Source organism: Haemaphysalis longicornis, unplaced genomic scaffold, assembly GCF_048455015.1.
Source record: "Haemaphysalis longicornis isolate Haplotype H1 unplaced genomic scaffold, Haemaphysalis longicornis Haplotype H1 scaffold_229, whole genome shotgun sequence".
Classification (NCBI taxonomy): Eukaryota; Metazoa; Arthropoda; class Arachnida; order Ixodida; family Ixodidae; genus Haemaphysalis; species Haemaphysalis longicornis.
The window spans coordinates 73,003-141,598 of NW_027526305.1; the positions used below are offsets into that span (position 1 = coordinate 73,003).

The 68,596-nt window shown below is 47.2% G+C and overlaps 1 protein-coding gene and 1 long non-coding RNA gene across 2 annotated transcripts; both read left to right on the top strand.

The window, feature by feature from the left end:
* The first annotated feature begins 21,031 nt into the window (after positions 1-21,031).
* Positions 21,032-23,549, top strand: LOC144172486 (uncharacterized). The gene has a single exon (XM_077701181.1). The coding sequence runs from the start codon at positions 21,549-21,551 to the stop codon at positions 23,016-23,018; it is 1,470 nt and encodes a 489-aa protein (XP_077557307.1). The 5' UTR covers positions 21,032-21,548; the 3' UTR covers positions 23,019-23,549.
* Positions 23,550-43,440: 19,891 nt separating this feature from the next.
* On the top strand, positions 43,441-46,425 carry LOC144172487 (uncharacterized). The gene is made up of 2 exons (XR_013323023.1): positions 43,441-43,558; positions 46,064-46,425. It is a non-coding gene; the product is annotated as an uncharacterized LOC144172487 (long non-coding RNA).
* Positions 46,426-68,596: the final 22,171 nt, after the last annotated feature.

The following is a 68,596-nucleotide window of genomic DNA, read 5'->3' on the forward strand; positions in this document are numbered from 1 at the left end:
TAAATTTGTTTTGTGTTTCGGTGTTGTGTCGAAGACCGGCATTAAAGAAGAAAAAACTGTCGTAGACCAATGGGTAATACTACTGACACTAATTCTGTCCGGCCTACCAGACACAGGCTCGAATCCTGCCGGTGCCTGTGTGATTACGTAGAGTGCCATTCGTGTCTTACGTAGAGTGCCATTCGTGTAGATATTGGCAGACAATTACCTTAGCGAGTAACAACAGCGCCCGAGGCAGTTTCGAGGAGCAGTTATTTAATTGTTCAAGTACAAGAGTGCACCGTCGAGAGCACATACATCGCTACAGATTGTTTGGGCTACATGAGTTCATAAGCAGAATTTCGTTTTAGAAAAGTGGGGGAGGGCAGGCCCCACCCAAAAAGGGAAAGGGAAAGCATGGGACCAGGAAATTAGGATGAATAAACTTGATTTGAGTTGAGGAAAAAGTAAAAAAAAAGCCAAATTAAGGAATTTACGCGAATTAAAGTACAAGGGCTTTTTAAATCACGCCGTACTCCACGAACTTTTCCCATTGTTTGTTCGTCTTTTTTCCCACTGTAATAACAAGGGGGCTGATCTTCGTGGTGAGGACATACATCGAAGCCGAATGTGGGTCGTGCGTAGCTTGTCAGCGCCTAAGCAACTATTTGTAAGCATTATTTGTTGAAACTTGACCGACAGTGTTATTTTCGTCTTTATTCCACCTACCCCTTTCATGGATCGAAAATTTCGCGGGGGGGAGGCGGGAATGGGGGCTACATGCTTTACATGTTTCGGTACCAGGCTAATAGAAGTTTGCTATTTTTTTTTCTAATAGTTTTTTCTAACCCGATGCAATCCTTCGTGAGTCAAAAACTTGAAAAGCAGCTCTACTAGAGCCATGTTCTTTTGATCGCATAAAACGTCTTTGCAAATTTAATTTTCCGAAGGTGGATTGGGCTACGGAATTATCTCGTTGCCAAACAACCCTCGTATTCAACAATCCTGGCAAGCGTTCACAAATACCTGTATTCCTTCGCGTAGTCTCTATTGCACCTCTTCTCAACTGCGCATCAAGGTTTCTTGTCTCTACTTCCTGCCAGAGATCAGTACAAGGACCACTTATCATCCATGAATGAAAACATTGTTCTCGAAACCGAAGTTGTCCACCACACGTGCACACTGCGCTCTTTCATTCTCTTGCTTTAACTGGCTGCGCCATTTAACGCACTTGGAACTGAAGAAAAGTGTAGACAAATATCATGGAAGCAAGAAATAAAAGAGACCAACCAGGAACTGAGACCGGACCTTTAAAATACGTGACCTTTGAATACCATGCCCGTCAAATAAATTCGTGATTACAATAGAGCTACTTTTGACCTAATTAGTGCTGAAGTTTAAATATTGTTCTACAATTTAGCTATTTTGAAAGAGGCCCTTTAGTAACAGTGCTGATAAACGCTTTCACTCCTTCCTGGGTCATTCCACGCCAAACGTCCCAGACAGTCGCTCGACCATCTCCGATTACACTGTGAAAAATCATGGCCAATCACTTCACTACACTATTCGTTTTCGTAACAAATTTTTAGAGGAAAAAAATATATATCTCTCTCATAGCGAATTGAATATAGCGGCTGTGACCAAAACCTAGGTGTCGGAAAAGAATTCGCAAAAATAAAATATACAAGGCGCGGTAAAAAAAAAAAAAAACTCCAGTTGATAGAAGAATTGTGCTTCCTTGTAACAACGCATTCACAGCTGCTAGTGGCTCCAAATGTACTTTGCGGGGAAGCAATGCAGCGTTTATGGGCCATATGTAGACATTTTTTGTAGCTGTTACGACTTTTTCAGAGACAATGCACATGCATAGTCCGTTTTTATTGTTGACGATAACTGCAGGAAAAAAAAATATGGGACTCGGGAATACGGTTGTGCCGCTCATATCGCTCATGTTGAGGCGCTTATTGCAGGGTGTGACCCGCCGCGGTGGAAAAGTGGCTAAGGCGTTGTGCTGCTGAGCACGAGGTTGCGAGCTCGATTCCCGGCCGCGGCGGCCGATTTTCTGATGGAGGCGAAAAGCAGAAACGCCCGTGTGTAGAGATTAAAACGGCTTTCAACGACATTCACTTCGAAAAACGGTAACATCTTACGAGTTCATAAAACTGGCAATGTAAGCTCACCCGATAACTATCTCAGTTTTTTCGAAATCCTCGAACATATCAATGCGTCCCACGTATTTAGGCGTCTTGACTCTGATCCATTTTTCTTATTAATCAACATAACTTAAGAAAATGTGTATCCTGTGACATGCACCTCAAAAATTGGCTTTAACAAATTATCTGCGCTTTAACAAGTTTGGCGGCTTACTAAGTAACAGGGTCTTCTTCAACGTTCACTCTTTCCTTTGTCCCTGGTAGCGTTTCTAAGACTATAGTTATCGCCATGACAGAGTGGCACTGCGGAATTTGCTCTTCGCAGAGACACTTCTTCCATCAGTGGTTTGCTTTTGCGGCCATCGAACGTGTCCACTGCTGCAACCGAAAGGAAGCAGGGTAATAGCCGCGATATGAAATAAAAGGGCCATGAAGGCAAAACACGACTTTGTGCGATCTGAAAGAACTAGCCTTTCGTAACTCGCCCAGCTCCATTTCACCCAATATTGTAAACCTTGAAAGATATGTCGAAAAAAAAATATTTAAAAACATTTCGCGCCACAGGGACGTAGCATAGGCAGGAGCGACGCATAATGGGTAGGCACTAGAAACATTTTTATCAGTGGTTTCTCGTTCCGAATAAAGTGATGTGATCAAACAGAACTAGGTGCCCTACAACAGTCGCCCCATAACTATTTTGCCGGTGGCTTAAGTCAGCGGCCCCGAATCGCACATATATACAAGGTATTTTGAAGTCATAGAGAAGTAGCAAGAAAGTGCCTTGGGAATCGGCACTGTGTTATTCGTTTTATTTAGTATGTGGACCATTTGCTTGAAGTTTGCGATAAAATTTGGTATCATTGTTATGGGGAAAAAGCAGTATTTTAATGAATCAAACTTGTCTTCACGGCCCCCTTAGGTGCCCAATGAAAACATATTGAGCGAGTGTCTACGATATCTGATGCGCCTAGAATAACAAAATCTGGCTCGGGTGCATCCTGGTTACCTAATTTAAGTTCTACGTTCTAAGAGCCTTGCTGAGCTTGAAACAGTAGGGAAAGTGTTGCAGATGACATTTAGGTGTGACTCGCCTTCTTCCAATGCGTCCGTCATTTGCTCACGCCTGTCCGATAGTCCGAGCACTTTTGTGTAGTCTGTTAACAATGCCGGTTCTACGTCGTATCGCCGTATGAGCTCAGTCTCAGTCCATCGTAGGCGCAAACTCGCGGGCACGTTCACTCGGTACTGGATCGTTTCAGTGTCACTGTCATGAATGGGCCTAGGACCAGCTAGAAAGTCACGAGTCGGTAACTAATACGTGCGCAAGTAGTGGTAGCTTTATGCATGGAAGGTGAAAGCAGAAGTTAAGAGAAAGTAGCGGAAACACACAGCGGAAACAAGACCAAAGCAAAGAGCGTTAACTGCGATAACAGGCTAAAAAACTGTTCAACTGTTCGCTAAAGAGAGCAAGAGAGGAAACGTCCTACATAGTTCAGGATGCGCAGCAGTCCAACGAGGTCTCCTCACGAAGTGCGTGGGATCGGCCGATGTACCACGGCGCGGCTTGCTCGCTGAGGAGTCTCACGCCACGTCGGGTCCGGACACGGGACAGCGGCCGGACGTCAGGGACCGTGCACTGTGGTTGACGGCTCGATGGCCCAGCGGCGGTTGTGAGCCGGTGTTTCCCCGAACCGCGCTCTCTGGCCCAGCGCGTCAAATGCGTCCGCGAACCCTTGCCGATTCGATTCTTTTGCACGCTCCGCGCGCTCCTCGGCCCTTTTCTTTCTCCTTCACGGGCGCCTCATCACAGTCACCCCATATTGCGGCCGCCACTCAGAATCGTCCCGCTTGGCCCATGTGGTCCGTTCGTGGGGCCACCAGTGTAAGGTTGGCAGCTGACATCCACTTCCCCGCAAAGCTACTACCCGCTGGCAGAAAGTTACGCTCAGGCGGGTACAGACTGGCACCCTCCTTACTCCCTACTACCTTATGCAGAGCTTCCGAAGTAAGGAAAGCAGTCATTCCCTGGACCAGCCCAACGCTGGAATGTGCCGCCCCCCGTGGGCCACCCGGGTCGACCTGGAACCCGTACTGTGGTTCTGCCAGCTGTACTCTACTCCCAGAGCTCGGGTCCTGGCCTCATTCCCGAGTGAAATAAGGCCGAATTACCGTGCGAGCTGGGCTACACCACCCCCGGGTACAACTGCAGCGGACGCCAACGAGCTGTGGCGGTCGTTAAACTATTTATGGATGACGCAGAAGCTCCTGGCACCGGTTCCCGGTTCGGACACACTGCCAGAACTACAGCCAGTCACGACCGAAGCCACTGATCAAACGACAGAACGCTTACATTCTTTGTATTTTTATTTTTACCATTCTTCTTTTTTATGTTCTTTCACCTTAGATTGTCATATAAAAGTGAAATAAACGTGTTCATTAATAAGACGAACACCGTCGCACCTGCAAATGCATCGTAAAGTGTCTGTTCGACTGCTGAAAGCGCACGCAAGGTTGCCTGTGCTTGATTGAGGGGACGTGGCCGTGCTTACGGCTTGTTCTCGTGATCCTGACGTGATCAAGAGAATACTCCCGGTTTAAGAAGAATAAGAAGTGAAGAAGTTGTAGTTTTAAAAAAGCTGTAGTTTATTTTTAGTTTTGCATAAAGGCAGAACTGCGGAAAGGAAGGCAAGAGGTGTTGGAACACCTGACACAGGCCAACCCTCCCTTAAAAAATGAAAACAATAAAATTACAGAAATACAGAATACAATACAAACAGAAAACAAAATAATGAAAATGAAACCGAAGTGTGTACATTATAGGGTTGAAAACGTGAAAGCAAAATTAAAAGTGTAGGGGCAAACTCTGCCTTCATTAAAAATAAAACAAACGGTACAAGTCAGAGCCAGCAACAATTTCAAGACAATTCCTGCACATGGTCATCCCACTGCTTTGCCTTCATAAGCTAGCATTTCCTGAACACATGTTTTGAATTTGTGATTTGATATGCTTGCATGCGTTTGCTAAAGAAAGAATGGAGGGTGTGGATTTAGAGTGTGCGGTATTCGAGATGCTAAATCCTGAAAACCACAGCTGGTACGAGCTTTAGAACACTGAAATTGTACGAGCTTTAGAACATTGAACATTCACCTGGCATCAGCCTTGAAAGGAGACATTGCAGTATACTCCGTGGCGTAGAATTTCCGAGCGAGCTTTTTGGGCATCATGGCTTCTCCCGCGACTAAACCGACTAAATTGCCCCCTTTTGTCAGGCCGTGTGCCTTACGCTACCTCACCCTTTCCGTTCTTCCGACTACGTAGCAGCGACCCTACCACCTACGATGTGGTATGTATACGCCCATATCGACCGTGTCCTGAAGACCTTCGGCAATATATATCCTATCCTCTTAACGTCTTTATTCCAGCGTGTCGAACCGGAAAAAATACCGGTTCGGTCACGGTTCGGGTTCGAGTAAATCCATTTCGTTCCGGTTCAGTTCCAGTTCGAATAAATCCCGCAAGGAACTGATTCGTGAACTGGTTTGGAAGCTTGAACCAGTTCGCGAACCGTTTCAGAAATGTGAACAATTAGCGAAACGCAAACACAGAAATGTTTTCTAGTTAAAGATACCATAAAAATCAAATACAAGTTTTCGTCATTCAAAATGTTGTTTTTTGTAAAGATGGGGAAATTTTAAAAACAAGTTTAATAAATCAGGCCTGATATTAAATAAAACGTAGCAGTCACTTCTTCTTCCAGCCCATGTGACATACTAGGGACTACGTAAGGCTCGTGCCATAAGACATCATTATGGGATCTAGTGATGCCTCCTTTTGTGTTTTACTGTACTACTTGCATGCTAACAAGACGTCAACACACTGCCAACAGTTTTAATTGTTTCGTTATTACGTCACCCTTGACGTCGTATACCGAAAAATTTGAACGTTTTTCTATGTTTGTTATCTTTTCTGGGGAACACGATGTCCATGAGATTATAGCTTTGTCTTCGTGGTCGATTTAGCGTCCCAAGACAAGCGTTAAGGGGACGCAGCACAGAAATATCGCCGGCCACGGGCTGCGGCACCTTCGGCATCGGGCTTGCTACCCCGTCAACCTAGAGGGAATGCTGCCTGCATCGCTGTACCAAAACAACCTACAAAAAAAACTTGCACGTAAAGAGCGCGCACACGAGCGCGCGCACACAACCAAGAGTTTCATCGGCCTGTGAAGAATAGCTTTTCCTGTACACGAGATTATGGAGAAGAAAAAAAAACTCTAGTGGCTGCAGTCAGTGAACTCGAATGTCTAGTGCCCAACTCCAATTTTGGGCGCACCTTTCAATTATAAAAATTGCAACCTCTCAAATTTGGAATTGAAACTCGAAATTTTGCAGTTACACTTGTCTTCTACTTCGTGTCTTTTTCGCACAATGAGCCACTTGTGCCGAATGAGGTACCAAGAAGCCTAGGTTCGCCTCGCTTGTATAAAGTCTATGCCTTAAGGCAGTGGTTCTCAAATGGGGGTCGCGGACCCACGGGGTCCGCGACAGTATTTCTTGGGTGCGCGAAGCTCTCCTCCAATGCACTTCCGGAACCCTCCCGCCACATTCATTTCTTCTTTTTACTTGTTTCCATTTACTTTTTACCTGTTTATTTCTCCGCATAGCCCATGTTTTAACGTTGGCTTTTTGCACGACATGCAAGCTATGCGAAAAAGCCATACAGGCAAAAACGTGCATAAGGGTAAAAGTCAGACACGACCGGCGGGCATTCAATAAGTATGTTGGTCACTTTAGTTTCACGTGCAAACTGTTTGACATTATGACACAGTCAGCATTACTTCATCGTGGGGCAGGCGTGTAGCAGGGCCGGAGGGAGGGGGAGCGGGTGTCGGTGTCGGAACACCCCCCAATATTTTCTAATCGCCGCATCTCCCCCTCTTTCAGTCTTTTTCATATGTACACGCCGAATCGATATATTAAATGTAAAAACGAAAATAAGAATGACAAGGCTGAACAATGTCTGAGACGAAGTTTGGGACAGCCTTTCTTTCGTTTTAGTTTTTTTTTACCGGTGGCGTATAACCCCTTTCCGAAAAATATTTCTCGCTACGTCACTCTCGTGGTGACCCCCATCACTTCCCCAAGCACGAAGGGGGTTCTCGGCACGTTCACGGTTGAGAACCACTGTCTTAAGCAATACAATCACACGGCTTCTGTAGTCACCGCAAGTATGCGTCCCTTTGTTTCCGTGTCCCGCCCTTCGAGTGCTGTTTATATTCTTACGGCTATGTTCCAACTAGCGAAAATTTCAGCACTTTTCAGGCGCTACGAGTAGGAGCATTTAGACTTTGAACCTTGGCCGGTGGGCTGTGCAGCAGTCTCGCAGCCTGATTGCCTTTGCACAGTACCAGCGGGGGAAGGGCAGTGTGGGCGGTTTAACCATACTGCAAGCTGCGCCGAGAGTGGGAAATTTCTTTTCCCCAGCATTGCACCCTGCTTGCACGACCACCAGCCGCGTACCATTGCAATATTCGTGCACAATCTTTTACCAAATATGCGACCATGAAGATATCGTTTAAAACGTTTTTTGTTGTTGTTGTTGTTGTTGTTGTTATTTTTAAGGGGAAAAGCGGCCGAAGAAAAGCCCCGAATGACATTGACCCCCCCATTATCAATAGAGGACGGTCGAACAGTTTCGTCATGAACGGGTAACCGCTATATTTCTTGTTTCGGTGCAGTTGCGGTTCGGGTTCAGCGGACTCAAAAAATAACGGTATGGGGTCGGGTTCAGTTACGACAAAAATACCGGCTCGGTTCCGGTTTTCGGTTCCGTTCGGTTCCGGTTCGACACCCTGCTTTATTCACAATCTCAATTATGTCAGGATGTACGACGATGTCGCTGATCGCGGCAGTGTCGTCGACCTCAACAAACTTGGCGGCTCTGGCGGCTGGCCATGCTTGCCCCGCCTGACGTGGACATATGCCACACTTCCAGCTTGTTAGGATGCAGCAGAACAGGCCTATCCCCCCCCCCCTTTCCCCATCACTCCGCCATCGCGTCCCCTGGCGTCAATCTTTGGCTGGTGTGGAACTTGTCTTACGCCGTTTTCTCGCTACAGGCGGTGGAGAGCTCATTGTACTGGTGCCTGCTAGGCAGGGAATCGGTATCGAAGGCTATAAAGAACATGCAACGTGATAATGAAGTCGACGTATATCGTTTTTGCGCATCTGGGTTAGTCGAACGCATGCACAAAATGCGTGGGTGCTGATGTAAGACAGCAGACTTACGCAGTTATTTATTTCGGGAGGCTCACCACATCCCCGTTCCAATACTTCTAGCTGAAATGAATGCTTATCCCGGCACAACAGTGTGGCAATGAAACCGTTTGCCCTTATACGTTGTTGCCAGAGAAAACAGCGACCGTTGCTTTCTCTTCCTTTGACTCAGTTGTCATTGTCATGGGAACTAGTGGTTATCAGTGTTCTGTATAATGCCTTAAGCAGAGTTTTTGGGGCTTTCTCTGTGTTCTTCATTGGTAGTTATTGTATGCTGTATATTGTATGTAAAAATACAGATAATATGCAATGATATTGTGCATTGTATATAATTTCCCGCCAGTGTTTCTTGCTGTAAACAGTTTGCACACTAAAAACCCCGGGGGTTTCACGCGTCGAAGCTTCCCGTGGGCTAAGAGACCCGTCCTGCAGTGGGTGACCAATTTCGGCCACCTGGGGATCTTTAACGCGGCCCGGAATCTCGGCGCACGGACGATATTGTTCTTCGCCTTCACTAGAGAAACGGTCGCAGCCGCCGGAATCGAACCCGTGTCCTTGGGGGCAGCAACGCAATCCCGTAGCAACGGGGCGACTGCGGTGGGTAGCAGAATATTCGTTGTAATCTGAGCTTCTTTTCTATCTGATATCAATTTTGTATCTCCTCACTGTAATGACTCGTGAGTGGCGGTGGTAGCAAATAAACTACTTTCTGCATAATGTTTGCTTTTTTTAGCCGGCATGCTAGTGACCTGCCAAAATCAATATTACACACCTTCGCTCTTATGTTCACAAGTAAAGAATACGTATTGTCTCTACCTGGCCTGCCAAGGCAAAGTTCATCATCATCCTCAACAGCCTGCAGGGTGAAGGCATCTCCGCTTGACTTCCAAGCAAATCCTGTCCTGCACTGTGTGGATACACTTTTGGATCCTGAATTTCCCTCTTTCATCCCTCCATAGTGTTATTGGCCTTCCCCTACTTCTAGACCTATCTCTTGGTATCCACTTTGTCACCGTAATTGTCCACCGGTTTTCGGTTCTCAGAAGACTTGAAGCTTGAGCCGGTTGGTACATAACTTTGAGAGTACACAGAGGCAGCGCAATGAACGGGACGAAGTGAAGACGAAACAAACACAAGCGCTTGTGTTTGTCTCGTGCTCACTTTGCGCTGCCTCCTACTCTCAAAGTTGTCATTCCGTCTCACCACATGGCCAGCCCAAGCCCACTTCTTCTTTACTAGAAGTATGATGTCTCCTACTCGAATTTGTTTTCGGATCCAGGAAGCTCTTTTCCTGTCCCTAAGTGTTACTCCTACCATTATTCGTTCCATGGCCCGTTCAGCCGATCTAAGTTTGCTTTCCAGTTGTCTAGTAAGGCACCAAGTTTCCGGCGCCTAAGTGAGTGCGCATTGCAGCCTGCCCCACCCGACTTTCTCCCGACAGCTTTCAAGCCCGCCAAGCAGTTTATACCATCGAGTTTTCGTTTTCTCGTCGTATATACTTGCAGCCGTTCCAACACTCTCACACAAACTATACTAAGCTGGCTAGTCGGCAAAGCTGAGTCCACAGTTAACTTTCCAACTGGACGCACCAGCCTAGTGCCCTCCCTCGCTTTGTCCCCGACAGCCGAACACGGCGGGAATCTCACCCGCGGCACGATCCATCATGCATTGCTCTGTCGCGCAAGAAAAGCGCGGACCAAGCGCAACCGCATTTTTCTCCGGTGCCGCGCGCCCACGGTCGGTAAACGACCGGCGTCATGTAGCGCCTCTCCAAACAACAATTGTATTGTACGTGCGCAGGGGTCGCGATTCAGACTGGGGGCGGCTCGGGCGACGCCAGAACCACCGCAGGAAGCGGCCGCTCGACAATACGCGTCGAAATGAACTCCGCGTACAAATTGACTCCTCGCGGCAGCCCCCGCAGCCTCGTGATAGCAGCAGCGCGACGCTTTGTGAGACCGCTCCTTTGTGGCGCGGACGGCGACACATTGTCGGGGACCCCGAGCCGATTAAGTGATCCCCGATTCGGCCGACGGGCCCCCGCGGCTCGGCGCCGCAAAGGCGCTCGTGTGCACGCGCATTGTGCCCTTCACTTTCCATGGCGAGCGCACACATGCGGCTGCTCCTTTGAACCCCAAGACTGTGTTGGGGCGCGCTTGAAACAGGCTACTTAGCTTTTGTTAGTAGCCAACATGGTAACTTTATCAATTTGCCGGCGACATAGTCGGAACCAAACCGGTCGAAATCGCCCAAAGGACACGGATACACGTCTCAAGCCCGTTCTACATGGAGCGAATTTCGCCTGCGAATCCGCTGGAACGAACATTCGCACTTGCGAAGTTCGCAATGCCTGGAATTGTCGTCTACATGGGGCCTGCGAACGCCGCGATTTTCGCATTTCAGACGCGCCTTGTTTGCAGACTGAATTAAGTTTGCCACCAGCAAAGGTTGTTGTGATTTTAACAAGGGTGGTTTTATTTTACTTTCTTGGCAAGTTGTTTCTGCCTGGTTTGCGGTAAATATAAGTTTATTTGCGGTTTTATATAAGAATCGCCAATTCTTTATCAATATACGCACGCACAGCAGAGAAGACAAACGTTTTGGTGTGCTCGCGCTTTTGTCGCGTTCAGACAAGCAGCGCCATCTGGTTTCCAAGCGTGCAAGTGGTGCCGAGCTGTGCTCCTATTGGCCGCAGGTCCGGCCCCTATACGCCGCACACGCCGCACGAGCGGCGTTTGCTCGACCGCTTCAAATGTTTGGCACTTTGCCGCAGCAACGAAAAAAGGTGGTTTTGCCGCACGAGCGGCGCCGCATCAGCGAATTCGCAGGCGAAATCGCTCCATGTAGTACGGGCTTCAGTCCAACACGAACTAGATAGGTGGTGCAGCGCAACGTTGGTGGAGCCCCAGTGCTCCCCAGCCCCTGTGAAGGATTGATTTGATTGATTGTGGGGGTTTAACGCGCCGACGCAACGCAGGCGATGAGGCGCGCCGTAGTGGAGGGCTCCGGATTAATTTTGACCACCTGGGGATCTTTAACGTGCGCCGAAATCTCGTACACACGGGCGTTTTTGCTTTTCGCCTCCATCAGAAAAGCGGCCGCCGCGGCCGGGAATCGAACCCGCGACCTCGTGCTCAGCAGCGCAACGCCTTAGCCACTGAGCCACCGCGGCGGGTTCCTGTGAAGGAGGGAAGCAAAAAAAAGTTGTTCTTACACCATTGTAGTCGCAGCTTTTATGAAGAAGCTTTTAGACTCAGACGACATCAAATTAAGACTCGGCCACTAAAATGCCTTTAGTGCAGACACCGCAGACACTGACACTTTACCGCAGACACTAAAATACATTTAGTATTTTAGTCACTATAACACCATGCATACCAGCTTTCTGAACCGATTAATTTAAGCAGCTAAGCGTCTAGGTTTTAGCGATCGTTTTCTCACCGCCCTTGAGGAAATGCCCCCCACACAATGCACCATGGAGTAGCAATGACGCCCTCTCAGTGAACACGTTGCAACCACGTAGTTTTCCACTTCGACACTTTCACTACTCTCTTTGAGCTATCCGGACCGTTTCTTTCTCAGTCCCGAAGGGGCAAACAGTATGAAATGTCTTGTCGCCTAATTTGGTTTAGGATGCGGTTTTTTTATTTAAACTACGCTATGTTCGCTAATTATCCCTGTCGTTTACAGCATAAACTTTCAATTTTCCCTGACCCAGGCATGGCAATTTGTGCTGAGCAACTAATACGTAACACGTACGTTACTCTTAGGCAGCCGTGCACGGACATATGAAAAATTACTCAACCCCCCAAACACTTCAAAATAATGGAAACTACATTGAGGATCTTTAATGCTGTATTCGGGTGGTCGCTCTGATACTCCGACTCGGAGTACGCCGATGCGCTGCTTTCCCCAATCCGAGCAAGAGTCACCGCTCCCCAACCGAACGCGTACCCGATCTTGGAGCAGCACGCGACCATGGCGCCGCGGTGCTGCCAACACGGCAACTGCTAAGAGCCAGGCCGGCCAAGGTGTTTCAACTATTCGCCCCGAGCGCGAACAGAGTCGGCCCCTGGCGGCGGCGGGACGAACCGCTCCTAGTGTGGATGGCGCTCTCGCGTCGTCTGCTTTTTCACGTTGCGTGCGGCGCAAGACGCGTGCTGCACACGACAAAACAACCAATATGTGTGCTCGTTTGGCAGTAAGCAATGACATAGTTACCTCTGCTTGCGCATTTCCTCTAGAAACGCAATAATCAGCGGCCGTTGTGGGTTAATGCGCTGGTTTAATTCCACGAAACATCTTCGCCGTGGTCACCGCTGGAGTGTGAACATTGCTTCCACACATTGCACTTTTCCTATTGTTGAGTGCAGTCGTCTGCCGTTTCGGGAACGTCGAAGGGTGCTTTTTGAAGGTGGCGTGGTGATTATTTAAAGCATAAAAGTTTAGTACGCGAAACAGGTAAGAAGCGACAAGACCTGCGTACGCGTGCAAATTCCACACCCTTGTAAAACTGCGCTGTGTCCTTATAGAAAGAAGAAACAAACAAAAACATTTACACTGCACACGACCCCTGAGCTATCGCCCATACATTACCGGACACGTATTTTACACCAGCAAGCGCCTGTGTGATCGTGTCCTTCCCGTATATTTCTAAAATAAATACAATTTTTGGACAGTCGTTGTTTATACTCAGGAGGAGGAATAAACATTTATTCAGCTGTGTTGAGTTGCTAATTTTACGTATTATTTAAAATACGTTTCTATGGATGCGCAAGAGTATTTAGGGGGGATTTTTAGGTAAAATTAAGCAGTTGTGAGTTTGCGTCTGTCATGTGGCATTTCGTGTGTCATTTTCATATATTTCAAATCCGACATGAATCACCTTGTCCAGAAACGTGTCTCACTCAGCATAACCAAATGCCTAATATGGTCACGTCTTAACCTCTTAAGGTGGACCTAAGTTTAAAGAAAGAGGAGAAAACGCGTAATATAATGCACGTTGTTGCCCACATGTGTGAGGGGCGTGTGTGCCTTCACTCGCTGATTTTTTTTTAAATTTTTTCCCACAATGCTTGCTTTCAATACATTTTTGAAAAAGGCGAGCCACAGTTCCTGGACAATCTCGGATCAAAGGGGGTTAATTAATTTTGAAAATACGTGTTAAAGTGCTGCTTTTTCACCGCTACAGAACACAACGCCTAGTGTAGTTTCGATTGTACGTAATACTGATAACCATAGTTTGGCTTTTCGCGTTACGTGCGTTCTGTTCTCTCTGCTCTTGCACCGTTGACAGGACCTCCCCCCTCTTCACGAAAAAAAAAAGCAAATGCACAGAATTTCACTTTTTAACCAATCCTCAAGAAATAAAAGACAAAGGCGATATTCAGTTTACAAAACAAAGTAGTTACCGAGAACCCGTTGCGCTGATTCGCAACGAGAAATAAAAAGGAAATGTTTTACTACATCTGCAACAGCGCAACTTCATTTATTGCTATCTTTAGGGTTCGTTAGCCACCTTATACGCAAGAATGCAAACACATCTCAGTGTTGCAGGCACCTTTTAGATTTTAAAAGGAACGCAATTGGTCAACAGAGCAGCCGTAACAGAAAATTTGTGCTCACTGTGAGGTCCCAGAAGCTTGGTTTGCACACTGTAAACCTGCTTGTCACTTTGCTAAAACCGAGCTAAACATGAGATGTTGATTGTACTGCGTGCGTTGACAATTCAATTCGCAAGTTCACTTGCGACGAAAGCCGTAAATAAGTGATCCGAAACCGTTATTCATCAAACCTTCCTTCAGAGTCGCTAAAATTTCGTTTAAAAGACCCGTTAGAGCGGTTACATTTATATCTCTGCGCTGGCCAAATTCAGTAATTTTATGTTGCCTTTTGAACACACAAAACATATCGTAAGCTCTTAGAAAGAATTTCGGGGCAGTTAAGTAGTGTTACCATTTCAGGGCATCCCACAGATGCAAGAATGCGTCATGCTACCAGTGAAAGCGATTGAGATTGCCGTTGTAAACTGAATTTCAAAGATCGAGGCTTCCTGATTTGTTTCTATTTATGCTGTTATTGAAGGCTCAAAGCCATAGTCGGGAAAGATCGAGCTTGCTACGAGCCACAGCGTACAAGTTCCGTCGCTTTTTGAGCGACGGACATGAGCCGTCGCTTTTTTTGGCGTAGTAATAAAAACTGACTGCCGCTTCCATGCTATACATTGAACGTTGAGGAACCGAACTACAGCATACCACTCTTGTTTGCACCTTTCGTGCGCTCATACTGCGAGAAAAAAGCACGAAGCGCGCCCACAGTGTGCATTCCTACGGGCCGCTCTGCGGAGCATCCACACTAGCAGCGCGACGGTGTCGCCACCTACATGTCGAGCTCGCGGCGAATACGCCTCGAGCTTCGCGATCGCTGCGCCGCCTGCCGCCACTTCTCCGCGGCGTTGACGGGATTTGCGCTGCGTGACTGATAGGGGCTCGTGCAGTGTTTTGGTTCTATTTCGCTTCTTTTCGCCTTTCCGCGCCTAAAAAAACTTGTTATGGTGACAACTATAGGCAAAGAGAACGTTTAGGTCACTTAAAAAGCAGCTGCGTCTTCGTAGAGTACGCGATCGCCTGCAAGAGCTACCCGGGGACGCGGTTCTGCGCGCTTCGTCGCCGCTCTTCCGGGCGTCGGCGACGGCAGCAGCATATTACCCATGTCACCTCCAAAACATCAGGCACAAATGAATTCTACTGACGCCTCGTTTAGACCTGATACTGGCAGAATGAGAGGTTGGCTTCATTTTGCAGCGTGGACAACGAATGCGGCTTCGTTTCGCATATATACGCCACAGAAAAATATGTTTCGGGGATGTGATTACCCAATCCCGGACAATAACTTATGCCTTTTATAAGAATATAAACCATGCGTAAATCTAAAGTATATTCCAAGCCTATGCGTCGTGAAACCACAGAACACATGAAACCACAGAAAAATAAATGTTGTGCCAATGCGGAATTTAGAAACATAATAGCTCTAACAGAAATAAAAAAAAAAACAGCGCTGCTTCTGGCATGCTAAAGACGTTCGTCTAAGCATAAGCCAGCTAGGTTCCACTAGACCAACTATAGCGAAATGCACTGCTATTTCGCGAGAAATCGGTGGAGGGGGGGGCAGGGAGCGGGACGCCGTGTACAAATGCGGAGCGGAATGAAGCAATGAACGTTTTAGTAATCCCACACATAAATCTCGCGTTCACTTTCCTTTTGTTTTTCTACTTTAACGAAGAGCTGATCGTACGGCGGGCGCATTTTTGGAAGTATACAGGGTAGGCTGTTCAACAAGCGATGAAATGTGTAGTTGGAAGAGTGTGGTACAGTCGAACCCGTTTATAGCGAACTGCAATGTGCACCGCGATTTGTTCGATATATCCAATAGTTCGATATAGCTGAACCCGCCTATAACGAGCTTATTGTTACGAGTTCGCATTGCGTGGTAGCCCCCCCCCCCCCCCCTCCCTCCTGCTCAACTCCACCATCCCCGCATAGAGAAACGAACACAGTAAAGTAGCCATTAACCATACCCAAAATAATCCATTTATTGCAATTAATAAAGCTTCTTTCCGCCCTAACTGCCTACTTTGCAAAAAAAAAAAAAAAGCGGTGATTTTTGTTTTCACTTTGGTTTTGGCGGCTACAACTAGCATAGCTTTCTCTACACGAAACATTATTTGCAGCAGTACGAGTCTGCGTTCTCCAAAATCGAAGAAGCATTGGCGGAGCACATCGACTACCGAAAGCGCTTTGCTCTAAGCATCGGACGGCTTTCACTCGCGACAGCATCGGCAACGTTGGCGAACTCTTCCCACAGTTCACCGATGCTGCTGTCTTAGTCTGGACTCGCTGACTGGGCGGGTTCCGTCGTAAGTCCCACGCGTCGGAAATAGTTACGGAAAGTGTCGGCCGTCACGTCGGTCCGGGCAAGGCGCAATGTCCCAGTCCCGGCTCTTGCTCCGTGGTCGCGGCCAATCCACATCTCAATCACCGCTCCAAGACCATGCATTTCGGCGGCCATTCTAGGCGCGCGGAGTTCGATATATCAGATGTGAACTTCGTTATAAGGAATCAGTCTCCCATGTATATCCGTAACTTAATTATTTTTGTTCGATATATAGTATAATTCGCTCTATCCGGGTTCGTTATAGCCGGGTTTGACTGTATGTGATAAGGCCCTCTGCTTTCAGTTTCTGGTTTATTCTGCAGGCTCCCTGTGCCATATGACGATATTTCGAAGAAGCATTTAGTCGCGGACGCGGATTATATTGTAAGCCCGTCTCCGTGCTGCTCGCAGAGGATATATGTAGCAGATGAAAGTCTGCGGGCGCGCACCTCACGACAAGACGACTCTGTCGTGTGCTGATCCCCGAGTATAATTATGTATTGTCCATCGTACTTTTGTTGAATATTCCCGAAATTAACACAGACTGGCTTGTAAATGCTGGTGAACAATAATATTAGCAAACGTAACTGGCGTGCTGTCACGTATCAGTGCTCCGCTGATTATGTAAGCGCACAAAACCGATTTAAAACGTAGTGTATTCGCCCCGAGCGCGAACACAGTCGGCCCCTGGCGGCGGCGGGACGAACCGCTCCTAGTGTGGATGGCGCTCTCGCGTCGTCTGCTTTTTCACGTTGCGTGCGGCGCAAGACGCGTGCTGCACACGACAAAACAACCAATATGTGTGCTCGTTTGGCAGTAAGCAATGACATAGTTACCTCTGCTTGCGCATTTCCTCTAGAAACGCAATAATCAGCGGTCGTTGCGGGTTAATGCGCTGGTTTAATTCCACGAAACATCTTCGCCCTGGTCACCGCTTGAGTGTGAAACTTGTTATAAACATTGCTTCCACACAATGCACTTTTCTTATTGTTGAGTGCAGTCGTCTACCGTTTCGGGAACGTCGAAGGGTGCTTTTTGAAGGTGGCGTGGTGATTATTTAAAGGATAAAAGTTTAGTACGCGAAACGGGTAAGCAGCGACAAGACCTGTGCATACGCGTGCCAATTCCACACCTTTGTATACAAAGAAGAAACAAACAAAAACATTTACACTGCACACTACCCGTGCGCTATCGCCCATACATTACCGGACACGTATTTTACACCCGCAAGCGTCTGTGTGATCGTGTCCTTCCCGTACCTTTCCTAAAATAAATACCATTTTTGGACAGTTCGTTGTTTATACTGAGGAGGAGGAATAAACATTTATTCAACTGTATCGAGTTGCTAATTTTACGTATTGTTTCTATGGATGTGCAAGAGTATTTAGGGGGGATTTTACGGTAAAATTAAGCAGTTGTGACTTTGCGTCTGTCATGTGGCATTTCGTGTGTCATTTTCATTTATATCATTTCCGAATCCGACATGAATCACCTTGTCCAGAAACGTGTCTCACTCAGCATAACCAAATGCCTAATATGGTCACGTCTTAACCTCTTAAGGTGGGCGTAAGTTTAAAGAAAGAGGGGAAAACGCGTAATATAATGCGCGTTGTTGCAAACATGTGTGAGGGGTGTGTGCCATGACTCGCTGTTTTTTTTTAATTTTTTTCCCACAATGCTTGCTTTCAATACAATTTTGAAAAAGGCGACCCGCAATTCCTGGACAATAACGCACCAAAGGGGGGTTAATCAGTTCTGAAATACGTACGGCTTTTTCACCGCTACAGAACACGACGCCTAGTGTAGTTTCGATTGTACGTAATACTGATAGCTATAGTTTGGCTTTTCGCGTTACACGCGTTTTCTTCCCGCTGCTCTTGCAACGTTGGCAGGACCTCCCTCCCCCCTTCCCGAAAAAAAAAAAAACTAAATGCACAGAATTTCATTTTTTAACCAATCCTCAAGAATTAAATGCCAAGACAAAAGCGATATTCAGTTTACAAAACAACGTAGTTACCGGGAACCCGTTGCGCTGATTCGCAACGAGAAATGAAAAGGAAATGTTTCACTACATTTGCAACAGCACAACTTCATTTATTGCCATCTTTAGGGTTCGTAAGCGACCTTATACGCAAGAATGCAAGCACATCTCGCTGTTGCAGGCACCTGTTAGATTTTAAAAGAAACTCAAATGGTCAACAGAGCAGCCATAACAGAAAAATTGTGCTCACTTCGAGGTCCCAGAAGCTTGGTTTGCACACTGTAAACCTGCTTGTCACTTTGCGAAAACCTAGCTAAACATGAGATGTTGATTGTACTGCGTTCACTTGCGACGAAAGCCGTAGATAAGTGATCCGAAACCGTTATTCATCAAACCTTCCTTCAGAGTCGTTAAAATTTCATTTGAAAGACCCGTTAGAGCGGTTACATTTATATCTCTGCGCTGATCAAAATTCAGTAATTTTATGTTGCCTTTTGAACACAAAAAATATCGTAAGCTCTTAGAAAGAATTTCGGGGCAGTTAAATAGTGTTACCATTTCAGGGCATCCCACAAATGCAAGAATGCGTCATGCCACCAGTGAAAGTGAGTGAGATTGTCGTTGTAAACTGAATTTTAGATATCGAGGCTTCCTGATTTGTTTCTATTTATGCTTTTATTGAAGGCTCAAAGCCAGTCTGGAAAGATCGAGCTTGCTACGAGCCACAGCGTACAAGTTCATTGTCACAATTACGGCCATTCTGAGATTCCCGATGAGTCATCGCTTTTTTTGGGGGGGGGGGGGGGGGGGGCGTAGTGATGAAAACTGACTGCCGCTTCCATGCTCTACATTGAACGTTGAGGAACCGAACTACAGCATACCAATCTTGTTTGCGCCTTTTGTGTGCACATACGGCGGGAAAAAGGCACGAAGCGCGCCCACAGTGTGCATTCTTTCGGGCCGCTCAGCGGAGCATCCACACTAGCAGCGCGACGCTGTCGCCACCTACATGTCGAACTCGCGGCGAATAGCCGTAGCATGAACATCTGAGGAACCGGCGGTTACGGAGACACGGCTAGTAAATTCAGGTCAGTGTAACTACAATCGGCTCCATCATACGCCGGTTCCGCGACGCTGGCCTGTGGCACACACCTGGCACTTATACAGACCGAATATACCACGCTAAGCTCGCGTCGGAAACATTTACACTCTCGGAAACACACCCCATTTGCGAACAGAGTGACTGCTCCACATAAACATGGATTTCAAATGCCCGCAAACGGTAAATCTCAGTCGTGAACGTGCCGCAAAAGCAGCGGCGGCACTGGGGAGCGGGGCGCGGACTCCCGCGACTGCTTTGGAAACGGGCCGCTAGGGGGATTTCAGTGGCGCCCCTACTAAGGTCCCTGTATTTTTAAAATACAGGGGCCTTAGCCTCTACAGGCCGCGCTCGAGGCGGGTCCCTAGAAATTCTTGCTAGTCTGCCTTCCGGCGGCCGCGAAGGGGGCTCCTCTGTGATGCATGCAGCGGCGGCGCTGCACGCAGTCGGAGCGCGACCGGCCAGTGTCGGCGTGGGGAGCACTGCAGCGGACGGCGCTTAGCTGTGCTGCATTCGTTGGTATGGGTGGGCGCTTTCAGCAGATTTTAAGGGCGCATTTTCGTCCTCTACAAAACAGATTAGCCAAATGAATTGGTTACTACGAATACGAAGAGTTTGTTACCGAAGCATGAATTAATGCCAGTACGTCTTTTGCGAATTAAGAACGATCAAGCCGCCAAACCATGGAATCGTGTCACTGCGCTCTATCCTCGATATCCTCTTCAAGGGAAAAGGTTTCGACACATTCTGGGGGGCATCGGAAACACTGTCGGCACGGAATCTTTTGCTAGCTGGGGCACATCACGCGGTATTTCGACTAAGTTACCTAACAAAGAAGCGTTTTTGTGTATACCCCCACCGTACACTGCCGTGGATATATAATTGATTGATTGTAGGGTCTAATAACGCGCCGACGCAACGCAGGCGATGAGGCGCGCCGTAGTGGAGGGCTCCGGATTAATTTTTACCTCCTGGGGATCCTTAATATGCGCCGAAATCACGTACACACGGGCGTTTTTGCTTTTCGCCTCCATCAGAAAAGCGGCCGCCACGGCCCGGAATCGAACCCGCGACCTCGTGGATATATAGCGCGTGAAAATATTTGTGTTGTGTGTGGGCGCTTCATAATTTTTTTTGAGGCGCTTTGGAACCATCCTCACTTCTCTTTGCTTGGGAGTCAAATACAGTATTCCCTCGTTATAACGGGATCACTTTATTCGAGATTTCTTCTGGTCCCAACCCAAACGCATGCTTTTTAGGCCGCATTACTCGAAGCGCTCGAAGAGCCTGACCCGCTTAGAGCGAAGTGTCGAGCGGAGGTGTCGCCCATTGGCGGCGACCCATCGGCAAGTCAGGCGGTCAACATGGCCGGTCAACGCAAGCTGGTCTTTCCCCGGGCGATTTTCTGGAGTCAGTTCATGCTCGATTTGCGTCAACCGACTTTAGACAAACGGTCCAACTGCGTGGTACGGTCCTTAAATTTTGTTCCTATAGTTGTTGACAGGGTAACTCTGCAGGAGAAGCTCCGCCCGCGGGCGTGAGGCGGTCGCCTTGGGGGACTTCCGCGATTCAGAATGTAGTTCCGTGATGATAATGTTGTTTTGCATGTAAATTATCACTACGAAGAACGGAATTACATCAATATCGAATTATTTTTACGGAACGAAGAACAATTTAGTTAGAAGGTACGCACTAACAACTTAAAAAAAAAACATTATAGAAAACGTGGTGCGGCAGAAAAAAAAAAGAAATGCGAACCTGCCAAAAAAAGAAATTAGCGTTAGAAAGAATGTATGTAATTGTTTTCATTTTGTAGTAGACATCTCTGCATAACGGAATGTTTTTAGCCGTTTTCTTTTTAAAATGTCCCAGGTAAGTTACGCGCGTATTAGTTCCTACGTCAGGTTTTGACGCATTCGCGCATGCATAGTGCGGCACCAACACCACTTGCACCAACGCCACTTGCACCGCTCGTCTCCTCTTCGGCTCTCCGAGTGCGTTTCTGTGAGTGCGTTCTGCGTTGTCTGGATAGTGCGGCACCAACACCACTTGCACCGCTCGTCCCCTCTTCGGCTCTCCGAGTGCGTTTCTGTGAGTGCGTTCTGCGTTGTCTGGCTTTTCTTCCGTGATGGATCCCCACGTGGTAACATCGGCGTGCGATTCTTCCTTGCCTGGTGAGTCTGGTGGAGCTTCAACCGCTACACCGAGGACCCTAAGCAAGAACAAGAGCGGCAATGTGCTCAACAGCACTGCGCGGAAAATCATCTTTCACTGCTACAACTTCTGGCGGGCCAGGGAGCCGGAATGCACTGTGGAACATACTGCCGCATTTGTCGCCGATATGCTCGGAATTGGCGCGCGGACCGTGTTCGCGGTCAAGAAGGAGGCACAAGCCACTGGTGGAATGTTGTCAACGCCGTCTCGCAAACGCCCGCGGAATTCCGAGAAGAAGCGACGCAGTGCCTTGTACGACAGCTTCACGTTGAACGCGCTGAGGTCCTGCGTGCACGACTTCTTTCGCCGCAACGAAATACCGACGGTGGCAAAGATAACAAAGGAGTTCTCGGAGCGTACAGGTGACCCGTCGCTGAAGCCATGGACTGTTCGTCGTCTACTTCGAGAGATCGGGTTCAAGCGGGAGAAGAGAAGCCGGAACTCTTTGCTGCTTGATCGGGAAGACATCCTCGCATGGCGGCACGAGTACCTGCGTGACATTCGGCGGTACCGAGCGGAAAATCGGCAGATTTTCTACTTGGATGAGACCTGGGTGACGGCAGGACACACGACCTCGACTGTGTGGACTGACACCACTGTGAAGTCCAGTGCAGACGCCTTCAGGCGCGGCCTGACGACGGGACTGAAGCAGCCGTCAGGTAAAGGTCAGCGGGTCATTGTAACCCACATAGGCAGCAAAGATGGCTTCGTTGATGGATGTCTCGACGTGTTCCGTGGCAAAAAGACAGGGGACTACCACGAAGAAATGGACGGCCCCCGCTTCGAAGGCTGGTTTGACGGTGTGCTGCAGAGGCTCCCGAGTGGTAGCGTCATAGTGATGGACAATGCCTCCTACCATTCACGGCGGAACGAGGCAGTGCCAACGACGAATTCCCTCAAGGGAACTATCACAGAGTGGTTGGACAGCAAAGGAGTCCAGTACGGCGCTGGGCTTACCAAGAAGCAGCTGCTGGAAATAGTTGCTCGTGTGAAGCCACGCTTCATCAGCTACCGAGTGGACACGGCTGCACAGAAGGCAGGCTTTATCGTGGTAAGGCTGCCACCTTACCACTGCGAGTTCAATCCTATTGAACTGATCTGGGCGCAAGTGAAGAACGCTGTGGCAGCAGCCAACACGACATTCAACATTACACATGTTGAACAGCTGCTCAAGGATAAGGTCGCAGAAGTCACAGCCGAACATTGGCGGGAGGCTGTGAGGCATGTGCAAACGCTCGAGGAAACGTTTCAGCAAGTGACGTGCAGTAGTGACCACATTGACCCAATCGTCATCACGCTTGAGGAAGACGACGAAAGCACTTCTGACGACGCCACTGCTTCTGACAGCGACATCTCAGGTGTTTGGCCTGTTGATGAGCTTTGAAAACGACGACGACAGCACTTCCAATGGCACAGCTGATTCCTACAGCACCAACCGCTTTGGTTGGAGGCGTTAAACACGCCGAAGCTACACCTGGGCTATGAAGCCCGCTGTAGTGGAGAGCTCTGGATTAATTTCGACCAACTGGGGATCTTTAACGTGCGCCGAAATCTTGACACACGGACGTTTTCGCTTTTCGCCTCCATCAGAAAAGCAGCCACCGTGGCTGGGATTGACCCCGCATCCTTGGACTGCAGCGGGTCGACAACGTCTCTGGTGTTTGCCACCATCAGCCCTCGACCGTCTCCAACATCACCATGATGAAACAGCCTTTTTAAAGGCTACCAAAATGTTGTTTGGCGGAATTGGGCCTTGGTGACACCCATCCCTGTCTGCTCTCAAAACTTTATGATCTAGGACTTAAAACAATGGCAGGAAAAGCAGTGTCTTATGAAATAGCAACAGAGTACTTTGATACGTTTCAACAACACAGAAAGATAACTATACCACTAGCTGAAGAAAAGATTGTGCTATCTGCACATCTAACCATTGCACCAGTAGCAGCGACGCCAGTGGTTTTGACTGATGATGGTAAGCACAATGCCGTAAAGGTGTACTGAAGTCTAAAAGCAAGTTGGCCTCTATAAGTAGTAGCAGAGTGTCGTGAATACAAACATACCACTCACAACAGCAGCGGAGTCTTTTCATTACATAAAAAGCAATAAGCATGAAACCAGGTATCACTGCCCCATACACTTTCCCACACTACACTGTGTGACATCAGAAGTCTTGAATGGTGAATCACAAAATTGGTGGAGCTTGCCGAAACATTTTTCTGAATCTAACACTGGGTCAGGCACATTAAAACGTAAATTAATGGACGTGGGAACTTACTCGTGCGCTTTCTTTTAAGGGTGGAAAGCTCAGCTACCAAACATAAAGCAGGATGCCTCAGTCCAAGCGGCTAGTGCTGTTTCAATTTTTTGTTGAAACATTTCGCCTTGCATACAAGCACATCCAAAAGATGCCTGCATGCTGGTCAACATCAGAGCCTACTGTACCTGCTTACCACTGGTGCATACATGCAACAGAAACGGGCAAATTAAAACTGAGTGCAATCACATTGAAAAAATGGACGGGATATAGTAGACGGAAACACCAGGTTCAATTCTCAGCAAACAAGTCATTGTTAGTCATCAAAGAAAATCTGAGAGAGCTATGAAACGTATGATATTTCGCTTAAAACAAATTTATTTTGCCTGTAGTGCTCCTTGAAAGACAATCAATTGCAGTATCAGTGGGCTATGCATCTTCGAGTTAGCAAAATCGTCTGCAGTTGCAAGGAAACAAGTGGTCCACTCTCACATTATTGTGTAATAAAGTAGTCGCTCTCTCATTTGGCAGTCCAAAATAGTTCTGAGCAGTTTGCGGGCATGCCAGGCCTGAGGGCTGATCTCGCAGTAGGCATTCCATAAGCAGAAATAAAGTATGCAGCTACTCTTTCTTCAACTCTTACCACTGTTTCTTGGCCAGAAGCTAAAGTGTGTGCATGAGAAGAAGCAACTTAACAGCATGAAGGCCTGAATTCATTTTAATGTATTACACGAGTGTCTTCAACTCTCACCGCAGCTTCACGGCCAGAAGCAACAGTGGATGCATGAGAAGCAGCGACTTCAGAGCATGAAGGCCTGAATTCATTTTGACGTATAAGAGCCTTTCATTCTTGCGTACCTTCCTAGCCAGAAGCAACAATCCACCCTTGCGAAGGAGTGACACAGCAAGCACCTTAAAGTCGTAACAGCTAAGCGTTGCAACCTGCTAAGCAAACTTTCCCAATTTTTACATCCAGGAACAAAAGAGCGTGTTTGAAAAGCAGCACCATGACACTGCGAAGGCTTGAAGTTAAACCATCTTGATATGCTGCATTGTTGTTTTCTATTCTTACCACAGCTGTATAACTAGAAGCAACAGTGTGTGTTTGGAAATCAGTGACACGTACGGTACTCTTAAGGGGTGATGTAAACCATTTCTATCTGCTACAGAAGTGTTGGCAATTATCACTACAGCTCTTCAACCTAAATAACCTTCAGCCACTTTATGAAACCTATCTCACTCTTGCCACCATTTCTGCAGCAATAACAACATCCCCTGTGCTTTTCTTTTCTCTCTCTTTTTTTGCAGTTGCGATTTATCAATCGACCATTCGAGTTCAAGACAGCCTTGTCGAACGAAATAAAGGACAGTTGTGGAAACATGATAGCCGATATCGTGCATGCATATAGAAATATGTAAGCGTGGGGAAGAGGTGTTGAATCAAAATGAGCTAAAGCGCTATGGGAAGTCTCTCAAACATTTGCCCCACCCTGTAGAATAACAATGGTTTATCTGCCACTAAACATTGTGAATCCTTTTAACTTGAATGTAAAAACTCCATAAAATATTCAGTGCAGGAGCACAAGAATGTAAGCATTAAACCACAGCCACCAATATGAAACAAAACTGCAATTAAATTTTTATTACTGGTGAAGGCCATCACACAAACTCTGCTGAAAGACGACGGCAAGATAAACTGTTGGTTTAGAGCTCTGAAATCCGAAATACATGGAGCTATATTAAAACAAGTTTAATAGCTTACACTTCTGAGAAATCCCAACACTGCAGACACAATACAAGGCAACTTGAGCTCAGTCCACGCGTTCAGTTTCTTTCATGCCGCTTTGATTTGCTACCAACACCATATACAACGCAGCGCACAAGAGCAGTTTTCGCAATGTATCGAAAATACGTGAAGTCCTGCCGCGGGGCCACACACTTCCAGCTTTCTGCAATGACTGAGTTCAATATCAAGCAATCATACACTGCGAGTGTTTAGTTACCCTCTTACAAGCAGCTACAATCCAGTCACTGCATTTGATTACGTGTTCAATACTCGCGTTCGTTCATACTATTGTTTTTTTTGCTTAAAGCTACGCAGTCTCAGACGACTGTGCGCGAACGTTTCGTTCTTCTCACATCTCTCCAATAATGCTGTAATCATGCTTGCTTACGCCAGGTAGAAAAAAGAAAAAAAAACATCGTTGCTCCGGCTGTACCTCGACCAGGCAGAGCAACATGCGCTGCCGATGCTAATTAGTAATGAACGGTACCGTCCGCTGTTATAAGTCAAGTATAACGCGATACTTGTTGTACGGCCAGCCGCCCGTACGCGACAAAAACAACACGCCGCACACGCGAGCACAACCCTGCACGGCGTCAGGCCAGACGGGCACAAACTACGTAGGCCTAGCACTCAACACCGGGCGCAGCTTACGTTCACAGCACGAAAAAATAACCCTTGCAACTGGTCACCGCTACTGCCGTAGAAGAAAGCCACTCATATTATCCCCTCAGAGAGCTTGCGTTACGCAAAAACACTTTCCACAATCACTCCAGCAATAGTGCAGCCTTGATGTTCTCGGTTGATTGGTGACGACGGTGCGCACAAAAACAGACCACCACATTTTCCTGATGTACAAATCACTACAAAGACGTACACGAAACAAGCAACGATCACGAAACAAACGCGTTCTTGATGCACTACAGCACAATCGCAACCGGCGTACAGCGCTTTGGTCCCGGCAAGGTCGTTGACGCTTGACTGGCTTGACGCCGCGACGGCGGAACGGCGGTCGGCAAGCGAGCGCGGCCATATTAGAAGTAGTTCTCCTTCCAAACGTTCGTCGGTGACGTCACGCTAACGGCGAGACGCCATTGGTTGCGGATGAGCACAACTTCCCTTTGATGTGAGGAATGCCGCTGCAGAGTTAAGCTGTCACTGACTATAGACATTGATCAATGGCGTGGGCGCGACGGTGTGCGAACACCGACACTTGAACCGTAGAATTAGCAGTGTCGTTGACGAGGGAACGTCGAAAAGCGCTTGTTTTGCAAACTTCACGGCTGCACACCTCGAGGAACATTTGCCCAGTGATCATGCTAAGCCCCTAGAGCGGAAACCGTCAGTTTACATGACGTTCGGGGATAACCACGTAGTTTTCACCATTAGCACAAACACTGCGTGTGGCGCCGCCGGGCTCTCCTGGAACGGATCTAACTGTCTCAAGAATGCGCGAAATAATGGTTTCAGCGGTGGTAGCGAAACGGCTAATCTCGTTGCTGCGGTTTCATCCTTCGGTCTCACTGGCGAAGGTAAGCGTCCGCAAATAGCCTAGGCTCCGTAGCCCGATTCGCGAAAAAAATTGGGCCCATCTCCCCACGAGGTGGGACTCGAGTAAATGCGTCGCGTAGGGGGTGGGTGTATTGCGTTAACGTTAGTGTTTGGGGGGTGGTGGTGGGGTGGTAGTGAATGTGTTAACTATTATTGCTTATTGCTATTAATTATTGTTATTTCTTTCATATATTAATTATTACTTTCGTGATTTTGCGATTCGAGTCCCCCCTCGTGGAGAGATGGGTTTTTCTTTTTTTTTTTGTGACGCAAGAAGTGAAGGCAAGGAGTAGGTTGTTGTAAGTCCTTATTTATTTATTTGTTGCTGTTGTCGTTGTATTGGACGCCGAGAACGACGGCTTCGTGGTCGCTAAAGTGTACTGTTAAGGGGTCTTTAAGCAGTGGTCGTGCGTTGCAGCAACTGGTGAAGATGAGATCGATGCAACTGCTGCCGTGTATCAGCAGCTTCTTGACGTAGTTTGAATGAGTCAAGGATATAAGGGGCGTTCGTACCCTTTGATTCTGTGTCGCTTTGGTGGCGCAGTGGGAAGAGCACCATGTACCTCGCGTTCCGCCCACAGGGTCGTGGGATCAAAACCAGGCGCCGATAACTATTATTTTTTTTATATAGTGTAGGGGGAGGGGTGAGGACCTGTTGTTGAGAACGAGGAGGGTGGCGTGATGCGGGAGAGGAGGAGTGGGGAAGAGGGCGCACCTTCGCGCTGAGCTGTTGCGGACGGACGGCGGACGCTACATGTGAGTTAAAGAAATGCTCTGCATTTAAAATTTGGGCCGCCGAAATTAAAAGGTCCTATAGTAGTTCTATCGCAGCTTCAATTGTGAGCTGATGTACCCCGAGCCGCTGGATTTCAACGCTTTAACTGGCCGTCAAACCCCCATGCGCGCCCGCTCTCCGCGGCAGCGCGGCACTGGACGGCCGGCGGCCGCTCTCGCTCCCGCCGCTCGGGCGCTCCGATTGCTGGCAGCGCCCTCTGCGCAGCGCTGTGCGTGCATCAGCGGCGCGAAGAAGGCGCGCGGACGGCAGACTAGCTCACATGGCGCCGCGTTTCCTCCTCCTTTCTACTTACTCTCAGCTGTTGACGGCGCGCAAGCCTTCCCTCCCATGATGCTGCGCTCCTCGGCGGTGACGTACTTCCGCTATTGCGGTGCTCAGACTGCCGTCTGCTACGGGCAAGCTTTGTTGACACCATGAATCCCGCACTCCGCTCAAGGCTGGAAAAGCGAACGAAAAATCTCGCCTCATGTGTGCGGTGGCCTGGCCTTGCCCTTTCGCGGGGTACGTTGCTGAAGTTGCTAGCGGCGGCACATGACTTTTTATCGGCGGCGAACTCGCAGCCGCACGGGAGGATCGTGCGCTCGTTCTCTTTGATGCACCGCGCACTGTTTATCCAAAAAGCGCCGTATCAGATGTGGCCCCGCTGGTGCCGGGTCTCCTGCCGGCGGCATGTGAAAAAGACATTTTAAACCGATACAGAACCCGTGCACAAAACGCTTCAATCGTGCGACCAGTTCAGCTTGGGGCGAAGCGTGGTGGAGAGCGGCAAAGTCGGCAAAACATGCTCCGCCGAAGCTCTGAGCTTTCTAGCGCTGGAGCGAGCGCCATTTCTTTGGCAATCTCAAACATCGGTTGCCTTGGCAACAAGGCATAAACGACTCTAGAAGTCAGTTACGGTTCCGTGATCCCGGTCCAGCTCGGGGCCCCACCTCGCGACATGTGGGCACTGCAGGCGTGCCACTCACTCCCATTGGGAAGTGTGAGATGCGTTTGGCATTAGAGGAGGTGATGGTGTGTGTGTTGTGGACGCCTTTGTTTCGCGATGAAATGCGACGTTGTGCTTCTTCGGGTGGATAGTGCTTCCCTAGGTCTGGATTATCTTTCCCGAGCGACGTACGACTCAACCTCGCATGGGGTATGTGCAGTGTGCGTGGCTAAAAGCCATCTCGGCTCGTGCGCCAGAGTTAAGTGACTTGCTGTTTGTCCCCGCAAACCGCGCGCGAGGGGAGTGTTGAATTTACGGCGGGCAGGAGGAGGAAACCCATCGTCTCTCAATCGCGGTTCAGACTTGCAACGCATGTTGTGACGTTGTGTTCGTTCGAAACCCATCTCTGGATTGTTTTGAAGTTGAATAAAATGTGTGCGTCAAACCCGGGCGTTCGGCTCAGGGCGTTCTCTGCGATTGCACGAAAGAAGTGCCACGGTGCTTCAACGCTTTCTTTATAAAACGTACTCAGGTAAGAGAATATCCATGTCGTGTTATGGCCGTGTTGCATTCAATACAAATGGTTAAGCGTTTGTTTACACTTGTTTCGTTTGTCGTAAAATGTCCAAGCACTCCGGCACTACGCTGGCAGATCAGCCGGCGAGCCGACGCTGAGCAGACGACTCATCTCTTTGCCGGAAGTGCGTGAAAAATTCGCCCAATAGCAGGATGTCTAGCTCATGACGAACATCTGGAAATTGGTGACGTAGACATGTGAAGATGGCGGCGTCCAAAAACACGAAGGGAAGGGTGAGAAAAAAGTGACAAACTTTGCAACAAAAGTGTGAGCTTTCCGCCGCACGTAAAAGAGTAATACTTGGCACAGATGACGTTGACGGCCCAATCTAACGATTGCTCTAGTTCATTTAGTGTGCTCAAAACGCCTTTCAGGGGCCCTTTAAGTTATTTTAATAATGATATTGCTTTTTCTTCAAAAAGCTTTTTTGGCTTTTAGCCCTGTCTGTTTATTGGCTTTAAACCTGCCATAGCTTTGCTGGAAATAGTTCCGCACACAATTTTCCTCTTTCTTTATTCTGGAAGAGGGGGCATGAAATTATAAAAGGTAACGAGCCCTGCAGCGACTAATGAACACTTGCACTACTTTCTTTGTAGTTGGAAGTACTGAAAGCTATAATTCCACAATCCCTTGAGTGAGTTTCATGATGCACATAACATAGTAATATTAGGCTTGGGTACTTCAAGGTTATTGAATCTAAGCTAATGCAAGGGCCACTACCTAAAAGCATTTCAACTGGAGAAAAAAGTTGACACACGTGCTGCAGAGGCCTCGTAGACAGGCACAGGCACAGGCACAGAAAGCGTGTTTGTTTAGTATAAAGTGCAGTCACAAATACGATTCCCATTTACAAGCATTTCTTAGAAGCTTTGTCCACTTTGAACTTCCATTCGCTAGAAAAGCAAGTAGTTGTAAAGAGCACCTCAATAGATTGCGAAAACAATCAGCTGACGCATACAGAAGGTGGGGGGGGGGGAGGAAAGAGGAAGGAAGGAGGAAAAGAAAGGGGCTGGGGATATTGCTAAGCTCTCATGGGAGCTCACCTGCATTTAACACAGTCCAGAAGCGGGAATGGTAGGGGAAATATGATAGGAGAGAGAAAAGTAAAGATTAGAAAGGTGAGGAAAGAGTAGAGAAGAGTAGTTCCACTGTGGTCGATTCCGTCGTACACAACACACCACGAACACCGTTGGCTGACGTAATGCTGCGTCTGGGAGACGAGAAGCCTCGAAGGGAACGGTGAAGCGCGGAGGAAAGCTTGGTGCGACGAAGAGCGAAGTCTGCGGCGGTCCCGACCGCTTTGGAGTTCGCTGGATAGGAGTGCGGCCGACAGACGGGTACTGGGGGGGGGGATGTGGCTCGGCACTCGACCGCCCACACCGGCAGAGCGAAAGCCGGGTGACATCCAACGGCCCGCGGTTGCAACGGGCCACCGAAATGAAGCCCCTCCGAAGCACAGGAGCACGAAGTCCGCTCAACTCCGAAGCGACGACCGAGCTCCCGTGACGCACCCGCAAAAGCTACCTCTCTGTGCGTACGAAGTACCTGCTAATCTACGCACTACCCTTCTCAGTTGCGGAGAATGCAAAACTGCATCTAACGCGGCAGCACGGCACAAAAGTTCGCTACCTACCACAGGAAAAACTTTACACAACGTTTGTGCACAGCAAAGTTGTCACGGCGCACACACATCAACGGTGGCTGCCATGATGGAATGCGTATGTTGCTAGGTGAAAACCCACTACTGCCGCCAACTCTAGTAAGCAAAAAGACAGCGGGCAACGCTGTGAGGGTGGCATCATGTCTGCGCCCGGGTGTAGCACGCGGCCGGGCCGGGCAGCTTTTCCTCTAGAGTCAGTAGTATTAACTCTATGGTTTCAACAAATGGCGGCATCCAGATCGGTTGCGTTAGCTGCAAGTCAAAGTTGCGAACGTATTCCTGCACTTTGAACGCAGGAAGCGGTGCGGCGAACAGTTCGGCGAACTTTGTCGCGTAAACGTGCGAGTCGTCGTCGTCTGAGCTGCTGTCCTCCTCGGCGTTGATTTCGAGCTGCAGAAGCAGCGGAGACGGTTTCCCCACGCTCAATAGGCGTCTCCGTTTCGACATGATCCGATGATGCCTTCAGCAACAGCACGAGAAGCAAAAGATCTTATATATAACCGCAGAGAACGGCGGTATATAAATCGGTTGGCAATCATGTTCAATGTCAAGTTAAAGAAATTTAAATGTGTTGTAAAGGCAGCACCTGCGTTCATTTAGTTAGGAACGCTCGTTGGGATGGTTCTTACGAAAGTAAGCGAAACATCAAACCACCACGCCGATCAACGAACGCCCGCGCAGCTCCCCTGCCGTGGTTTGAACCGTGGCGACACCGACCGGAGCGGGCGGAAACTATAATGGCACACTGTTCGCATGGCGACGCAGTGAAACATCCCCCTCGCGAGGGGCACGATCAAATGCAGAGCATTTCCGGGGGCGCACGACGTTAAGTAGTTTGCGTTACGTTAATGTTGTTGCACTTGTGGCAACTGCTGACGAGAGAGCGCTCGTCAGCAGTAATTTGAATGAGTCAAGGATATAAGGCGCGTTCGTAGCCTCCCATTCTGTGTCGGCTTTGTGGCGCAGTGGATAGAGCACCATGTACATTGCGTTCCGCCCGCAGGGTCGAGGGATCGGAACCAGGCGCCAGATAGTGTTTTTTTTTATATAGTGTAGGGGGAGGGGTGCGGACTACGACTACGGACGCTTCACGCTTTCATATGCTGTTTCACGCTTTCTTATGCTGTATTCGGGTGGTCGCTCTGGAGCACTCCGGAAAGCGACTCCGTGTTCGGGTGGTCGAAATCGAGCGCTCGACGTATGTTCGGTTGGTCGTCTCAGAGCGCCGTCCTCCACTCCGAGCGCCTCCGATTGCTCTGACTCCGAAGTGGGAGCGCCGCCGAAATCTGGAGGCGATTGGGTCACGTGACCGCGGCCGCCGAGGCTCGCCTGCCTAGTCAGTGGCGTTCGCTGAGGCCTAGCCAGCGGTTTGTTGTGGGAGTATTTGGATGTTTTAAATGCAGAGCATTTCAGTAACTCACGATGTCACCCGCGTTGACGTCCGTAGGCGTCCGTAGTCGTAGTCCGCACCCCTCCCTTTACACTATATAAAAAAAAACACTATTTGGCGCCTGGTTTCGATCCCTCGACCCTGCGGGCGGAACGCAATGTACATGGTGCTCTACCCACTGCGCCACAAAGCCGACACAGAATGGGAGGCTACGAACGTGCCTTATATCCTTGACTCATTCAAATTACTGCTGACGAGCGCTCTCTCGTCAGCAGTTGCCACAAGTGCAACAACATTAACGTAACGCAAACTACTTAACGTCGTGCGCCCCCGGAAATGCTCTGCATTTGATCGTGCCCCTCGCGAGGGGGATGTTTCACTGCGTCGCCATGCGAACAGTTTGCCATTATAGTTGACGCCCGCTCCGGTCGGTGTCGCCACGGTTCAAACCACGGCAAGGGAGCTGCGCGGGCGTTCGTTAATCGGCGTGCGTTCCGGCCAAGGAGGTTGTATAGAACTTCTGGAGTGGAGATGGTGTTCGAAAACTGACGCCGACGGCCGCCATCTTTCCGTGGGTAGAAAACTCGTTCCGCGGTAGCAGACGCATTGCATTCGTCGCATAATGTACTTGTTTTTGCGGCGGGTTACGTTATATTTTTGCTTCCGTTCTTTTTTTGTTTTCTTTTGTTTTGTTTTGCAAGTTGATTCTCTCATGCGGCTACCTTCAAGCGCACCGAGCTTTTCTTGCGCGCGTTCATTTCGCCGCATGTGGATTCGGTTATGCTCCCCTCTCCGTGTTTCTAGTTAAGCGCTTCGCAAGTCGCCCGTGCGTGCGCCGGGGGCGCACACATCTGGTAATTATTTACATTCTTGAGCGCAAACAACTAAAATAAACAGTAGACACAATGACATTTTTTTCTTCCCCATGTGTCGTTCTTCCGAGTTCTCTCTTGCCAAAGAGCAGAACTCGTGTTCGTTCGATCCTCGTTCGCGGATGGATGCTCCAAAGGTATAGAAAGCAGAAATGGTCTGCTCGGATTGGTTATGGAGCTATTAACCATGGTTTTAGAGAGGGCGTGGTTTGCTGAGCTTGAGCCACATCTCCTGCATTGCGACCCACTCGACAATCACATATACAAGCTTTCGAAGATGGTTGCAGAGTACTACTTGAAGATTCGGCTTCACCACATCGCCAAGGAAACCAACCTGGCGAACTGCAATGGGAAGGTGCGGACAATGCTGTCCCGACTCATCATTTTCAAAAATCAGTGAGGAATGTTCAGTACAGCAAGGTTCCGATGAACACCCAGTGGGTACACTAAGTGTGTGCTCAGTTTCATACTTGGGTTTTGTAAATTTCTGCCCTACATTTCTCCTTAGTTTTGCTGTGTTTTGTGTTTCCTAAAATTGTATTGCTCAGAGTTCCGTGTATATTTTTGAATGCATTGTGATTTTTAATTTTTTCATATCCTTGCCGCATTTCATAATTCCTAAACCTTGTTGTAAATACCTCCTGCACATTTCCTCTTAGTTTTGCGGTGTTTTGTGTTTATTGAAATAGTATTGCTCAGAGTTCCATTTATATTTGTGAGTGCATTGTGATTTTTCACTTTTAATATTCTTGCGGCATTTCATAATTCCTGAGATTTGTTGTAAATACTTTGTTTTGTGTTTCCTTAAATTGTATTCCTTAGAGTAACAGGTATATCTTTGAGTGTCATGTGATTTTTTTGCTTTGTTCTCACGCATTAATTAATTCTTTAATTTTGTCCAATGCATTCTGTAAAGTGCACGCGGAATAAAAAAAAACCTGCTTTAATGAGCTTCAGTGTATGCCAAATCCATTTCGCAAAATACGATTGAAAAGCTGAAAATAGACCCGCCGCGTTGGCTCAGTGGCTAATGCACTGTGCGGCTCATCCCTAGAACGCGGGTTCGATTCCCTGCCGCGGCGGCCGCTTTTCTGGTGAAGGCGAAAAGCGAAAACTACTGTGTGAACGAGATTTCGGTGCACGTTAAAGATTCCCCAGGTGGTCAAAATTAATCCGGAGCCCTCCACTACGGCGCGCCTCATCTCCTGAGTTGCGTGAGCGCGTTAAACCCCACAATGAATCAATCAATCAACCAATCAATCAATCAAAAGCTCGTGCTTAATTTGGTGTTCTTCGGCAAGGGCAAAACTGGGCATGTTGTTTAAACCAGAAAACGTGCATTTGCACTACATATAAAGATTGCAATATCCTGATGGATATGATTCTTGCAGCACTGCTTAAAACCCATTCGAACCGCTACTGCGTTATTATTTATTAATCATTAATGAATAAGCATTCATTAATCCTAGCAACACCGCTAAAAGAAACAAGCGTCAAATAATCGCGCTTTCGCGTGTCCCGCACTTCCAACGTGAAATCACGGCTAATAGTAACCTTATAACGCGGAATCTCTTGCCATGGCGCGCAACATGAGGTAATTTTAATGTTAAGGGGGCGGTCTATAGCCTTAGCTATACCGAATAAACGTTTATTGAAATAAAATTAGGGATGGTGCCTTTGGCATAGCGCTGTGCGTTTTCCCGCATCGACAGCTCTGTTGACCACCGTAAGATATACACACGCGAACTCGCTGCTTGAACCATATCTTACGTCAAAACCTTACGCGTAAGGCAAAATTCAGTCTGCCCTCAAATATCGTAATCGATAAACTCGCTTACTGTCGTTTCCTCTCTTGTAAAGCCAAAAAAACGCGACCGCACTTCAGCGTCCCTGCCGGCGCAGCGCCTTTTCTACCCACGGCAATATGGCCGCCGACCGGTTCGCCCGGCTTCACCTCCCCGCGTTGCCCGCTATGGGCGGCCTCCACTCCAGAAGTTTTATACAACCTCCTTGGTTCCGGCGTGGTGGTTTGATGTTTCACTTACTTTCGTAAGAACCAACCCAACGAGCGTTCCTAACTAAATGAACGCGGGTGCTGCCTTTACAACACATTTAAATTTCTTTAACTTGACATTGAACATGATTGCCAACCGATTTATATACCGCCGTTCTCTGCGGTTATATATAAGATCTTTTGCTTCTCGTGCTGTTGCTGAAGGCATCATCGGATCATGTCGAAACGGAGACGCCTATTGAGCGTGGGGAAACCGTCTCCGCTGCTTCTGCAGCTCGAAATCAACGCCGAGGAGGACAGCAGCTCAGACGACGACGACTCGCACGTTTACGCGACAAAGTTCGCCGAACTGTTCGCCGCACCGCTTCCTGCGTTCAAAGTGCAGGAATACGTTCGCAACTTTGACTTGCAGCTAACGCAACCGATCTGGATGCCGCCATTTGTTGAAACCATAGAGTTAATACTACTGACTCTAGAGGAAAAGCTGCCCGGCCCGGCCGCGTGCTACACCCGGGCGCAGACATGATGCCACCCTCACAGCGTTGCCCGCTGTCTTTTTGCTTACTAGAGTTGGCGGCAGTAGTGGATTTTCACCTAGCAACATACGCATTCCATCATGGCAGCCACCGTTGATGTGTGTGCGCCGTGACAACTTTGCTGTGCACAAACGTTGTGTAAAGTTTTTCCTGTGGTAGGTAGCGAACTTTTGTGCCGTGCTGCCGCGTTAGATGCAGTTTTGCATTCTCCGCAACTGAGAAGGGTAGCGCGTAGATTAGCAGGTACTGATCGGGGTGACACAGACTGAGATTTTGCGTTTTCACCGCAGTTATATTCTTCGTGAACGTTAAGTCAATGCACGTTCCACGGATGGTAGCCGGTTGTTTGGTATCGGTGTTGCACGCGAGTCCAAACTCTTCGAGGACGAAATTGACGAACCGCTGGCACGCATACGGCCGCTACGCGAGCCGTGGGCGGAGCGCACAGCGGCGCGAGAGGTAGCGCGACGCTACACATGGCATTCAGCGAGAACGCAGGGGGTAAGCACGCCGTTGTGCTCGGTGAGTACACCACCTGTCTCCCCCGTATACGCATGCGCTTGTGGCTCAATCATTAAGACAACGGGCTCTCGCTCCGTTTTTCTCTTTGGTTCAGGATCGATTCCTAGCGACCCGCCGAGGTGGCTGAGTGGCTAAGGCGTTGTGCTGCTGAGCACGAGGACGCGGGTTCGATGCCCGGCAGTGGGTCCGCTTTTCTGGTGGAGGCGAAAAGCACAATCGCGTGTGTGTACGAGATTTCGGCGCACGGTAAAGATCCCCAGGTGGTCAAAATTGATCCGGAGCCCTCCGCTACGGCGCCCCTCATCGCCTGCGTTGCGTCGGCGCGTTAATTAAACCCTACAACCAATCAATCAATCGATCCCTAGCGGTTCCAGTAATTTATTTTATTTGTTCGCGGGAGTTTTCTGTTCACGTCGAGGGTTGCGACAAAACCCTTGGCTGATAGAAGTACACCCGGCGGCAAAATAAGCCGGGGCACGCCAGCGCGTGGCAAAATGCACCGCCGGGCCATATGACGTTGCGCTTCTGGTGCCGAGTCATCGATGCGAGCGTGCGCGTCGAACCCCGCCTTTTCCTTCGCTTCAAGCGGCAGAGAGGATAGCATACAGCGCTTGTCACTGGGGGGTCACCTTTTATGCTCAAACACGTATCGCTTGTACACGCTTCGGCTGCGGACGGCGAGGGTGAAGCGTGCTTTGCTCTGTCTGCCTAGCTCTGACAAAAGACGCATTAAAAGTAGATTTTGATATCTTAGTATTAAGGGTGATAGAGTTTGTTAGTGTGTCTAAACGCGAAAATTTTGGTCTTTCTCAATCAGTTCAACGTGTATTGTAGCTTATTATTACGTATTATTTTTTTAATTTTTTTTGGCAAACCAACGACTGCGCCGATCGCTACTCGCGTTTTCGATGCCTGTTTTAGTACATGTGCAAGGTGACCTTTCATCACACTTTATTCAAATGAACAATTTCTCTCCTGAATTCCTTTCTGTTTTGCTGTGCTCATTTTTAGTTACCAACCGACTGCATGTTTTCAGCATAAAATACAAACACGCGATGTGGCACGTCGTCACAAGTGGCACGAGTCACGCGTCACCGAGACGAGCAGGATGTGTTTTTTTTTGTTTATTGTTTATTGACAAAACAATTTTTAATAGGGCTCTGTCTTGGTGCCAGTGCGAGAGGCGGCACTGAAAGCTACCTGACTGGGCCTTTTACAGCAGACAATACACGCAGCAGACAACATGGCCTCAACATACTTCAAATTACGTTGCAAAATCTCAAACGCGCAAAACACACTATTATAACGAAGTCAGCGGGACGGCTAAAAATTTCGTTATAAGCGGTATTTTGATATAAGCGACCACTCGAAAAAGCTAAAGTAGTTAAACTTTAATTGCGACACAACTACGAGGAATCAAAGCATAATGAATCCAGTGAAGCAAAGCTTTATTTAGGTGCAAAAAATGCAGTGAGCTTCGGCTGTTTCGTATCCTTGCAGGGCGCGAGCAACCTCTTCTGTGACCAAGCAGTGACGCGTCCGAACGCCTCGCAGACTGCAGAGCGAATGAAGAGGAGGAGGCAGTGGCCACTTTTATAAAAGGGGGGAGGAAGGGGGGGGCGTCAGGGAACGCTACGAGAGTTTCGCGCTGGAAAGCGTCGCAAATTCCGTGGCTCGAGTCCGAGGTTGTTTTTTGTTGAGCTTAAAAAAGAACGATTAATGCTCATTGTGGGTACACAGCGCAATCATGAAAACTGATCGGTTTTGCCCTATGGTTTCGCATGATCACTGGGCAATTTTTTTCCGAGGTCTGCAGCCGAGAAGTTCGCAAAACAAAAGTTTTTCGGCGCCCCGCTGTCGATGACACTGCTAATTCTACGGTGCTAGTGTCCCTGTTCGCGCACCGTCGCGTCTACGCCATTGACCAATGTCTAAGAGCAAAATTCAATCACCCTACCACGCATTTTGACCGTTTGTATAGCATGACCTCCCTCGACAAAATCGCCCGGGAAACACCAGCTTGTTAACCCGCCATGTTGACCGCCTGACTCGCCGCTGCAGGTAGCCGCCGCTCGGCAACGCCTCCGTTCGCCACTTCGCTCTAAGCGGATCCAGCTCTTCGTGAGCTTCGAGTAATGCGGCCTAAAATGCATGCGTTTGGGTTGGGACCAGAATAAATTTCGAATAAAGTGATATTTCGAGTAAAGCGATTCCGTTATAACGAGGGATTACTGTATATCAAACATTATATCAAATAAAATATCGAATGTTCAAACAGATTGCAAAATATCAAGCGCATACAATAAAAAAACGCATACAGAGTATCAAGCACGATGCAGAAATATAAGGAAAAAAATGACAGAATTACTGGTCAACACATACATGAACATGACCCATAACCATTAAGGCCAAAGGAAGTACATTTTCTTTAGCCCTGAAGAGAGCAAAAACAAAATGTACAAAATTACGATTGTTGGAAGAAATACATTTTACTTAGTTTTCTGAAGGCAAGCATAGAGGGAGAACTCTCCGTTATATCCAGAAATGATGGATAGCAATTGAGAAGGTTCGAAATTTGCCATTTCAATAATTGCATACCATACTTAGCTCTCGTTTCAATATTTACGAAGCTTTTGTTTCTGAAATGATATGGTGTCTCCGTATTTGTACATGTATCAAAGAACAGCTCACGATTTGCTTCTAATGCAAGAAAAATCATTTCCAACAAACGCTGTTTATACGACATTTATATATGAAGGATCCGGCTCTGGGAAAAGTATGAGAATGTATGATCACGACTAGATAGATTTTGAATAGTATAGTATAGATTTTGAATAATAGATTTTGAATAATATAGTATAGTATAGTATAGTATAGTATAGTATAGATAGATTTTGAATAGTATAGTAATAGATAGTATACCCTTTTTCTGCATTATATATAGTCGTTCCAAACTATACTTCGATTTAACCAGCCACACTAATAAACAATATTGTATACGGGAATGTACTGTACTAAAATGAAGTTGCCGTTTTATTCGTATTGGCAACAACGTCCGAAATCTATTTAGAATTCCAAGTGATTTAGCAATGATACCTTTTATAAAGTACACGTGACTTGTCCACCGAAGATTTTCATGAAATAGTACCCCTAAAAACTTGTGCTCTGAAGTCTGTTCTAGCGGGCATGATTTAAACGTTACTGCGTTATTAAAGTGAATTGGTTTATTAACGGAGGAGAAGACAATGTATTTGGTTTTCGTAACATTCAATAAGAGCCTATTTGCGTCTAATCAGCAGGACCTGTCGGATTCGTGCAGAGTGAGCAACGCACACTTCACCATCGCCGTTCACCTTCAAAGCATGCGCGAGCGAGGCATGTTAGCCAAAAAAGTGCACCCTATCACCAAACGCTTAATGTGATCCGCTTTGTCGCTTGAAGTGAATGAATAAAACACAAGACAGCGAGTACGGTTGCACGCGCGGGCGCACATGAATGTCTCGACACCAGAATGTCTCGCCATCTGACGTTGCGTCAGAAGGCGCGGCAATGCATTTTGCCACGCGCTCGTTTTCCCTGGCTTATTTTGCCTCCAGGTGTACAAAGCTTCGCTTTAAAAAAAGAGCAATTTGAAATGCGCGAAGCGAGAACGCCAAGCTGCAGCTTTGCTCGTATCTACAGTTCGACGAAGTGCTCCTAACCAACAAATTATGCGTATGAGTAATCACACCAGTTGAGAGTACTTTGTGGGCGTATAAGCGCTTGATTGATGGAGCGAACTTCGCGGGCAGAGTTCGCGCAGCGCACAATGCGTCGCGGCACGGTTCGGAATGATCGTCGGGCTGCACTGCACTGACCGAAGGCACGGCGGCCGCCGCCGGCTGTTCGCTGCGTCGCCGTCGGTGCGACAAACGAGGCAAATGCCCTACAGTGGAACACATGCGAAGAGAACAAGCTCAAAAGGCTACACTTCTTGCTTTGCAAATATGAACCACTCTAAAAAGGCGGCAAAATTCTGTTTAGAGATGATTTTTAATCTTTGTCTTGTGTTTCGGACGTTCGCGCGCCGGTGTAGCTGAAAGAAAGCAGCGATTTTATGTGGTTTGGCTACACTGTACGGATGCACCCAGATCAATCTTTTGCTCACAGCTATAGCCTCCTGTAAACTCGGTTCATTCTATATTTACCTTCCTGTATAACCCAAATTAGGCCGGGAGTGGTACACTGCATCTAGTCTCACTAGGTAGGGTATATAGTGACACTGCAACGGCGCTTCTTGAATGTATCTAGAAACGTTGACAGTAACCAGCGGCGGCTACCCTCCCCGTTTTCCTCAACGCGCTCGAGCCCCCGAAAAAGACGACGACGACGATGATGATGATGATGATGGTGATGATTATGATGATGATGATGGTAAAGATTCCCCCAATGTTTTTGGCATGTACCCACAAGGGGTGATTGGCCAGGGCTAACTCGCTTGTTAAAATTAGTGGGGACCTCAAATTACTACTTTATTTCCGGAAAGACAGGCCGTAAAATGAAACTTCGTCGTGATTAAAAGCCGAATTACCCATTAATTAGCACCCTTCAGCAATTCAAACGACCTGAAGTAGACAAAAAGCCTTGAATACATTTATATATATCCCTTTTTGCATACGCCAAATTTCTTGCGCCAACACATAACATAAGTAGAACAGATAGAGTCAACCCCAAACGCTCAATTCGGTCCGTCAAAAGCTAAAGCGACGACAGGCGATAAAAAAATGTTCGTTTGTTTCAGCGACCTGGCACCGCACACATAGTTCCGTAGGCGAAAGCCCTGTTCTAAACAGAAAGAAATTTAGCCTTGGAATCCTGCAGCGCAGATCCGTGAAGGTCACTTCGCATTGCCGAGACCCACAAAAATGAACATTCCACCCGAACGTTAAATGTTGATACTCTTCAAATGATAGGAGTGAATCTGAACGAGTGGCGTCTAAATGCCAATATCGTCTTAATCTTGAAGATTCAAAAAGAGCCAGATTAGGTATGCCGAATAGAACGGGAGCTGTGACAGCGAGAGTAGCTAAAGGGTCCGCTAGCTCGTTACCCCTGATGTCCGCATGGCCAGGGGCCCAAGACAAACTACCTCCCTCACGTGCCTTGGAAAAAAAAACAGTGTGCGGTTCAAGGGAGAGTCGGAAGAGGAGCCTAATTCCGATATAACTATTAACAACTTCTTTTCTGATACATCGTACTTTCATCTGATTCTCCGCTTTCGTTTCTTTGTCTTTTTGGCACGAATTACTTCGGCCAGCTTTCTTTCTTCTACACCCGTCGCATCCCGTTGAGCTGTCATGCAGCACGCACTATTACACAAATTTTGCGTTTCTAATTCATAGTTCTGTGAATAAACCAGGAGTCGGCCGCTTAAAGCGGCCGACTCCTGGCCAATCGCCTAAGTGGGTATGTGGGTATCTGGGGGCCCTTATTCGATCGATAACGCGCAGGTTTCTTCCGTAGCCGCCAACACGACGCGCATTTGGTGATGAAAGGCAGTCAGCCCTAGTAAAGGTTATAGTAAAAATCGAATATGGTGGCCATTGCTATTCTGATACTACACGCAGTATACTTGGGGAACTTTGTTCCCATTATGAAAAACTCTTTAATGGCAACATGGGTACCCGCAGTACGCCTGATTTAGGCTTATTCCTCCAGTCCTTTTCTAAGCTCAGTGACGAGGAGCGGGCCCTTGTGGAAGGAACAATTTAATTGCGCTTGAAGAAGTGAACGGTGCCTTTCAAACCTTCAAAACCATGCATAAAGCACCTGGATCTGACAGCCTTACTTCGGAGTTCTACCAAAGATTCTTGAGTGTTCTGGAACCTGCCTTACATGAAGTATTTAAGAAGGCATATGAACTCGACATTCTGCCTCCTACATTTCACCTGAGCACGAGGTCGCGGGTTCGATTCCTGGCCGCGGCGGCCGCTTTTCTGATAAAGGCGAAAAGCAAAAACGCCCGTGTGTACGAGGTTTCGGCGCACGTTAAAGATCCCCAGTTGGCCAAAATCAATCCGGAGCCCTCCACTACGGCGCGCCTGATCGCGTGCGTTGCGTCGGCGCGTTAAACCCTACAATCAATCCTACATTTCACAAAGGTAAAAAAGCGTGGATGGCTACAGGCCGATATCCCTATGTAACGTGGATTACATGATAACTTTCGAAGGTGCTGGCGCGCTAATAACAAGAGGTTCGCACCAGGATTGCGGGGTTCAGGGGTGTAACATTCAGACGAACATCCACATGCTTCGCTCAGTGTTATAGTGCCCATCCGATGGTGCTGGGAAGCTTGCGCTCCTTCAAATTTACCTTGTTAAAGCAGTTGACAGGGTTAGCCATCCTTTCCGTTTTTCTGTTCTGGAGTCAGCTGGACTTGTGGGAGCTTATCTCTATGCTATAAAAGGTGTAAAAGCTGTGCCGGTACCATGAAAATGGCCCAGTCCAAACACGTGTGGGATGAATATTAAAATCCCTTCTTGTTTGACTTTTGCCATTACTTGATCATAACAGTGAGAAACTTCCGTCCTTGCGAGGAATAGGAAAGCTATAATTAATGAAGCACGGCCACCGCTGACCGTCTTTCACGCTTCCAGAAAAAGCATTCAATATGCGTGTTCTACAGGTTCCCGATTTCAGAGAAAGGAAGAGCCTTAAACGGCTTTCCTTCCTCTGGGCACGGTCTTTGAGAGAAGGTGATTATTCTGCGGAAACGTGGTCTCCTTGTTGTCTTCTTCGATCCTTATTTGTTGTCCTTAAATTTTTATTTGTAACGCTTGGTGTATCTCGGGCTGCACCTGCGGACGCGCAGCAATCATAGGAACTTGCCAGATTAGGCACCGGAGAAACCACCGCGCGACCTCCTGAAGGAAGCCAGTCGCTGGAAACGGACGCGCACTGAGCGCGACCCACGTCCGGAGTGATGCGGTATATAAGCGCCCCGTTGTCTGCTATGGAGCGCATACGCAACCTCATCGCATCACAACTTGCACCTCGGAGCAAAACGTGAGTTGGAACCGAGGACGGTGTGCGAAAGCACGAACGTAGCATCCTGACAAGATTAGAGTTGCTTTCCCGCAGTGCTGATTCTTAAACCACGGGGGTGTTTATAATTTTACCTCCCCTAGCACTGTCAATGAGCTGGTATTTTTTAGAGGCTCTTTTGTCGTTTGCACTTGTTGCCTGAATGTTTTGAGACTCTGATGTCCTTGCTGTCGGGCTCACAAAGACAAACCGTGTTTGTGAGCCCTTCCCTGTATTTGTAGCATCAGCTGAACTGAATTAAGCGCTCGATTCTGCGGATATTTTCTCTGCTCAGGGAATGCAGGGAAGGCGTGTATAAAAGCTTATACATCCTATAACACGAAGGGGCATGCCATTGCGTCCTTATGAAAAAGGCCATTATGATATTGCTAATATTCATATAACAGCGTCCTCAAATAACAGCGTGCTTTACCGAGGTGCTTGGTAAACAGAGTATGAGCATACAGTCTTCTTGTATGGACAAAGATACACCTCGAGGGCCGGGCGCCTGCATAGGAAACATTCGACTGCACGTATTTACTTTTGTGTCCAGCGCATAGTATGGTTGTATTTAGCCCCTTTGAAGACGATGAACAGGGAGACGGCAATGTTTATTATGGAGTTTTTGGAACCAATGGCGCCTTGAGCACCATATCGAAGCCCATTAGGAGTCTTACAGTGAAGGACCTAATTTCAAACTCTCTTAGGAAACCAGAGCGTCAGAACAATTATTGGAATCCTGCAACAAAGAGTTTTACGTAGATGCTTTCGTTATCACGAAAACGTCGTGCTGGTTTGGGCTCATAGAATCGACTTATGTCGTTGTCTAAATATATTCTGATACGTGACTAAATAAATTGTGTGAACGTTTTTAGGTTAAAGCATTTTTGTTACTTATGTGATGCGTTATTTGTGTGGGCGTTATGTTATGTGAAAACGTTACTATTATGTGACGGCGTTATTGCGGAATGCGTATTACCTAGCAATTCTGCCATACGTATTACTAGCAATTCTGTCATACGTATAGCAATTCTTCCATACGTATTCTAAGCAATTCTGCCATTCACAGCAGGTGTTATCGGCAATAAATACCTAATAAAGTGTTAGCATAGCGCGGCCTGCTCTCGCTACTCCTTGGAAAGCAAACTACCTTCCTTGCATCAGCTTGCCGAAAGTATTAATAAATGTAATATTAATAATGCGAGAAGTCTGGTTGAAATGCATCGTTTAAACTTAAGCGCGAACGACAAATAAGGTAAGAAACGGGGCACCATCGGCGCTACTGTCAGACGTCTGGTAATCAATGTTGAAATTTAAAGCCAGTGCCGGATTATCCTACATCATCCGCCTATTTAAGCCCAATGCAGGATGAAGGCCTCGCCCATAAATCTCCAATTACTCCTGTGCCGCACTGCCCGAGTACATTTTTCCAGTTGCGGGTCGAATATCTTTGAGAGTCTTGAGAAGCTGCACGAACAGGCGTGGGAGATCATTCTCAGCAAAAAAAAAAAAAGTAGCAATAAAATAAATGCAAAGCGAAAGAACAAACGACCAAAGGGCCCTGCTCAGTTAAGAATTTATATCGGAGAAGCACCTGTTAATGCATAAAAGCAACCCGGGTGTCTTTAGCCCACAAGCCTAAAAATTTCCAGCGGAGAGCATGACATCAGCTTATATTAAACATAATGTCTTATAAAAGTGGCCTGTCGTCATAACGTGGTATCATCGTGTGCGTGCGACAGGCACAAAAGATGCGCAGTTTAAAAAGTATTGGTTCCCCGCCCTTTTCGCGTAATTTCTAGCGGCTGGCTGTAACAACAAAACGGCTGGGCGAAGCTTAGTCGTCGCTGGCGTCTACGTGAACACTACCGGAAATAAATATCCGTAAAGTTTGTTTGGCACCGTTTCTCCATCTGTAAAAATTCCTGCAACAATAGAATATTGGTTCAGGGAACATTGGTGGGCAGAATGCTGCGGAGAGTCACGGGGGAAGAAGGGGGCGGGGGGTCATTTTTAGGGGGCGTAGCGTCAAAGGGTATAAAAATGTGAATTTGCGTATTGAGACATCTGAATGTGAAAACAGAGTTAGAGAGGAGTCAAATAGTGGAAAGGGACCATTCCTTTCCTGAATAAAATGCCTTAAAATATTGCCGACCAGAAAATAAAGCTATATTCTGCAAAAAACGATTGGTGCTTTTATGTGGTGGCTAGTCGTTTTGATCGTCGCTCTAGAAACTTGGAACGCTGGGAGTGCACTGGCATTACAATACTTTACCCCCAGAAGCACCTCTGCATATGTGACATAAATATTTTGCGCAAGAACTTACCGAATGAGCGTTTATATTTCTCTGTGCAGTGGGAATGGATGGCATAAGCGGTGCAGGGTTCATTCCACTTTCATATCTGAATAGTTCGACGAAGTTTAAAATCTTGGTTCTCAGGATGGTTGCCTTACAGTTGCGCACGTCGTTCTATCCCTTCCCTCAGCTGAGCCATGATTTCGACGCGCACCAAGTCCATCCTCCTGGCTCTCTTGGTCCTGGCCGCCATGTGCAGCCTGGCAGCGGCTCAGTTCGTAGGCGGCGGCCGGGGATACGGAGGCGGCCGAGGATTCGGCGGTGGCCGGGGATTCGGAGGAGGTCGAGGATTCGGCGGAGGCCGAGGATTCGGCGGTGGCCGAGGATTTGGCGGTGGCAGAGGATTCGGCGGAGGACGTGGATTCCACGGCTGAATGAAGTGATCGCGACCAACCATTCCGCAACCCACAAACGTGAACGACAAAGAAGTCACCAACAAAATTCTCGCAGCCATCGTAGTGGTCTGAGTGAAATAAATAACTATGGTTTCGAGATGAGTTGCACGGCTCTTTTATTACCTTGATCTCAGATTGTATAAAACAAAAGGTTTGTTAACCGTCAAAAGAAAGACCACCAAAGTCCAGAGTTGCAGAATGACCAATAGACTTCTTGAACTTCCCACATCGTAAAAATAAATACTCAATGTTTTCGTACCAAACACTAACATTCCGCAAATAGTCAAGAAAACTGCGGTAGGTCTTTTTAAAGGGACCCTGCGACACGCTTTGAGCAGTGAAAATAAACCTGAGTGATGTTTAGATTACACTGCTAGGAATACCTGAGCCAAAATCACAAGTGCACGTGAAGCAGTGAGCACGCAAATCGCTGTGAAAGACTTGGAAAAACCAACCGCACTCTCTTCAATTTCCCTCATGATGCACCACTGGCACCGCCGAAACGACTTCATTTTAGCGGTGGCTGTCCTATGTTGGCTGTTGCTGGCCAACTTCACGGTTTATTTCTCGCATTTCCTGTGACAATCCGCCGTCGTCGGCGATGTGCTCTTCTATGCCTGAACCTGAACGAACAGTTTTGCCGTTTTGTCTGTGCTTTGAGCGCGAGCGGAGTTTGAGTGACGAAGTTAATAACTTCCCTTTCAAGCAGACCACTCGACAACAAACATTTATTACTTCGAAAACGCCCTACCAGCCTGAGCGTGTGCGTGAGAGCAGGCAGCAATGCCTGCTTTTTTGTTGCACCTGACCGGAAATAGACCCTTCCACGTTGCAGAAATAAGGAGAAAACTCCCCGGCATGCGATGTATCGAAGGCAGCCGAGAAGAACGCCAGGAGCCGCCCCCCTCTCCGGGAGAGACCGCGCAGCTTTCGTCGCGTTGTCCGCGGTCGAGCTGAGAGGGAACGATTATGCGCGATTTCTCGTCGCGCGTAGCTTCGGTGATGGCGAGCGGATTTTTATAATAATAATAATAATAATAAGCTTTATTTCATGAAAAGGAACGCACATTACAAAATCCGGTCAACCCAAGCCATGAAGGTTTGTCGGGCTGTACCCGGCAGTCCGCGACAAGTAATAAAGGTAAAAAATATGGTTACCATGTTTTACGCAAACAGGCTAAAAAACAAGGCAGGCTACAGAACAAAAGTAGACCAAAGCAAGCCATATAACAAACACAAAAAATACAAAGTTGTGTAATAGCAAGGATGTACATCAATGGAAACCTACGCATGAATAAAAAAAAAAGCTGGTCTAAAACTACAACAAGGAAGAATTATTGGTTCTGAGATACAGTTTGAGTGCACGTTTTGATGAGAGAGAGTATAGCTCAGTAGGTAAAGAATTAAATATGTTAGGAACATAATACTGTCTTGTATAACGACCAAAGCGGGTATAACACTTCGGGGTAATAAATTTGTCATGGTGTCTCAGTTGCCTTATAGGGACGAACGGAAAAAGGAAATCACTCTCCCAAAAATGTTTTGTAACCACAGTCTGAAAAAATAGTGCATCAAATGAAGGCAACTGTAAAAAGGAAAATAAATCAGTATTAGGGGGAACGACCTCATTATAAGCAACGTTTCGAAGGATAGATTTTAACATAGAATTAAATTTTGCGCGCCATGTAAATGTACAGCGATAAAATATAGTAATTCCGTATCTAAGATAGCTATACACAAGTGCATGAACAATAACTTTTCGGACAGAAAATGGAAGCAGGTGTCTAGTGTTGTACAGGAGGCAAGATAGGGAACGAAGCTTTTTGCTAATACCTGTGAAATGCGTGTTCCATGTCATATCAGAATCAAACATGATGCTTAAATATTTTATATTACTTGAGAACTGGAGTGGCGTGCATTTGCAGTTAATACATTTTGAGTCATGAACAAAAAATGGCACAGGATGATCAATTCTTTTATGGGGATTATGAAAACAAACAAGCTTAGTCTTTTGTCTATTAATTCCGATTCCGTTATCCGTACACCAGTTCATAATAGATGTGGCATCTGCTTGAAGGTTATAAACGCAAGTATCAAACGAGGCATGAGTTGACAGTCGGACCGTATCGTCAGCATATTGGAATAGACGGCATTTTGATACAAACTGAGGTAATTCATTGACGTAAAGGTTAAATAACAGGGGGAACACCCGAACACAGGGGGGAACCCTGGGGAACACCCGATTTTAACATTATCTTTGAACTTGTGTAGTCACCTATGCGCACCACCTGAGAGCGATTAGAAAAATAACTGGACAATAGTTTTATAAAGGGACCACGGAATCCAATTCTTTCTAACTTTTTAAGAAGCAGTGCGTGAATGACCGAATCAAACGCCTTGCTTGCGTCTAGAAAGAGACCGCATGCGAATTCGTTATTATCAAAAGCCGAGTAGATGATGTCCGTAAATTCTTCTAGCAGGGTGATTGTGCTTCTTCCCTGTATGAAACCAAACTGTGCTTCCGACAGTATATTATTCTTATTTAGAAAACTGGTCATTATTATGAGCAGGTGTTTTTCAATTATTTGACTTATTGCAGGCAGAATAGAAATCGGTCTGTAGTTATCTACTTCGCTACGAGAGCCACTCTTATAGAGTGGTTTAACTACAGCAACTTTTAAATCGTCAGGAATAACGCCATGCTCTATGCACCCATCGATAATAAAAAGAACTACGGATTCGAGCAGAGCATAATTACGCTGAAGATCATTCATGTAGATGCCATCTATGCCAGGTGGTTTTTTAGGTCGAAAGCTAAATAAGATGCTGTGTAAGTCTCCTGAAGTAACTGGTGGCAAAAGTGCCGATGATAGAGTACTGGTAATAGCGCTAGCTGCATCTCCAGCGAAAGGCTGGAGATATGAGGACGTTTTAGAAAAAAAGCAGTTAAATTCCTGGACGGCAGACGGGAGATTCCTGAAATGTTTTTTAAATACATCTTCTAAAGATTTAAATGTGTTTCGTCCGAATACTTCATTAATAGCTGACCACATTTTTCTGGGGGAGTGCTTGTTTTCATAAAAAGTCTTATTATAATAGTGACGTCTTGCCGACCGAATCATGGCATTTACCCTGTTGCGCATTGATCTGTGCATATTTCTTAGATCTGTATTGTTTGGGGCACGCTTACAACGTGACCAAAGGGCGTCTTTTTCTTTAATGGCTGTGAGTATATCTAACGATAACCATGGAAGCTTGTGGTTACGTTTTTTTACTGCAATTGTTTTTTGGGCGGCAGTTTTTAGAGAATGAATTGTATCAACAAAACACGCGTGAGCAGTACAACTCGTGGCGTTACGTAAAAATTTGTTCCAATCAAAAGTGGCCACAAGTTGGTCAAATTTAGCGATATCAAGGATGTTCAGGGAGTAAATTTTGGGGCGGGAATTACTCAGAACTGGAAATGCGAAATGACAGCCTACAATATAATGATCGGCCAGTTTACACTTGACTACTGATGAAACAGTGCTAGCCATAGGGGCTCTTACATTAACATGGTCGAGGCAAGATGACACAAGTTTGCTTCTTGCGGGAGGATATTGCTGGGCGAATAGAGTTTACCCCAAAATACATTCTGAGAAGCCCATGGTAAGTGCTGCGGGGTCCCTTTAAGCTTACAATACCATGTTATAGCTCCCACCGTTCAAGTCTTTTTATGCTCTTCCCAATATGAAACAAATAAAGAGTAATGTCAACCATACGATTTCTATTACGCGATTGCTTTAATCAGTCCCTATCCATACAAATAATGAAATGTGTGGCATTTATAGTCAATGAGGAGGCATTCGCCTACTCTGAGCACATTCATACGTCCTGCAGCGATGGACGAAACGAATCACTTGGGGAAAAATTCAGGGACGCTTGCACTCACACGCAAGACTTGAATGGCGAAGCTGTTGCAGGTGAGCATTCCCGGACACATAGTGAAGTTCCAGAAACATTGTTTATCAGCATAGTGGTGGTGCTAGTAACCGTCGTCATATGCATCGAAGACGTCGAAGGACTTCGCGGCGAGTGGTGGATGCAAAGTCATCCTCGGAATTGTAGACTTCCACCAGCTCAACTGGCGATAGCGAAGCTGCAGGATTTCTTTATACGTGAGCACTGATGGACACATCACCTCAAATTTGTACAAGTTTGAAATTGTTTATGTACATGTTTCGTCGTTGCTTCACACTGTGCTAGTAGTAGTCATCGTCATGTGTATCGGTATCGTCGCGTTCCTCATGCCAAGCATTACATGCGTTTAACAACAGCGCTGGAGCTTTTTTTTATTTTTGCCTAAAGCCACTGCGCGAGCCTTGGACTCGGCGGTCGCCGCCAGGCACGCGCTCACGAGCATTCCACGTTTTCTTGGTATTTTTTCCTGCAACACCGAACAAAAGCTACACTGTACAAAAGCTTGTACAAAAGCTTGTGCAAAAGCTGTACAAAGGCTTGTACAACAGCTCCGCTGTTAAAAGCCAGTTACATTCGTTCTCATACCTCTGTAATAAGGCATCTTGTAAAGCATCGACTCAGCTTTCTTTTTCCAGCAACGTTCGAAGCTTTACACCACATATGACAGAGCCGCATCAATTATGATAGTGCGAGGTGTAGAATGTTGTAACTGGGTGCCGTTACAACTTCGACACGACATCATTCCAAATTACTCTCACGGTTTGGCATAAAGACGACGGATACAGTCAAACCCGGTTATAGCGAACTGCAATATGCGCCACGATTAGTTCGATATATCCAATAGTTCGAAATAGCCGAACCCGCCTATAACGAATTTTTTGTTACGAGTTCGCAATACGCGGGACCACCCCCCACCTTCACGCCCCCTCGTTCTGCCATCCCCGCATGCAGAAACGAACACAATAAAGTATGCCATTGTCTTACATAAAACTGTCTATTCATTGTAAGCAATAAAGCCACTTTCTGCTGTAACTGCCTACTTTCCCAAAAAGCGGTGATTCTTGTTTTCAATGTCATTTTTGCGGCGTCAACTAGCACAGCATTCTCCCCATAAGACATCATTTGCATCAGCTGCAGTCCGCGTCCTTCAATATCGAAGCAATATTGGTGGAGTACATTGACTGCCGAAAGCGCTTCATTAAGCACCGGACGGCTTTCACTCGCGACATTCTCTGCCTCTTCGGTGCTTCCAGCAGCGCCAGTAGCCATGACATCGGCAACGGTGTCGGCGTCCGAGGGGCTCACAATGAAGGCAACGTCATCATCGACACTCAGGCAATCCTCGAAGGGCACTCCTGTCAGCACAACTTCGGCAACGTTGGCGAGCTCTTCTCACAGTTCATCGATGCTTCCATCTTGGTCTGGACTGGCTGACTGGGAGGGTTTAATCATGAGAGAGGCGCGTCGGAAACACTTACGGAAATGCCGGGAGTCACATCGCTCCATGGGAGGCTCAACATCTCCATCACAGCCAGTCAACATCTCAATCGCCGCTCCGAGACCATGCATTTTGGCGGCAATTCTAGGCGCGCCGAGTTCGATATATCAGATGTGAACTTCGTTATAAGGAATATGTTTCGCATGTATTTTTGTAACTGAGTTTTTTTTGTTCGATATATAGCATAATTCGCTCTATCCGGGTTCGTTATAATCGGGTTTGACTGTAGTTTGAGAGGAACGGTTGGGGTAGAAGTTACTGCATGCTCTCTACCCAAAGATTGGATTTGTGGTCAGTACAAGTGTAAGCTACAAGAAATCTCGAGTATCTCTGAAGGAGTAATTGGAGGTCCTAGTTAAATAGATTTTATTTTGAAAACATCAGTCTGCGGCAAACCTCTCGCACTAATGCCGCCATTTTGTGGAAATCCTGCGTAGCGTTTCCTGCACACAATTAAGCTCTAACTAATACGGGCAATGAAGTTTTTCCCTTTCGTCTGCATGCTGCGTCTCAGCATTTTGATATCTATTCTCAGACGAAAGACCTATGTCTCTACATTTTTATAGAACACGTGAGGCAGAGAAAATAATTGCGAGGTACACACGTAGACTCGCACAGAAAAGCTTGCGGAGGCTCACGCTACGGCGGCGGGTTAGCGGAACCCGACTGCGCAGGCGCGCGCGGGGAGGGCGAGGAAATTACCCCTCAGCAGAGCGAATGCGCGGGCACTACGAAGGCCGGCCCGCGGAACTAATCCACCCCACCGGAACGAATTTGCACCTTCCCAGTCGGACCCCGCTACCCGCTAACCTTAGCGTAGCGGACGGTACCCGCTATGCTAAAACTCTCTGTTGAGGGGCGAAGACACCCACGTGGACGAACAACACGCTCCTGGCTAGGGCGAGCCAGCGCATATATGCGTCGAAGCCCGCTTTCTGTTGGAGCGGCGATGGACATTTATGAAAACGAAAACATACGATTATTGTTGCTGCTCGGGTGACTTGCTCCTAGGTTGACAGTGTTTCCACGGTCACGAATTAACAAAAGTGGCGCGGGAGAACAATCCCGTAGGCACCTCGCAAGAAAGCAGCTTGGCCAGGGAGAGCGGAAGATTATGGCACCGTTTTTATCGAGCTGGCTTGTGCTACCGGCGTCAGCGTGTACGCTGCCTGTGTCGCTATAAAATATAAATGAGTTAACCTATGATTGGCATGGCGGCGGAGGAGAGAGAGAGAGAGAGAGACAACTTTATTACGCAATAATGCGAGAGTGGTTCCTCAGTCCAGGAGCCCATGTGCTGTCCAGGCTGCCGTAGCCCTGGTCACAAGCAGGAGCTGGTCCTCAGGTCGACAGCTGGACAGCAGTATCTCCCACTGCCCTAGAGCGGCGGAGGAAGCACAGATGTGTGTTATTCAGCCATAATAATGATGGCGCAGTGGCCTGCGTTTTTCAGTCATGCTCTGTGCACCATCTCGTACGCGGTTTAATCTTGCAGATGTCATTCAGGGTGATCTGCTCTTGGAAGCATGAAGTGGGGTGTTTGGGGAAGTTCGGTTGAGGCTGTTCCCACCGTATTATTGAGTCTCTCTAGATGACGGAATCGCGTGCGGAGCAGGGTTGTAGCGGGTCCATTGTTGTACTTCTCAATCAGTGATTATAGAGGATTTATTTTTCCCAATAACTGAACAAGAGAACGCTTGCTAAAAGAATTATGGGCAGAATTCATCTCTGATAAGTGTCTTTAGATCATAGTGTGGAACGGGAACCAAACCCACCCCGTTTTCATGACCCACCGAACAACCGCAACTGAACCAAAAGACGAAATAGCGGTTACAGGGCCACAAGGGAATGGTTCGACCACCCACCGCATACAACGCGTGCTCAGCGTCACTTGAGCCCATGCTCTTTCACGTACAACTATTTTCACAATTTCCGGCTTACGTGTTTCCTTCAAACCAACCACAAGCGCATAAACGATTTATTGTCGGACAGGATATGTGGAAAGGAACGCGCACTTGTACTGGAAGCGTGCGTTCGGCAGGTCGCGTGCGTGCAGAGCAAAGATGAGCAGCGCAGATATCACACTTCGGCATCCCGACATGGCAAATGAAACATCGGCTTTGCCAATACTTAAATAGATCTCACTTCGAATAGTCCAGGCACAACATAGCCCCAAGCTTGCTGCACTGCAGAAGGCTTACACATTTAAAGGATCTAATTGTTTCGTTTCACAATTCGTTTAAAAAAGGTCGCGCATCTGGAAAGTGTAACTACTATGGAAGTGTGTTTCCGGGTCTCTACGGAACAGTATGATGGCGGATGGCCACCCCCTCTCTAGATGACCTCCCTGCAACGCGCCTTTTGCGCCGCCCGAACTCCTTGTCGATCCCCGGATGATCACTTCAGAGTGTCTTCGCCACTTCTACCAGCGTGCGTGCGGTGCCCCTATGGGCGTAACCATACCTGACGTGCTCAACTTAACGCTCTAAGTGCCGTGAACCAGCTTTATTTGAACCATATTCCCGTACGCTTACTGTCACATTTCCCTAGAGGGCGTCTTGGCCTCCTTGCTAGAATAAATTCATCAATTCTATTCCACCCGGTACAAAGGAACGAAACGCCGTGGACGTGGCTCCGAATTAACCTACATAAAATCAAACAATTTTTTTTTCTTCTTCACTAAAAATCTGTCCTGTTATAAATTAAGAATCTACCACCGGTATTGAAAGATGTCCCCCGGAAGACATGGAGATAACACGCCACTACGAAGCCGTTACTGCAGTGGTTGTATGCCAGTCGTGATCCGCGATTCTGTATTGAAGGTAACGAATTGAACATAAAAAGAAACGGTACAAAGAGAATACCGCGAGAGCAGACCGGCTCTGCGGAAGATGTCACATATGCGACTAGAGGCTTATAGGCTCGCAGCAAAATTGAAGGAAAGTGCAAATTTCTTCGAATAATTCCTTCGAAATAACTATCAAAACAGTAAGCAAAAACAGACCTTTAAGAGGCCTGTAGATGCGGGACAGCTGTCTCACGTTATTGTTAAACAAAGAAGAGAAATTCAATAACGCTTTTCTAACTGTTCGAGTTTATATGCAGCAAAGCATGGTGTTTTATAAAATGCACCAAGGTCCATACTGGTTTTTCCAACTGCAGGTAGTGGCCGCTGCACTGTCAGCCAGCTAACGATGGGGCCCAGATGCTATATATTTAGTCCCTAGTTCCTGCGCCGACAACAATTTGGTGTCTACAGCTGATTGCAATCACCTACACGGGTTGCTTCAACAATTTCACAGACAGCAGAGCACACCCCAAACAGTAGTAATCCCAACTTTCCTCCTTCCTTTTGCTCGTATAATTTTAATCGACCTAATCGCGCCACACCAGAGTTCGTGTACACAAGTCGTAGCTTGCGTAGCCGGCATTCTCCAGGGGGTGCCCTTGGGTGCCCTTTTTTGCCTACAATTCCGTGTTTGCCCCGATAGCTTATCGGTCGTATCTCACGGGTTCACGCCCTATTATTTCCGCATGACTACACAAAAAAATATATGCTCACTGGGAAATCTGCTAGTTGCTCTTCGATGGCTCAGCGAACATCATCTTTCTGCGTCTACGTGTGCGCGAGCGTCCGTGTGTGTGCGTGCACGTGTGAGTGTTTTATCCGGAAGCCTTGCAGTCGATTTTCAATGTTAGATGAATGCAGGTAGCACTCTTTGGAGGTGCGCATAAACTGCGCACCAAATTTTATAGTCTTCACTATTTCTTTAGTCGTCTCCTTTCCTACTCAGCTTGAAATTTTGAACACTACTATTTCTTTTTTCTTGCACTTGGCTATCCATTTAACTTACGATACCCTTTTGGGAACCGCAGTTGACCCGGAATCACATACCAGGACCCGGAACAAAGTGATATTGCTTTGCATCGCAGTAAATTTTGAGCATTATTTGCCAGACACGAATCTCCGGATTCTTACAGGTAATAAATCCTCCAGTTTCAAAAGAACGAGTAGTGGTGCTGCATTTCGCGCTGAAAGTGAAGTTTGCTTCACTGCCATTATACACCTCGTCCTGTGAAGCACCCCTTCCAGAAAAGTAGGCGCAAGTATGGCAACCGCCGTATACCGCGAAGTGGGTGATGAAATTAAAGAATTACTAACTGAAATTCAAAACAGCGCAAAAAGACGGGGCAAGAAACGACGACACACGGCGCTGACTAGAAACTGGTTGGTTTAATCCGCAGCTTGCGAAATATACCCAAGAAAGGAAGTCGAGAAGGAATCATGATAAAAAGTAAGTACATCAAACAATGCACACAAAACGCAAGATCTATACACGCGCAATGACCAAAAAGTGAGCAATGCTGATACAGCGTAGAGATCTAACACGTGGCCAGAAGCGCGAGGCAAGGAAAGGCAATCCTGGACAGTGCAGCTTGGGTGATGTGTCCAGATGGAGGATTTCCGTAGCTCGTAATTCAACAGAAGGCTTACTAGCGCAATCGTCACCTGCCTTGTGAATGAGGTATGCTTCATAGATTTCACGCTCGCGCTGACCGTTATACATTCGTGCAACACACGTATCGTGGAATTCGGAAGAGCACCCGTGGTCGTGACAATGTGTGGCAAGGTTTCTCTCAGTGCCTGTTTTTAGTTTGTTTACATGCTCGCGCAGACGATCATTTAAACAGCGCCCGGTCTGACCAATATAGGTCTTCCCACAGAACAGCGGAGTTTCATACACAACACAGCGCCTAGAATCTACGTAAGGTTTTGTGAGGTCTTTCACGCAAAAGGTGCCTTTTGGCTCGTTTGTGTTCATTAAACCAACCAGTTGCTAGTCAGCGCTGTGTGTCGTCGTTTCTTGTCCCGTCTTTTTTCAATATTTTTAATTTCAGTTGGTATGCACCAACTAGCCCAAACCACCGTTCTAACGCAGGAAATTAAAGAATGCTTGGAAGGGCGGAAAGACGGGATGGTAAACCTTAGCGATCGAAGACGTACGAGCGGCCAGACTCACGCAAAAGTTCATTCAGAGTCTTGAATTCACAGCGCAAACAAGAAACGAGGACGATAGGGAGGGCACGACACACAGGCGCTGACTAACAACTGAAGTTTATTGCTGTGACGTCTGGCATATAAATACAGCAGAAATCAAGGCAACAAAGAAATCGACACATAACATGTGAAAATAAAATATAACAATTTCGCCACGACATCACTACCACCACGTGCTTACAAACTGTCTAGATAGTTGATTTCTTTTGATGATAGCGCGACAGAAGGGATGCTTACACACTTTTCTTCTCTTTTTGCTATTTTATGAGCCTCAATAATTTCCCTTGTCAGTTTATGCTTATTTCTACACAATATTGCGGTATTACTGAAGATAGGCTCGCACCCAGGACAGTCCCTACAATGTACTCCTAGATGGCCGCTTTTGCTTTTTTCCACGTTGCAACTATGTTCCTTTAGCCTATCATTAACGCATCTACCCGTTTGCCCGATATATTCTCTGCCACACAATAAAGGTATGCTGTATACTACTTTTGTGGCACATGGGATGACCTGTCGTTGGTGCTTCTTCCTACAAACCTGAGAACTTGGGGTATCGCTGTTCACGTGTCTACATAGTACGGAAGGTTTATCTGGAGCTGAAAAAACAACACTTACATCGGCACGCTTGGCAATTCTTTTTAGATTATGCGACACCGTATGTATATACGGCAATACTGCAACCTTCCCTTTCTTTTTGTTGTTCCGATCATTTTTTTGCCTGGTCTTCATTTTCTTCAGCAAACCTTCGGCAACGGACGTTAATAGATATGTAGGATAACCTGCATTAATTAGGCGATTAACCTGATCCATGAAACTTTCTTTTTGTTGTTCCGATCATTTTTTTGCCTGGTCTTCATTTTCTTCAGCAAACCTTCGGCAACGGACGTTAATAGATATGTAGGATAACCTGCATTAATTAGGCGATTAACCTGATCCATGAAACTAAAGCGCATCATATGAACGCATGACTTAACAAGTGAATTTTTCAGGCACAGATTCGCAGTTCCTCTTTTAACAAGTTTCGAATGCACAGAGTCATACGCAAGAAGCGACTTCCTGCCTCGAGGTTCGTATTTCCAACAAATGTGCTCATGATTAAAAGAAAGGTGAAGATCGAGAAAACGAATACATCCTCCAACGGTAAGTTCATGGGCTACTACTAGAGGCTTCAAACAGTCATTAAAAATTGTTAGGAGTTGTTGCATCAAAGTATTAGTGCTTTGTTTGTCACATGGAAACACTACTAGGTAGTCGTCAACAAATCTAGAAATGTCTGCTGAGATGGCTGTCTTGAGTCGGTCTGCTAAAACCCTATCTTTGCGAGCTAAATAAAATCACGTAATATGGGTGCGATGCATGAACCAATGCAGATTCCATTCTTTTGGATACAAGTTCCGCCGTTCCAAGTTGAAAAAGTAGAGTTCAGATAAAAGGCAACAAGTTCTAAAAATCCGGCAACCGTCATACTGGCAGCGTTCTGAAATGCGACGGGTCCATGAATGTCGATCTCGTCTTCTAAAAATTGAATCAACTTATCTTGCGGAATCGAATAATAAAGGTCTTTGACATCAAATGAGCATGCCGTGTAGTGGTTGTCTGCTTTAGCATCCAAAACCTTAATAACATCTGAAGAACTTTTCACCATGAAGGGATCGTTAATATGTAAAATCCGTAGCTTCTCCTGTAAAAACAAAGATACTTCCTTCTGCCAAGTTCCGTTCTCAGAAACAATTGCCCTCGAGGGCCACTGAACCTTATCCGTTTTCGCGTTGAAGAATATTTCTAAGGCCGAATTCGAAGACTTGTCTACCCTTCCGGCAAGGTCTTGCAAGTTTAACTTGTTGCATAGCATCTCAGCTTTAGTCTTTACTTTTGAAAGACTAATGCTGTCACGGCGGCAAAGAACGGAGTCAATTGCTTCTAAGGCTTTTAAGTTGTACAATTCTTTAGGAAGTACTACGAATCCCCCTTCCTTATCAGCAGGTAACAGAGCTAACGAGTTCTGCTTTAGGTATGACGCAACTTTTCTTACAGTTAAGTTACTAGTTGTAGGCTTACATCGAGCAAGCAGATCGACGCCCTCCAAGACACATCTATCCTCCTCGTGTTCTGCAGCCCGGCCTGACACTTGCCTTACCAAACACAAAAGTTCCGGCGCTGTTTTCCGTGGAGTTACCGCAAACTTGGGTCCACGACTGAGAACACCGTGTACATGGTTTGGAAGGCTTACTCCGCTTGCAGCATGGACTTGGTTTCTTGACGTCTCCGTTTTGGCTGGCGCGCTGGCACGAAGCTCTCTCAAGGACTGCTGCCAAAGGAACTCGGCCGTCCTGTCAGCAGTGGTAGTGTACTCTCTCCATTTCCTTCTAGCCCACGGGTGACTGTTGGTCTCGAAGAGCCTACTGTACAGGCAATCCCGAAGAAGTCGAACCTGTCACGGCCATTCCGACCGTACAATCCTGCAGACACGTAAGGCGCGGCCTACAGAAGGGTTCAAGATTATGGAACACCAACTCGCCCAAGCATCAACTTTAATCATTCAGAGACATGTGGACAAGCTCGCCAAGCGTGAATGGATTTCGTTTAGCTCCAACTTAGATCCCCGGAAGCCCCTCGCGAGGATGTGGGGTCTAGTTCGTGGTCTTCGTGCACCACGGGCTCAGTTACATCCCTTCACCTCAATTTCCCTGAGAATGAGGATAACTGACCTGGATGTAGCCGCGCCTAGGTTTTTTAGCCCTCCATCAGCGAACACATCTTACCTGGAACCGTTTTTCATGGCGGAGCTCGAGGCCGGTCTGGCCTCAGATCAGAAAGCTTCTTCCACAGGTTCTGACGCATTAGCTATGCGGTACTGAGTCGTATAACAGCTAATGCGAAGTGGTGGCTTCTCTCAGTACCCGCCGCGGTGGCTCAGTGGCTGAGGCGTTGTGCTGCTGACCCCAAGGTCGCGGGTTCGATCCAGGCCGCGGTGGCTGCTTTCCTAATGGAGGCGAAAAGCGAAGCCCGTTCGTCTAGAAAATAGGCGCACGTTAAAAATCCCCAGGTGGCCAAATTGATGACCCCTCCACTACGGCGCGCCTCATAACCCGGGTGTGTAGCTTCGGCGCGTTAAACCCGACAATCAGTCAATTCTTTCAGCGTTTAACCATGCTTGGGAGACCGACCATCTTGAACCACAGTGGAAGCGCGCCCGCATAGTACCAATTTGAAACCTGGCAAGGTGCCCACGCACATTGACTGGCCTCGTATCGGCAAATCGAGCTCCTCAGTTGCATTGGCAAGCTGATGGAGAAAATGGGAATGCAGCGCTTGGGCTGGTATCTCACTGAGAGAAGGCATATATCCGTCGCAGATGTCAGGCTTCCGCAAGAGCCGGAGAAGCATTGATAACCTCATTGCCCTTGCGACACATGTTAAGCAGGCAAAGGATCGACGGCAAATAACCATCCCAGTGTTCATTGACATAAAATCGGCGAATGACTGTGTGCTCCATGGAGATATATGCACAGCAATGAGGTCTGAAGGCATTGCGGGACGCATATGCGATTGGATCTGCAATTACCTCTCCGGCAGAAGCATCTACATGCACGTATACCAGACGCTGACACATCGTCGCACAACGTAACCCGCGGTGTCCCCCAGGGCGGCGACCTGAACCCAACTCTCTTTAACCTTTTCCTGGTCCGTCTTGAGAGGTGTCTGCCGCAATCGGCGAAAATCCCAATGCACGCAGGCGTGTATTCATTTGGTGCTGATGCCAGAACCAACGTGTGATTCTCGCGAGGCTTCAGCGTGCCCTTAACTCGGTTGCGAAGTTTCTCGCGATACGCGGCCTTAATATCACCCGCCAAGTGCACTGCAATGGCCTTCACTCAGCGGGATGTATCCAAGTGCCATTTAACGACCGCTGGCGTACCAGTGCCATACGTCGATCACCACAAATGCATTGGTGTCACCTTTGACCGCCATCTGACATGGGCACCACATGTTCACAGCTTAAAACAAAAGCTGACATTATTTGCTTGCAGTATTGACATGCTGTCCAGCAGCGCTGGTGGGTGCCGCGTCAGCTCCCTTTTAAGGCTGTATGACGCTCTCTGTGAAGGCCTCCTCCGCTACAGCCTCCCAGCACTGACCCCACTCTCCAAAGGAAACTGTAGAGGGCTAGGGGGCCTACAGGCCAAAATACTTCGAACCTGTCTTGTGGTTCCGAAGACCGCATCTACTGTGGGAACCGTGAGAGAAAGTAGGCGTCTTTCGTTTCCTGCTCTGCAGGCACTTGAGCTATGTCGAACGCAAGTGTGCATTGTGTCAAGACAGTGTGGGAGGTCTTACCTTCACATTACCAGGCTGCAGCCCCTTTTCTTCGGGCCAAAGGCACACACCGGCCCCAACTCTGACTTTTTTACCTTGGAGCTCATTAATAAAACAATATAGCCCATACGCATGTGTTCACGGATGGATCTGTGACAGGTGCCTCTTCGACGAATGGGATCTGGATACACTCGTCGCGAGCCGCCATTTGCGTCCCACTAGCCACAAGACATTAACTACGGCTACCGAGCTCGCTGGGCTGCGGGCCGCTTTTCACTACATCGTAAAGCAGCCACCCACTAAATGGGCTTTTTTCACTGATTCCCAGTCCGCTCTAGTGCAGTTAGCATCACAACCGAAAGATCAGATGACATGGAAGATACACTATCTGCACCTCCAAGCAACACAAAAGCGGCGCAGCGTAGAACTGCAATGGCTTCCTGCTCACTGCGGAGTTGCCGGAAATGTTGCATCTGATAATTCAGCCTCATCGGCCCACAGCCTCTCTGTTCCACCGCTGTCCATTCCCTTTACAAGAAGAATGCGGCAACCCTCGCACCCTCGATTGCCTGGAGAACACGGCGGCGTACGTGAACCCACAAAAGACTTCAGTATACGCATCTGCATCTAATTGACCCTAAAGGTAGCTTGAAGATGCCTCCTGGGCTCAGCAATCGTGAGGACGCTGTACTGCATCGCCTACGTCTGAATCTGAACGGGGCTTGCACACAACATTCCCTCTGTAAATTCCAGCTTCACCACTCTGTTGAGCATGTGATGTAACAGAATATATCACACATATCATCTGCATCTGTCAAAAGTTCACAGTGCCAAGGCAGACTCTCCTAACATCTTTGTGTATGCCGCACCACGCAGGCCTCGAACTTAGGGCAATTTTAGGGCTTTGGTCGGACCCACGCTAGGCCGTGGGGGCTACCAAAGCTCTGTTGGTGTTCTTGCGTAGCACTGGCTTGGACCAAGTGTAGTGGTTAACTTCCCTACCAAACTCTGTGTATGTGCCTGAAAATTCGTGCGCATCACGTCAGTTTTTTAATTGTTTTTTTATTAGTTATTTCACAGAACTTCCTATTTTTGTTTCTTCATTAGGCGTAGCAAGCTGAGCGAAATGGCTCTGCCAACCTCGCTTGTACCATGAATTGTATTCTCTCTCTCTCTAGAGAATGCTCCACGTAAAAGCAGTTTCTGGGTGGATTTTTGGTGTGGTGCGTGGATGTTTTAGTGATTACGACTCTGCCTTGGTATGGCCACTATATTTTATTAAACATCAGTAGGAATCAACGCGGTACCCTCTGTTGACGTTGGACTCTATTATCGCGCTCTTTCGGTTTAAACCTTTGAAACAATCCGCCGGTAACCGGACACTATAGCAAGGTCGTGGCGAAAACTGTACCAGTGTCAAGTTTGTGGCTTTGGCCTCGCAGCCAAACCTGCATGCAGAATCTTTCCCCTCCTGGAATGCCTATCGCTGGACTCTGTTGAAAGCGGGCTGCACCGCATACGTGGTCGGCTGCTGTCCGCCCGATGACTCTGGGGACTGATTGAAATTGGGTTCACAGTTAATCTTATGAATGCTTGCCTTTAAGTATAAATTCCGCAGGACAGCACAGCTCATGCGCCTTTATCGGGCGCTCACCGTTGTAGTTTATCGACGACAAAAATGCGCATCACCCACGCACAAGCCTATCACGTTTCCATAGTAACCGGGCATCTGTGCGTCTGTGCCCGCATTTTTCTTTTACGTGACAGAACTTGGCTGTTCCCTGCGCGCCGTGTATATGGCCTCTAACCCATTTATTTATTTAATCTCCAATTTATGCTAAGACTTGTAGGTTGAAAAGTGCCTAAGTTATCAACGGCACCCCATGAATGTGTCCCAGGGCACCAGAGGTATCCCGTGAGATGAGGTGGAACACGTCATAAAAAACGCCTAAGAATATGCCCTCAAGCCAAGACTGTGTCTCCTAAAAGTTTCTAATACGCATAAATCTAATTATTTTCCCAGTTTTAGAAACGGTCTTTGCCAAATAACCATGACATTCCCATACCCAAAATGACATAGGCAGGTCCAACCCAAAGCACGGCAAATTTCTGTCCTATATCCCTCGAATCGACAGGATGTAAAATTAAAGCCGACATTCTGTCCAAGTGACATGAGGTGGCCCCTAGTGTTGCGGTTGGCCTCCTTCTTCCAAACGTGTGTGTCTGACGGACCACCTCTGAAGTGGGGAAGTGAGGTTAGCTTCACTGCCTGTTATTCAGCTCGACATGAATGGAGCATTCGACTGCTTAAAGCACTTACATTAATTCGGCCTCGTCCATTTCTGCGAAGTGCAACGCACAATGGTAGTGTAGATTTAGAACTTCAGCTATCCGATTGTGAGAATAGTGTCACCGCTTAATCCCCGTACGCAACTTGGTACGCCTTGCCAGCGCAGTGTCTCCTATTGTGGTTTATTCGGAACCACTGTGTCGCGTAACTACTCCCTCTTCACAAAAGTAAGCATTGTTTTGAGGGGACAGGAGATCTCTGCACAAACAAGCCTCTGCCGACGATGTCACTCCTATCTTGTCATAAGTGGCTAAGTTTCTGGTCGTCGTTCAACCGGCCGATTCGTGTCTTCACCGGTGCGTAGCTGAAGCTCGACAGATAAAAAGTGTCATGGCTGGAACGCTGCGATAGAAAACCCGTTAGATCTAAGCCGCATGGTGGTCAGGTGCAGTCGGTACCATGCATAGCGCGTGATCGCCATCGGGAAGGCAGTGGCGTCTTTGTGGTGGCCGAAGCTCGGCGCTGTAGGTTTCGAGCAGCGTGGGGCCTGTTGTGCCATCTGATGTGCCTCGCGCATCACCAGCATCGAGTCGAACCTGTTCTAGCCCTACTTCAACTGTATACGCAAAGAACTCGGCCCTTGGAAAGCCAGAAGAGGACTGACAGACCGCCTTTTTTTGTAAGCCATTAGAACAATTAAATGGTGAGCACCTTTTACATTTTATCTGTTTTTCTTTGTAGTGCTTGTTTATGCTCATGATTTGAAGGTCAATGCAACCGGCTCGAGACATTTCCTTCTTTTTATCCTATAGATCCCTAGGTTGGGTCAAGTTTATTCCGAATAAAGATGTTAATTGTCGCCATCATCCGCGGCCTTTTTAAGCAGTTGTGCTCCTGTGCCCCAGTTCTCATTCCTACGACTGGTCTACCTGAAGCCCGTTCTACATGGCGCGAATTTCGCGTGCGAATTCGCAGCTGTGGCGCTGCTCGTGCGGCAAACTGACATATATTTTCCTATTTTCACTGCTGCGATAAACTGCCAAATGCCAAGCCGCGTTCACAAGAAAAGTCGGACTATTTCAAACATTTGGAAATTTGACACAGCAACGAGAATAGATCGTTTTGCCACACGAGCGGCGCCACAGCTGCGAATTCGCGCGCGAAATTCGCGCCATGTAGAACGGGCTTAAGACTTTCAAAGCGTGCAGGGGTGAGTGTGCCCTTGTGTGCTTCGCCCTCCATCATCCTTTTCCTTGATGGCATATAGCCTCGCACTTTGCTTCTGTATAAAACACGTAAAGTTACCGGTGTAGAAATAATGACGACATTATGGTTAAGATGTCAACTTTTGGAGCAATAGGGCACTGACTTTTTCGCCCCGTACTTCCAAATAATTTTTTTGTTTATTTGATAAGTTAATAGGCGGCCAGGCTTGGTGGCTCACAGCTAAGAACAACCATGTTTTCACAGTACCAGTGTCTTTTACACAGCTCTCACTTCATAAATTATGTTCTTTTTATATATATAAATTATATATATATATATATATATATATATATATATATATATATATATATATATATATATATATATATATATATATATATATATATATATATATATATATATATATATATATATATATATATATCACAGAAAGGAGAGTCGGATCCCACCTGGCGGGCATTTTTTCTCCGCTTTCTTTCTTTCTTTCCAAATTCTTTATCTGCTTCAATGATCTACCACACTCCCCTTTGCTTTCCGAGGTTTCCTTGACTGCCAACTCATATTTCTGTGTTATTTTCTACGAGCCCCTCATTTCGTATTCTGATTCGCTATATATATATATATATATATATATATATATATAATATATATATATATATATATATATACATACATACATAGGAATAGCGGATAACTACGGCTTCTACGAACCCGTACAGAATTGCCAGGTAAAACACCCCATGGGAATAGATAATCGATGAGTGAGAATGTTTGGCGCTATGGATGCACCCATCTCTTACCAGCGGAACTAGTTTATAGGAGCTGGCGTTAGCATCCGGTTCACGAATTAGGCTCTTCAGTGCGGGAAGAAATAATGAAATATATGGTGTAATCACCCGTGTTTCTGTCTCAGGTTGCTTCAAAAAATGGGAATCTCACACGTACCCTTTAATACTTCCCGCATTAGAAAGTTTTTTTTTTATTTACGTGATAAACAACTCTCTGCAGAAAAGTGTTCTTGTAGTTTCGAAACTTATTAAGAACTATGCGCCGTAATGCCAATGACTCACAGCTAAGTAATTCGTATCCGGCTTTACCAGACGTCCCAGCCCGCATTAGTACAAGAACTACTAGCATCAGGTCGTACAGGCGCCATTTCTACGATACGTCCTACAAAAATACCTCTGAAAACATCCCGCAGGATGTATACGGCAGTTTCGTATCTCGTATCCGTCAGTTCCTGCGAGTTTTCCAGGACAGCACAACATCCGAAGCGTCGAATCCGCCCGGAGGTCACGTAAGAACGGATGAGCAGCCGCTGATTCGACAGGAAAGAAATAATCTTCTATTTAGGGGACTTCCTCGTGGCCACCAAAACAAAGGATGCGCAGGAGTCAACAACCTGTGTTTCTGTTTTTTTTTTTTTTCCCCTGCTTCCGTGCACCAGTACTGGGTCGCGGATCATTATTGTTGCCGCGCCCGACATTACGAGGCCCCCATAAGCGGGAACGCTCTCATTTCTGCCTCTCTCCTAAGTTAGCTACCACCTAGATTGACCTGTTAAGCTTTCTTTATAAGCTGCAAGCTTATAACCGGAACGCATCAAACTGATGTACAGGTGCCGTCAGAAGTAATTAGAGCACGGGAACTGTGGCCGAACCGCATAGAAGCGCCGTGTAGCTGCAACGGCGGTAAACGAAAGGAGCAGAACACGCATACGCGCCTGCCGATGGTGATAGCCCTTCTATACTTCTCAACCCACTTCTTTTAACGCGGCTTCGAGCATTATTCGCTGCATACTGGTCTCGGCGATGGCGCTGATAGAAGACCCACCTAAAATGTTTGGAAAAAAAATTGTCACTTCAGATCCCTTCGATTGCGACTCTTCTCCAGCAGCTCGCGTGCGCTGAAAGTGTGTGAGCGACGCTGCCAGATACCGCCTCTGCTATCAGTGCCATCGCTGAGACCAGCATGCAGCGAATAATGCTCGAAGCCGCGTTAAAAGAAGTGGGTTGAGAAGTATAGAAGGGCTATCACCGTCGGCAGGCGCGCATGCGTGTTCTGCTCCTTTCGTTTACCGCCGGTCCAGTTTCGCGGCGCTCCTATGCGGTTCGGCCACAGCCATAGGCTCCTATATAAAGGAGGCTATGCCACAGCTCCCGTGCTCCAATTACTTCTGACGGCACCTGTACATGGTTTGACAAGCGACAGAAAAATAGATTTGAAACAGCAGAATGCTGCTTTGAAGAGTGCAATCGGTAACGGTAAAAGTAAGCCCTGATACAATAAGATAACGTAGAAAACATATACAATGTGTTCCATGCATGTTCCATGCCATGTTCAATGAGCCACTTTGAACAGCTGTCTTCAGCAAACCGCGGGTGCCTTTGTAGTAGCAGGAATTTGCATGAAATGGTCATATCTTATGACCTATTTGTTTAAAAAATCATTTGCCGTCAAATAGCAATCACTTTTGGGCTATAGGGCACACACTTCTTTAAATAGGTTTTCATCCTTTTGTGCGAATATGCCAAAGGCAAAACAGAAAGGCTCACCCTACACGTATAAACTAAAACTGGTTTATATTTAATCTAAATAAAAAACCACAGCATTGCCATTTATTTTGCTTTATTTAATTGGCCATAAACTGCGACCTCAGTCGAAAACCGGAGCGCAATTTAGCCGGCCGATCCCCACACTCCCTTTTTACGGCCAGCTCGCTTACCGACGTTTAAACTAGAAATAGAATGGAATAGATGTAGTTGGCCGCGCGTGTTGAATTCGCTGCAAATTGCTTCAAAAGATGATAGCCTTGTGCCGTCCTTATCATGCAACATCTCTCACTTCTCCCCCACCTCCCTTCCCGCTCTTCCTCTCCCCTCCGGCTTCTCCCATAACAAATTCAATGGAGGTTGGTCAGTTCAATTCAATTTTACCGCGTTCGTACTGTCTGCGCGCCATCTGTTCGGACATCGCACGTCCTCCAAAGCGAAAGCTTCCTTATTGGGACTCATGGCGTTCTGCGAAAAAACTAATGCGTTTCCCCATAGACCAGTTGGTCGACCGAAAAGCTCTCATAAGATCTCTGGCCACACGGCGCATGCGTGAAACGGGGCTTCCATTGTGTCAAAACGGTTGCTTGAAAATCGCGGAAAAGCAACGGTTCTCGGTAAGACGTAATACGCGCATCGATGACGAAGAAGGAGTACAATGGTATATTACCATTATATCATAAACCATCATCATCATCACCATCACCAGCCTATCTACGCCCACTGCAGTGCAAAGGCCCCTCCCATTAATCTCCAATTACCCCGGTCCTGTGCTAACTCCGACCAATTTATCCCCGCAAACTTCTTGATCTCATCTGCCCATCTAACTTCCCGCCGTCCCCTGCTACGCTTGCGTTGTCTAGGGATCCGCTCTGTTACCCTTAATGAACAACGGTTATCTTGCCTTCGCATTACATGCCCTGCCCGCGCCCATTTCTTCTTAATTTCTACTAATATGTCCTTAACACGCGTTTGTTCCCTGACACACTCAGCTATCTTCTTGTCCCTTAATGTTACACCTATCATCTTCCATTCCATTGCTCGCTGAGCCGTCCTCAATTTAAGCGGAACCCTCTTAGTGAGCCCTCCAAGTTTCTGCCCTGTAGGTGAGTACCGGTAAGATGCAGCTGTCATACACTTTCTTCTTCAGGGACAATGGTAGGCTGCCATTCATTATCTGAGATTGCCTGCCAAATGCACTCCACCCCATTCTTATCCTTCTAATTATCCCTGCCTCATGGTTCGGATCCGGGGTCACAGCTTGGCCTGAGTAGATATGTTCGCTTACCACTTCCACTGCCTCGCCACTATCTCAAACCGCTGTGCTGTCCGAGGTTATTGATCATTAATTTAGTTTTCTGCATA

Bases quoted from the DNA above. Each gene is read 5' to 3' on its own strand.
- LOC144172486 (XM_077701181.1), top strand. From the start codon at position 21,549: ATGGATCCCCACGTGGTAACATCGGCGTGCGATTCTTCCTTGCCTGGT.